General features: G+C 37.0%; 3 protein-coding genes across 5 annotated transcripts; 2 read left to right on the top strand and 1 right to left on the bottom strand.

Annotated features, from left to right (window-relative positions):
• Nucleotides 1–18,341: 18,341 nt before the first annotated feature.
• Nucleotides 18,342–20,258, bottom strand: LOC145592004 (uncharacterized). Its single transcript, XM_081648474.1, has 4 exons — nucleotides 19,467–20,258; nucleotides 19,158–19,343; nucleotides 18,712–19,066; nucleotides 18,342–18,637 (listed from the first exon to the last, which is right to left on the bottom strand). Exons 1-4 carry the CDS (start codon nucleotides 20,256–20,258, stop codon nucleotides 18,342–18,344), a joined length of 1,629 nt encoding a protein of 542 aa, XP_081504600.1.
• Nucleotides 20,259–26,965: 6,707 nt separating this feature from the next.
• On the top strand, nucleotides 26,966–41,751 carry LOC145592335 (uncharacterized). 3 transcript variants are annotated; one of them, XM_081648779.1, is made up of 12 exons: nucleotides 26,966–27,175; nucleotides 28,429–28,522; nucleotides 30,570–30,641; nucleotides 30,718–31,271; nucleotides 31,357–31,454; nucleotides 32,024–32,215; nucleotides 32,313–33,249; nucleotides 35,058–35,546; nucleotides 35,689–35,996; nucleotides 37,826–37,924; nucleotides 38,013–38,165; nucleotides 39,659–41,751. In XM_081648779.1, the coding sequence occupies exons 4-12, from the start codon at nucleotides 30,842–30,844 to the stop codon at nucleotides 41,423–41,425; spliced, it is 4,473 nt and encodes a 1,490-aa protein (XP_081504905.1). In that variant the 5' UTR covers nucleotides 26,966–27,175; nucleotides 28,429–28,522; nucleotides 30,570–30,641; nucleotides 30,718–30,841; the 3' UTR covers nucleotides 41,426–41,751. The 3 variants fall into 3 exon arrangements, with proteins under 3 accessions (XP_081504905.1, XP_081504904.1, XP_081504903.1); XM_081648778.1 differs by having other exon boundaries at nucleotides 26,966–27,136; nucleotides 30,570–31,271; XM_081648777.1 differs by having other exon boundaries at nucleotides 30,570–31,271.
• Nucleotides 41,752–47,530: 5,779 nt separating this feature from the next.
• LOC145592003 (uncharacterized) lies at nucleotides 47,531–48,202 on the top strand. Its single transcript, XM_081648473.1, has one exon. The coding sequence runs from the start codon at nucleotides 47,531–47,533 to the stop codon at nucleotides 48,200–48,202; it is 672 nt and encodes a 223-aa protein (XP_081504599.1).
• Nucleotides 48,203–72,089: the final 23,887 nt, after the last annotated feature.

The following is a 72,089-nucleotide window of genomic DNA, read 5'->3' as shown; positions in this document are numbered from 1 at the left end:
TTAAATATGTTTGGGAATTTTACAATATATATAGGCTTCATCCATTACTTTAGGTTGATATATTGGATGCTTGATCAAGCATATCAACTAATGTCATTATGTAATAAGAAGCTTACAATTATCGCACTAGATTTATGAGTAATTGAAGCTTGAAACTCAACTCATGGTTATCACTAAGAAGTACAAGTATGACACCATTCTTCTGGTATATCATAAGCAAATTCAATATCTTGGATTTTACATAGTCTGCATTACATTATAAAAACAAGGAAAAATAACAAATTCTTAACTTACAATGAAACAATGAACGAACAGAGGTATCAGTTAACCACAAACCCGATGCACTATCCCTTGATCCTATGACGCATTCCCTACAACAACAACCCCTCCACGGCGAAGTTCAATTTAGTTATATAACTTTTGATATACTCTCGAATTATCTGTAGGTAGGTGATCCTCCATCAATGAGCAAGGTTCATTATTTAAACAAAATATGCATAGGTGTCGGCCATGGAAGGTAATTTGCAAAGCTTTTTTTTTCACAGTTGTCACAACCCCCAACTACCAACCATGGAGTCAAATTTGACAACCAAAAATACCCCATTAAGCATAAAATGGTGTTACTAAAACTCGCACAATTGGCATGCACACACGAAAGGGGTTACTTATGATTAAGCAATTGACTTGGCTTATTGATGACATGTCAATTCTAATGTTCTTCTTATTTACGTGGAATGCCATTAGATTGACATGTTGATCTAATGGATCAACCGGACATCCTTCTGAAACAATAGTGAACTTATTAAAAAAAATCTCGAATTAAAAGGGAACTAGTAAAAGTTGGTTCTTACACAACAGAAATAGAAACAATACGAGAAACAATAAGAATACACATATTTACCGAGATTCATCTCAACTAAGATCCTACGCCCTCCCTACCCTAGTTACTCTTATTAATAAACATAGAATTATAAAAGCTATTGCAATGATTATTCACCTAATTAACTCAATCAAGCTAAGCAATCCCCATATCTGTCTCAAGGTGTCACTTGCACTTGAACTCAGAAGCACTCGCACTTAAAATTACAAGCACTTGCACTTGAACTCACAAATGCTACTTAATCACTCACAAATTTTAACAAGAGGCCTCCTCATTCCAGCTGCCTGGTAGGTGAGAATCCTTAAAGATTGGAAGGTTGCTTATTACCCATAAATGCTAGCCATTGTTTAAATACTCAAGCATAAGTGTCACAATCTTCACTTGACACAAGTGCACAACCCAAGAGGATTGTCTAGAGATAATTGATTCCCGCGAAATTTGCAAATGGAAGCTCGCATTCATTAGTTAAGTACGTCGCATCAAAACATATTACATCGCCAAAAACTCAATACGCCCACCCAACTTGTTTTAGGGTTTTTTGTGATTTCCTCGGATACCGGTCGCGTTCTCCTGACAATGAGACTCGGACACCTGCAAAACAACGAATATTCCGTTTATCGGAATATTCGCCTCCGACGATCAAGTTAGAGATCGGAAATCGGAAAAGCTAGTGAGAGAAAGTAGAGAGAAGTTGGAGCTCTTTAATACTCTGTTTTTATGTTATGTCCCAATCCACCCCTCCCATCATAAATGATTGGGGTATTTATAGGGGTGGGAACATGTGCCCCTCTAGGGTTTATACCCTAGAATTTCGTGACGTGATTGGTTGCGCAATCAGGGGTCGCCACGTGTCATGGGGGGGGGCGCCGTTTTGCGGCATTCAAGGTTTTCTCGGGATTTGGGCCTGATGTGATCAAGGCCTTTTTCTCTTTCTGATGTTGTATTGTGTTCTAAAGGCAGCTGACACGTGTCACCCTGTTAGGAGGGCACGTGTCACCCTCTCATAGGGCCACGTGTCGCCTTCTTATTGGGCCACGTGTCACTATGAGATTGGGCCACGTACTTGGGGTATTTTTACCCTAAACATTTGCCCCTCAGAGGGGGTGGCTCGTACACTTTCTGGCCGCCTCCTCTGATCTTCCATCTGGACATCCATGTACTCTGTGTTGGGTTTACCTCCCATCTGCCCTGGACGTCCATATACTTTGAACTCAAAACTCTCTTTGCTATCTGGACGTCCATATATTTTGTTCTAGACGTCCTCGTAGTCTGGAGTGAACTTGTCTTTTTGCTCAATTGGAAGTCCATACTTTGTACTGGACGTTCTCATACTCTGAGAGAGGCTTAACCCCAGGTTCATTTGGACGTCCATATATTTTGGACTGGACGTCTTCATACTCTGGGAGGAGCTTATCTCCTGGCTCATCGGGACGTCCACATACTTTGGACTGGACATCCTCATACTCTGGGAGGAGCTTATCTCCTAGCTCATCGGGACGTCCACATACTTTGGACTGGACGTCCTCATACTCTAGGAGGAGCTTATATCCTAACTACCCAGAGCGTCCACAGCATTTAAAATGAACGTCCTTGCTTTTTGGTCTGGACGCTCTCATACTCTGGGAGGAGCTTATTTCCTAGCTACCCAGAGCGGCCATAGCAGTGAGACTGGACGTCCTCCTATTTTGGTCTGGACGTTCTCATACTCTAGGAGGAGCTTATTTCCTACCTACTCAGAGCGTCCACTGCGTTCAAAATGGATTGGGCGTCCTTGATTTTAGGCGTACTCTCTGGTTCTTTCATCGTGTTGCGTACGTCTGAAATTTCCCCTTTGGACTAACGTCTGGGAACTGGGCGGACGCATTTTCCTCTTTAGAAATTTTTAAGTTCTGGAGACTAAGTGTTGAAGGTGTAAATCTCTTGAATTTGTGATTCAACTCACTTTGACGTGCCGTCAATTGTCCGTCTGATTTCCACATAAGTTAACAGAACCCTAACGTCATGCTGTCTCTTTCTTCGAGTAATTTCTTCAAAAAATTACCGTTTGAATGTTTAGGCGGGAAAGGTGGTTTTACCATTTTGCCCCCATGAGTTCATTCTATAAATATGGGAAGTGAATTCTCATTTTCACACTTTACCCAATTGTGAATTCTAGAGAGAAGTCAGAGCAGTCTAGTGAGAGAAAGTGATTTTCCTTTTAATCTTCAAAAGCGTCGCCGTGAGTTTGAGTTGTCTGGGCATTTTTGAGTTTTCCGGTCAATCTTCAACAACACCAAGAACACTTTCGAAGTTTTCAGAACGTACAAAGGTAGGTATATATATATATATATATATATATATATATATATATATATATATATATATATATATATATATATTTAATTTCAATTCTGGATCCATACTCGGCTTCGTCCGACTCTCCTCATGAGGCCGGCCGTTCGCCTGGGACTGAGGAGTCTAGAGTGGACGGAGAAGAGTTGTCTCCTCCTTGGAGTGAGTCTATGTCTAGTGCGTACGTACTCACCCCCACTTATTCTTCTCTGTCCCCACAGGCAATGGCAAGAACCATGCGTACGCGTGAGCGTCATGCGGCCAGGAACCCAGACGGAAGTCTGGTTCACCCTAGGGTCCCTTATGACCCGAGCAACCCTAGTACAATGGAGGTGGAGACTACCTCCACCACTTGGACAACAACCGCCTCCACTGGCTCCCACCATTTGGCCGTGGAGGTTACTTCTTCGTTCGAGGAGCGCCAACAAGCGCAGGGCGCCTCGTCCGCACCAGCTCCGGAACTTAGGTTCCCCCAATTTGCCAGCACGGTCATGGATGAGGCCGAGCTGGTACTCTGCCAAGAACATCCCACTCAATTTGGGGCGGACGCTGTTGGTTCGTCCGTCCCCTCTTCCTTTCAACCTCTGCTCCAACTGGGTAGAGCGGATAGACCTAGGACGGGAATCTCAATCAGGGAACCGTCCGATCTGCCTACTCGCAATGCCCCTCCTTCGGGGAATGAGGCGGACGCTGCCAAAGATAAAGGCAAGCGTCCGTTAATTGAGGAGGTCGTTCCTTCTTCCATGGGCGTACTCAGCTCAAGAGGTCGAAGCTCGGCCGAGGCAGCAGACCTGGATAGGGTGCTGTCTTCAGAATTCGGAAGTGCCCGTTCTCACCAAATGGAAGAAGAAGAAGTTGAGAAAGAGGCCGAAGGTGAGACGGCCGAAGGTGAGGCGGCGGCCGAAGAAAACGTCGCCAACATTGATAACTTCAGGGACCCGTACGCCTGTACAGTTGGAGAGACGGCCCTGAAGTTCTTGGGCCACAAGTTTGAGCAGTACAAGGAGTCCCTCCATTTGGGGGAGGGATTTGAAATACAAGTCCCTAGGAAAGCCATTGCTGTGGCTACCTGGGATGATGAGAAGCCGCGCAAAAGGGCTTTTTGCGTCTACCGGGCCGCCTTTGACGTGGGCCTCCGCTTCCCTCTTCATCCATTCGTCCGGACAGTGCTGGACGAATACGACATTGGCCTTTTCCAACTGACGCCAAACAGTTGGTTAAATGTATTTGGGTATTTGGTGACGTGCATCTGCAAAGGCTTCAAGCCTGACTTTGCCGTTTTCTGTGAGATGCACTCACTTACACGGCTGGAGAAGGACACGGATGGTTGGCTCGTCTTGAGTGCAACCAGGGACTACATGGTAGTGGTTGACCGTGTCAGTAAGTGGAGGGACAGGAAGCACCGTTTCTACCGCATCAAGACTAAAGATACGGAGTTCAAACTTCGCATGAATAGGTGCCGTCCGGATCCCATTCAACTCGGAGGCGGGGATCACAAGCCTGACAAACCGCCTATCCATCCAAGCCAAGAATACCAACTTGAATACTTCCAAATCAATAGGGTCAAGCGGGGTAACAAAACTGAACGTGTCCCTCGCCACTGGGTTCCTCTATCCAATTGGCTTAGGGACACCACTTTCATGTCTGCGTACGGCCTGTACCAGAACATACCCCAAGGTGGACGCTTAGATATATAAACTTCTTGTACGCGCATAGAGTTTATTTAGAAAAATATTCTACCACTTTGTCTTCTTTTTCCTTTTTTGCAGCGGAGGCGTACGCTATGCTTGACCCAGCACAGAAGGAAGAAGTGGCGATGTCCGAGGTGGATATTGCCCGCTACAAAGCTCGTTTCAAGATGTACGAGCAAATCAAGGAGGTAAATACTTAGTTTATTTTTGAGTCTTTCTTTTCTCACTGTCCGTTCTGCTGTATTGGGAGAAGCCTGCTTCCCGAGTTTGCACGGACGCATTTCGTCCGTTCAGGCATATTGGAAGGGAGCTCTTTCCCACTTTTACACGGACACTGAAATTTTGTTTTGTGCCCTTTTTCTAACAAGTTTACTTGTGTTTTGACAGTCCTCCTCCACTCCAAAGGCGAGGAGGAAGCAGCCAGCTTCTTCTACTCCCGATGCGAACACATCAAAAAGGAGGAAGATGGTTGCCACCAAGCCTGCTTCCAAGGCCGCGGCGAAGGCGAAGTCGCAGACTGCTACAACACAGTCTAAAGGAGAACAGCCCCGGCTGACACAAAGCGGGGTCTCCAAACCCGTGGAACCTGTTGCTGATCAGGTTCACGATTCGTCCGTCCCTTTTGACGATGGGGGTAAGTCGTCCCCGGAAAAAATGACCCGCCCCATCTCGACTCCGCCTGTCGAGTTAGTCAAAAAATCTGATTGGTTAAATGCCAGTCAGTCGGCCAGTGACGCTGCTGGCCGTTTAGAAAACGAGGGGGACGCCTCCTTGCCGCCCCCTCCCATCAATCTCTCTCCTCCAAGCTTCTCCACTGGTTAGTTTCTTTTCTTTATTCTTGTACCTTTTGATTTACTTGTACTTGTAAATTTTAGCTAATTCTTTTTGCACGATCGTCCGCAGATATCTCAGAGGAGTTGCAGATGAGACTGCCCGGCCAGTCACTTACTGGTGCGGACAGAAAAGCAATGCGCGAGGCCATGGTCCGCGCAGTTCCCCAAGCGCAGCGAGACAAGCTGCGGGGAATAAATGAGGGGTTCCTCGGCCCCATTCTTAACTGTAGTGCCGAGGTACGCTTCTATTTCATTACTTTTTTTCTTTCCAACACTTAGCGTATTTTCTTGTTATTTGACTAATTTTTCTTCTTCTGTCCGCGGCTCTTTCTCCGCTTGAACGCCTTCCTTGAATGGAAGGATAAAGAGAACGAGCGGTTGAAGCAAGCTTGGCTTGAGATTAGAAAGGCCGAGGACGCTGTGACTGGGACGGCCGCCGTCCAAAGGGTGCATTTTGAGACCCAGATAACCGCGCTGTCCGACAAGGCGGCGCGGCAAACAGAGGACCTGGTCAAACTGGGCAAGGCACTCGAACAAGAGTCCTTGGCCAGGGAGGCCTTGAGGGTTGAAAGGAACGAGGCCGTCCTAGAGAAGGAAAAGTGGAGGCTGGGCTTCGAGGCATCTGAGACCTTGAAGAGTGAGCTGAAGTTGGCCCAAGCCAACCTTAAGTCTGCTTTGGACGAAGCGGACGCGCTGAAGGCCGAGGTTGAGGCCTTAAAGAAGTCCGTTTCGGACTATGCTGAGCAGGTAAAAGCTCCTTGGCCGCCCAGCGCGGAGGAAATCGTCCGCATTGAGCAGAATGCCGAAGACAGGCTTAGGGCATACTTCTTCGATGCCTTCGAGCTGATGGTGGATGACGGTGAGGCCGCTTACTACGAGGAGCGCTTTAAGAAGCGGCTGAACTATGTCTGCCTCAGAGAAGAGGCAAAGAAGGCCGGCCAGCCTCCTCCAGAGCTGGTAGTTACTTCTCCCGAGTCTGGAGAGGACGAGGGGGAAGGAGAGGATGAGGAGGAGGAGGCGGACGACGGGGCTGCCCCGGTCAAGGACGCCAAAAGCGCGGAGGAGCCTGCCAAAGATAATACGGCTAAGTAGAGCTCAGGTCCTCCAGCAGCCGTCTGCTCAGCTTTCAAGCTTTTCCTTTTATCAGCTTTCTTTGTACTTAGCTTCTTTTGTAATTTTTTTTTTAAGCCGCCTGTTAGAGCGGTATTGTAAACCTTTCTGGCTGCCTTTTGAGCGGCCTTATCAATGAAAATTTTGTCCGCCTTTTAAGCGGTTCTTTAATCCTGTTTCATACTTAGCAATTTTTTGCAATGTTTGCTTTTTAAATGTTTTTCGTACGTCTCAATATTATGCTCTTTCGTACGTTCCTAGGGGTATGCCCCTTTATTCGGTGTTCGCCTAGTCCATTCTCTAAGATGTTTGATTAACTTGGTAGTTTTTATGCCTTAAAGGGTATGACGACTAGCAAGTTAATCAAATCATAGTAATGATTGCCCTTGGACTAGGTGAAGCACCGAATCAATTTAATTGGCCGTTCAGCTATCTTTGTACAAGTAGTCCGTTGAAACTATCGCTCGGACGTACCCTTGAAATCCCAAGTATTATCTCAACTTAGAGATTCCTGGCTCGGCCGGGCTAAACGCCTAGGTATGCCCTTGCCCTATTTGTAAAGGACACTTGCTTTTTAAACAAGTTCAGAATACCTTGCCTCAACTGTCCGCCTTGAATTGGTGCGGACGCATTGTTCTCTGAATTGAATCAGTTTTTTTTTTTTCGTGGCCGAATTGCTCCATTGGAAGCAATCTTGCTTCCTTTTTGCTTCGGCCACTCAATAAGACTGATAAGCCGTGTTGCTATATTGGAAGCAACTTAGTAAGTCATTTCACTCGGCCTTTAATTACAAATCATAATATGCAAATAAAGATAAGTAAAATAGCAAAATAGTTTAACAATGCCTGACTTTTTCATTAATTTGTCAAGAGTACATTGTTGTGGCCGTATGGCTTTGATTACATGGCTCGGTCAGTAGACCTAGCTGTATACACAGCTTTTTGGCTAAGTACTTAGAGAAAAGAAAAAAAACTTAAACATGATATTTCTTCAGATTGTCAGTGTTCCATGTCCGAGGAATCTGTCGGCCATCAATTGATTCAAGGCGATATGTGCCGCCTTGGACTTCTTCCCTGATTCGGTACGGCCCCTCCCAATTTGGAGTCAACTTGCCGTCTTCATTGGCACGGCCAACAGCTTCCATTTTCCTCAACACTAGATCCCCCATTTTTAGCGGCCGCTTAGACACTCGACGGTTATATGCCCTTGTCATCCTTAAGAGATATATTTCATGCCTAAGCGCCGCATTGCCCCTAGCTTCTGGAAGAAAGTCTAGAGCGGTCTTCATGGCCTCCCAATTGGCCGATTCGTCATAGAGCATTACCCGCAAAGTGGGCTCGTACATTTCAATTGGGAGTACAGCCTCAGCTCCATAGACCAAAAAGAATGGAGTCTCCCCTGTTGAACTCTTTGCTGTTTTCCGTATGGACCATAGCACATTAACCAACTCATCTGCCCAAAGGCCGCCTGCCTTTTCAAGCTTGCGCTTGATCCCATTTGAAATCAACTTGTTATAGGCCTCAACTTGACCATTGGCTTGTGGTCGGCCGACTGAGGCAAAACAATAAGTTATGCCTTGGTCCCCCAACCATTCCTTGAGTTGGCGTGTCTCAAACTGAGGTCCATTGTCGAACACCATTGACTGAGGTACCCCATACCGAGTGATTATGCTCTTCCAAATGAAGGCTGACACATCCGTCCATTTGATGCCTCGGACGGCCTCAGCTTCAACCCATTTAGTGAAGTAGTCTACTGCCACTAGTACATATCGTCTCTGGCCGGATGTAGGAGTATACGGCCCCAAAATGTCCATGCCCCATTTAGCAAAAGGAAGCGGACTACTGATGGCTGATAAGCTATTTGCTGGACGATGAATAAGGGTTGAAAACCTCTGGCACTTGTCACATTTTTTCACCATTTGCATGGCGTCTGTATTCAAGCTCGGCCAGTAATATCCCAAATGTGTCGCTTTTTCAGCTAAGGCTCGTCCTCCAATATGTGAGCCACAATGCCCCTGATGGAGGTCGTCCAACACATCATGCCCTCTTTCAGGAGTTATACATTTAAGATAAGGCTTCACAAAAGCTTTTTTGAATAGCTCCCCATCCTTCATCTCAAACCAGGCCGCTCTCCTCTTCATTAGCCAACTCTCTTTTGGGTCGTCCGGAAGTATTTCATCCCTTAGATAGGAAATAATTCCGTCCATCCAGGTTGAACTTCTATCTAGTATCTGAACGGGCTCGGCATCAATACTCCTTTTCTCCTTTACTTCCCAAAACACTAATCTTGGAGTATCACATGATGCCGAGGAAGCCAATTTGGAGAGCGAGTCCGCTTGATGATTTTCTGATCGAGGAACTTGTCTAAGAGAGAAATGTTCTAGGCACTCAGCCTCATCCTTCACTAGCTGCATGTACTTCATCATGGTCGGCTCCCTAGCTTCGAAGCCACCATTGACTTGGTGGACTATTAGCCGGGAGTTCGAGCACACTTCAACTTTGGTTGCCCCGGCCGCTTTACACATCCTTAGGCCGGCCAACAATGCTTCGTACTCAGCTTCATTGTTTGACGTTTGGAACTGAAATCTCAACGCATACTCATATTTGTCTCCTTCAGGAGATTCACATATAATACCAGCACCACACCCGGTCGCTGTTGCACTACCATCCACAAACACTTTCCAGACTTGGTCCCCGGCCGGCTGAAGATCAGGCCGTGTCATTTCAGCCAAGAAATCCGCAAAAGCTTGCCCCTTGATTGCCTTTCTTGGTTCAAACACAAGGTCAAAGCCCCTGAGTTCCAAAGCCCACTTAAGCATGCGGCCACTTGCTTCTAACGTTGAGAACGGCTTCTTCAAAGGTTGGTCTGTGTAGACCACAATTGAATGTGCCAAAAAGTACGGCCGCAGCTTCTTTGATGCCATGTACAAGGCCAGGCCAAATTTTTCAATTGGGGGGTACTTAAGCTCAGCATTGTGGAGTACATGGCTGATAAAATACACTGGGACCTGGTGGCCGTCCCTCTCAGCAAGGAGGACGACAATTAGAGAATGTTCAGAGATGGCAAGATAGATAAATAACTTCTCATTCCTGAGTAGACTGACGAGGCGAGACAATGTATGCAAGTGACTTTTCAACTGTACGAATGCTTCCTCGGCCTCCTCTGTCCATTCGAACATGGCTTTCTTCTTAATGGTTTGAAAAAAGTAACGGCACTTATCCCCTGACCTTGACAAAAATCTTCCAAGGGCTGCTAAACAGCCGGTCAGTCTTTGCACTTCCTTAATTGTTCTTGGGGACTTCATGTCAAGGACGGCTTGAATTTTTTCAGGGTTGGCCTCAATTCCACGTTGATCAACCAAAAATCCGAGAAACTTGCCGGACTCAACACCAAATACACACTTCTTTGGATTTAACATCATCTTATGCCGCCTGAGTTCGGCGAACGTTTCTCGTAGATCCTTGAGATGGTCGGCCGGCTCTTTTGACTTGACAATCATGTCATCAATGTACGCCTCCATGTTCCGGCCGATCTGGTCTCTAAAGACCGTGTTAACAAGCCTCTGAAAGGTAGCAGGGGCGTTCTTGAGGCCGAATGGCATAACTTTATAACAGTACAACCCCTACTCGGTCACAAATGCTGTCTTTTCTTGATCTTCTTCCCACAAGGGAATTTGATGGAATCCGGAGTATGTGTCCATAAAACTCATTAGGGCGTGTCCAGCCGTAGAATCAACCAAACGGTCAATCTTAGGCAAAGGGAAGCTATCCTTAGGACACGCCTTGTTCAAGTCTGTGTAGTCCACGCACATTCTCCAAGTCCCATTCGGCTTTTTTACAAGAACTACATTAGCCACCCAATCTGGGTAGAAGCATTGCCGAATAAAACCGGCGTCCAGCAGCTTTTTCACCTCTGCTGCGGTCGCCTGATTCCTCTCTTCTCCGTGATTCCTCTTTTTCTGGCGGACAGGCTTTATCAAAGGATTCACGGCCAACTTGTGCACGGCCAGATCATGACTTATCCCTGGCATTTCACCAACTTCAAATGCAAACACATCTTTGAATTCTCTTAACAGCTGAACTAACTCGTCCCCAAGCAATCCCAAAGCTATAGTGCCAACACTAACTGTCCGTTCTGGGTGGTTGGAGTCAAGCACTATATCCTGGTGGCTGCCGGCCGGCTGGGGCCTCAACTCATCTGGCCGGCCGACAATCATTAATTGCTAGGCTTCTTCTGCCCTGGCCGCCTTACGCTTCTGGCCGACCTGGTATGCTGGGAGTGAGGTTCCTTCTTCCTTTGGCTCGGACAGTTTTGGGCCGCGCGCTGTTGGCTTCACGGCCAGCTGATTACATCCCTTAGCCATTTTCTGACTTCCTTGAATTGTTCCAATTTTTCCGTCCGACCTTTCAAACTTCAACAACATTAAGTGAGGCACTATGACCGCCTTGGCTGCATTCAGAGTGGGGCGGCCAAGGATGACGTTGTACCCAGTCAGCTCTTTAACAACAAGGAAACGGACGACCATGTCTCTCCCTTCTCCCTTCTGCCTAAAACGGATTGGAAGATCAATCCGTCCGACGGGATGAATGACATTCCCCCCAAATCCTACCAAGGGGTGAGTGATGTCCTGGAGAGCATCTTCTGGGAAGCTTAAATTTCTTAGGGCGGACAGGCTGATGATGTCGGCCGAACTGCCCGTATCAATCAATATTCGTCCCACCATCAAATTTGCTATCTTCATGACAAAGACCATGGGATCATTGTGCAAAGCCTTGATCTCTCCACGGTCAGCCTCACTTATGATCACTTCAGGAAATGGCTCGGCCTTAACGGCGTCCGTTTGCATCACATTTGACAAATTTCGAGCGTCCTGCTTGATTCCTTTCATGGTAGGGCTGCTTGAAGCAAAGCCTCCTGATATCACGGCCACAAAACCTGAATCAGTGCTATTCCCATCATCTTCTTTGTCATTTTTCTTATCACTTTGTTGCTTTTTCTCGGACGTGTTGTCTGTCCGTTTGTAGGTGAACTTGGACTTTGTCACATAGGGTTTCAACAGACCCTTGTCGGCCAACTTATCTAACAGCCTCTTCAGATTGATACAATCGTTCGTGTCATGGCCTACATCCTTGTGGTAATGACAATACTTGTTCTTGTTTCTGTACTGGGCCGAGCCTCTCAAAGGCTGAGGCTTCTCAAACTTGTCCTTTATCTCCATCAAAATGGAGTAGCCATCCTTGTTGAACTCATACTGAGGCTCGTACGTCTTGCTTTTCTTTGACTTGGGTTGCTTGTCATCAGCTACCCAAATTTCTTTTCTTTTGCTTCCTTCTTTCTTTCGGCCGGTCAAGTCTTGCTGAGAAGATTGCTTCTTTTCAGCCCCCTTGGTCGGCTGTTCTGATTTGGTGAGCGAACAAAAGTCCGCGGCCTCAATATAGGCTTCGGCTTCCCGCAATACACCTGCGTATGACCGAATCTTTTTCCTTACCAAATCAAACTTAAAACCATTATGCCTTAATCCCCGGAGAAATTCTGAGTATGCCATTTTGTCCGGAAGATTATGAATTTGGGCTTTTTCTTGGTTAAATCTTTGGACGTATGAGCGTAGTCCTTCATTCTTCCCTTGAACAATTGTTGCCAAGTTGAGACTTGTCTTTCTTGGTGGGATGTTGTATGAGAAATTTCCCACAAACAACAAACTGAGGGTAGTAAAGCAATTTATGCATCCGGCCGGAAGGCTGTTAAACCAATCCTCGGCCACTCCCTTAAGAGTGGCCGGGAAGCATCTGCACCATGTAGCATCATCTACACTTTGCAAGTACATCAAATTCCTGTACGAGGTAATATGTTCCTCTGGGTTGCCCGTACCATCATAGGCACCCACTAATACACTCTTCACTTTTGCTGGTTGAGGGGACGTTAGTATGTCTTGCGAAAACGGAGGCGGCTTATCTCCCAAATTCAACAAACGCATTTGCCAATCGATGGGCTGAGGCTGTGCGGATGTATCAGCCAGGTAGGGAGCCTGGCCGAACACCTGGCCATACGGCCCATATTGCCCAAAGACTTGGGGAGTTGGCTGTATCAACCCATTGAGTACTTGAGGGGGCTGATATTGTGATGGCTGAACTGGTCTGGGAGTAATGGTATGAGCGGCTTGACTTCTGCTGGAGACGGTCGTGTTGGTGTATTGAGAGAAAGATTGGTTGGAGGCTTCATCTGGCATGGTTAGGGTAGAGGCCGTGTCAGAATATGCGGCCCTCTCCCTTTGCTTGTGCCGAATGTAATCCCTTGCGTCTTTGAAACGCTGTGACGGCTCAGTCTCAACTCTTTTCGGCTGTCTGCCCCTCCCCCCAGCCGACTGTGTTTTCGCCAACAGACTGAGAGATTGGTCCGTGGGACTCGGGGAGACCTTCCATGCGGACGACGGAATGGGGTATTACCAGCATCAGTTGCATTGGTCTTGTTGTGTGTTTTCTTGGAAGTACCTCCTCCCCCCTTTTGTTGGTTAGAAGCCAACTCTTGGCGAAGCTTAGTCAGCTCGGCCATTAGGGTAGCTGGGGTAACAGGAGGTTGTTCGGCCTCTTGAAATGAGGCAGTCAAAGGATTGCTAGAATGTATGGTTGTATGTAAGTCTTCTACATATCCGTCCTCGCCTGGACGAGGACCAGTATTAGGTGTCTGACCATCTATTTCCATAACGGACGAGTATCCCCACAGACGGCGCCAAATGTTTCAGGGTTTTTTGTGATTTCCTCGGATACTGGCCGCGTTCTCCTGACAATGAGACTCGGACACCTGCAAAACAATGAATATTCCGTTTATCGGAATATTCGCCTCCGACGATCAAGTTAGAGATCGGAAATCGGAAAAGCTAGAGAGAGAAAGTAGAGAGAAGTTGGAGCTCTTTAATACTCTGTTTTTATGTTATGTCCCAATCCACCCCTCCCATCATAAATGATTGGGGTATTTATAGGGGTGGGAACATGTGCCCCTCTAGGGTTTATACCCTAGAATTTCGTGACGTGATTGGCTGCGCAATTAGGGGTCGCCAAGTGTCATGGGGGGCGCCGTTTTGCGGCATTCAAGGTTTTCTCGGGATTTGGGCCTGATGTGATCAAGGCCTTTTTCTCTTTCTGATGTTGTATTGTGTTCTAAAGGCAGCTGACACGTGTCACCCTGTCAGGAGGGCACGTGTCACCCTCTCATATGGCCACGTGTCGCCTTCTTATTGGGCCACGTGTCACTATGAGATTGGGCCACGTACTTAGGGTATTTTTACCCTAAACACAACTCTTTGTGCCAACCCATAAAACATTCTTAAGGCGACCTTGTTCATCCAAACGATGCACGTGGTAAAAGATTTGATTGTCTACTTGCATGTTTTTCAACGTACTTCATCATAGCAACATCATCCCTACCCTCAATTTCGCCCTCTTCATAATAGTTGAGTAACATGTTATGAACCGTTGATGTATATTACTTCATATTATATTCTTTCCCAAGATTTTCTTTGCTTGGACATGGCCTATGACCATCATGTTTAAGAACAACATACTTAAAACCCACTCACCTTCTCCACTCTCACTAGCAAATGTACTTGCGGTACATTCACACTTTTTTTTTCTCTTGCCTCATTGTAGCTCATCCGGCCCAATTACACCATTAGTATTACCTCTAGTACCTATACACTTATGGCCTTCGCCCTTTTTCTCACCTCCCTTTGAGCGCTCATGTCGAGAGCCCTAGAACATTCACACCCCCAAGTTATAGCCCTATGCTATTTTGTTTTTGTCTAGAATGCACCTTGAACCATACTTACCCCAAATCCATGTTGTTCAGTGTATTGGTTATAGTAAACTTCAATATCCTACCATCTTTTCAAAACCATGCCCTCCTTAGGTGGTTTAACAAACACCCTATATGTAGACACTAAATTTCTATTGTCTAGATTGTCTGGACCGTTTGGATTGAAGAAGTTTACACCATACACCACAGGAGTACCCACATTGATATTTAAGCACTAGAGAACCCCTAACCAAGAAGTCCAAGTTATAATCATCCGCTCCCACATTCCCAATTTCAGCACCACCAGCAACTACAGAATCTGAACAAATGTTTGGGTCTATAATGTCATCAGCCAAACTAATAACATTATTAGTTAGATCACCATCCAAATTGTCCATATTTATGGTATCACGAACCAAAACCTGCATTTAGTAAATGTTACAAACTTATTGTACAACAATAAAGCATTCAAAGGGTAACATTCCATGCTATGCTATTTATTTAACGCACCATAAGTTGACATATATAATTTGAGGATAATGAGTCATCATAAAAAGAATATTAACAAGAAAATTTCTCCTCAACTTATATCTTATTTATATAATGATGTCATTCAAATAATTAATGACACCAAAAATATAACCATAAGAAAACACGCTTTCATCAGAAAACGGATACAATATAAAACAAACTTGTAATTAAAGCTCGAATTTAACTCGAATTAACAAGGACAAAGCACTACCAGGTTTATGATTCTTTACTAAATAAACCTATTTTCACATTCCATAAAATAAAATAAAAAACAAAAACATAATATGAAGGCACCTTAACAACAATACCAAATCAATATAACCAAAACGACCACCAACGCTAACCAAAATGACCACCACAACATTTTCCTTCCCCCATATCGACAACAACAACATACAAAGGTAAAAACCAACTACTCCAATTAAGTTACCAAGGTTAACTAGGGTGAGTTAACCATCTAATTGGAGAAACAAACATTAACAAAATCTTACTAAACGTTGTGACTTACTTGACAATTTGTCGTCAATTCACTTTTTAGAGGCCAACACTAGTCAGCTTACCTGGCCCACGACAAAAATATTTGTTTATTGACATTCGCAAAATCCAATGCATTTAATTATAAACTTGCCATTAGAGGTGATGAACTTGGACTTCCTCTGAAAAAAAAAATGAACTATAACCACTGATATCACTTTTAAGTACGTGGCAACCTCACAATAAAAATATTCCACCCAAACGAAAATTGATGTCATTTTCTTTTGTATTTTGGTTTTGTTCTTTCAAGTCTAAAAAAATGAACTATACTCCTCCTTTAGTCATTGGAAACTTTAAAATAATTAAATCAAACTATATAAGTATAGAGTATAGACTACACACTCTCCTAAGATGAAACCTTCTATTTCCAATAAACTCTTGAATCTTTACTTAGTCATTCAAATATGAAATTTAATTGTTTTCTCTCCGCTAACCCACACTCTTTAATCTGTTTGACTAACCATTTGTATCCAATGCATTTTTCCCATTTTCTTCTCTCACAGTCAATGGGAAAATTTCCTTCTCTCGCAAATAAATGAGAAACTACAATGCATCCGTGCCAATACATGAACGTATTATTTTGCAAAAGGAAATATTATTTAAGATTTCTTTATTATTTCAATTAATATCTTTTGAAATTACCTTATTGCTTAATACGAAGTAAGTATTAATTGAAGAAATTACTTCTTTTTTCATGCTTGATTGGTATGTTTGTTATCAAAAATGTAATAATTATAATTTTGTGTTTAATAAGGTATTATGTGATTGTTGATGTCGCATTCTATGAGGAGAGTATTTGAGGTTTGTTCTCCTCTCCCTCATTAGTATCCATAGTTATATACGAGTAGAATTTTTAATGTTAAGATTGTGCAATGTAAGAGCCTAACATAGCACTACCTTGAGGTTGGGGGTTCAATCCCCACTAGAGACACTTTGAGGGTGGGGATCCCTTACCCTTTCCCCTCACTCTCAAAGTGTCTGTCCCGCAAATACCGGACCAAAAAAACCGTGAGGGTTGAGGTACGGTCAAAGTCTTTCTCCTTAAAAAAAAAAGACTCTCCTTACAAAAAAAAAAAAAAAAAAAAAAAAAAAAAAAAAGGGAATTTCTACATTATAACCCTCAACTTTTTGAAATCTACGTTGTGCCCTCACATTTTGAAACGTCTACACTATAACCCCAAGGTACAATTAGTAAATACAATATAACCCTGCCGTCAAGTCTCCGTTAACGGGGTTCCGTTTATTATTTTTTAACTACTATTTAGAGTAGTTTGTTAAGTTTGGGGGGTTATTTTCCCACCAAATCAATAGGTTTCCCTTATTTCCCATCTTCCCCCTTTTCCCCAATTTTTTAGGGTTTCTAATTGTTTTCTCTCTCATCTTCATCCTCTCACTGCCCCGTTCCCAAGCATGTCATCTTCTACCTCTCACTGCTCCTTTCCCTCCAATTCGTCATGTTCGTTGGAGTTTGTCGGTCCACGATGTTGGTGCAGGCCACACAAGCTTTCGAAGTTGAAGATTTCAAACACAATTCGCAACCCAAGGAAAGCATTTTTCAAGTGCAATGATTGTGGGTTCTTCAAGTGGCTGGACGAAAGTGATATTTTGGGGACGAACAACAATGGGATTGATTCATTGGTTTGCAGTTGACAGACTTTGTGTCTTATGTTAAGGAAATAGTGAAAGTTGGAATTTTTATGTATGTGTTGTTAGTTGTGATTCTGTTATTTAAAAATGGGGGTAATTAATTGTAATTGTCATATTAATATTGTAGCTTATTGTAACCCAAGTTAATTATATGAAATAAAAGTCTTATTTGGTAATTCTGTTTTTGTAAATGCATTTGTTTATAAGCATAAACCAAAATAATATAACAGCAAAAGGCTTGAATTAGCATATATACACAACAACCACTGTTTACACAAAAAATTTCCCCACAACTAAGCAATTACTGCAGTTTTGTAGTCAAAAAATTCACCCTCAGTGGACATTTAATCATTTTAATCCAGTTTCTGCCAAAATAATTAAAATGCAACACCAATTACATCAAGTTACAGCATGGATAGCCTGTGTAGAATTTTCTGCCTTTTTGGACTGATGTTGTGGTCAAATACCCTGCTTGGTGGTGGCTGACTTGAAGCACCAGTTCTTGTATTTGATGGTGCAAGGTTCTGTCTTGTTGGTTGGCTAGAACTTCCTCCTGTAACTGGCATCCTCCCACTTGGTGCTTTAGGTTCTGGCTGATGTGATCTTTCCCTTGTTGAATTCTGGCTTCCTACATAGCTGTTAATCAGAAGGTCAATTAGGTTGGTGTTAGAGGGTTGTGATGAAGGTTGTTGTCTTGTTAACCCTTTCCCATTAGCATTCTTGGTGGTTGCCTTCCCTTGTTGCTCCCTCAACTCCTTCTGAGTTGCCCCTCCCTTACATGTGAGAGTGTTGTGGCCATATTGGTTGCACTTGCTGCATTTGACAGTGGCACTTCTCTTCCCTTTCCTTTGTTCTCCCTCTTCTCTTCTTCTGTTCCTAGAGGGTTTGCCTACACTCCTCTTGATTGGTGGTGGCAATAGTTTTGGGTTATCCATCTCTGGCCATTGCTCTTGATCTGGCAGAGGTAAAATGTTGCCATTGTAAGTGGCCTTGTACCTAGCCACTGAGTACCTTTCCAGCATGCAACAGAGCCCTCATTCCATGCCTACATGGAATACCAGTAATTTGCCACCTTCCACAGACACAACTCCTTGAGTTTAGTGAAACTGGGAGCATGCTCTTCCCATCTGATATTTCATACTCTCCTCTCCCAGCTGGGTAAGCATGGCAAGATCTGGATTCCTTGATAAGATCCCTAACCCTCTCCCTTATGTTAGGATAAACACCTTCAACCCATACCTCACTTCTTTGTTGCCTTGTAGCATGCCTCACCATAGCTATCCTTCTCACACCTGCACACATAGATACACACAATTAGAAATTGGTGCGAAAGAAAAGATTAAAACTAAAGAATTTCAATTTTTACCTTCTAAAAGAGTAAGAATGGGGTATATTCTATCAACACCAATTATACTGTTGAAGCTTTCAACAAAATTGTTGGTATTTTCATCAAAGCACAGCTGTGGATCAAATCTCCATTTTGTCCATCTTTCTAGTGGCCCTATCTCTTTGAACCACTTCACAGCACCTAAACCAGCAAGTGCTTGAAGCTTGGTCATTACCTTCCTGAAGCTGAACTCAGAAAAGGCATTTGTGACTGACCAGAACACCTTATGCATCAACATACCTGGGTATTCTGACTTAAAATTCTTGCAAAGATGCCTTGCACAATACCTCCTAGGCACCTTGGGCCAAATTTGATCCAATGAAGGGTCAATACCCTTGTATTTACAACATAATAACATATAGTCAGTATCACATCATTATAAATAGTTAAGAACAATAATAAAAGAATATAAACAAGATTTTCACCTTTTGTCTATCTGACATTATGGTCCAGTCCTCTCTTCCAGTTTCAGTGATGATAGTCTTCAAATGGTTGAAAAACCAGAACCAACTAGACTTGTTCTCTGAGTCCACCCCTGCAACATCAACACGGAAGATCTCATTGTTGGTATCAATGGAGACAGCTGACAATAACACTCCTCCATAGTTCCCCTTCAAGTGGCATCCATCAACACAAACCAAAGCCCTACACCCTTGCACAAGACCTCTAAATTGTGATGCAAAGCCGATGAATATGGACTTAAATTGCAAAGGCTTCTCAGGCTGTTACAATACTTTCCATGTACAAAAAGCAACAGATTCAGGATTCCTCTCCTTTAAAAGATAGCAATAATCAATCAACTTGCGATAGGTTTCATCATGTCCACCTTGTATCATCCCCATTGCAATCCCTTTCATCTTGTACACAGTTGAATCAGCCATTTTAATTCCATACCTCTCCCACAAAAGTTCATTCAATGCCTTTCCTTTGATGTCAGGGCTGGCTCTAATCTCTTCCAAAAGCTTCTTAGCTGCCCGCTGATAGTTAGCCATAGGGTTGTTCATTAGATTCATGTCACACACATGCTTATTTTTTATACTCTTAATTGCCCAGGTGTATCCATCAAGGAGAATGCTTGCATGTATTCTCCAACTGCACCTAATGTCAGCAGACTCAGATGTGTACCTGTCACATTCTACTCTCCTCACAATTAAGGAAAAACCTTCCTGGATGCAGTAGTCTCTAAGGGCATCCTTAAAATGCTCCCTGTCAACAAATAATTTCCATGCTCTAAGCCTTATCTTGCCTAGCTCAGCATCATCATACACTTCACCATTTCTGTAAACCTTTCCCAAATAACCCTCATCCTCAAATTCCCTCTCATGTGATTGAAATGGTATCCAATTCCCATCAACAAAGTTCTGGCTCATCAAATCACTCAGATTCTCCTCCACTATATCCTCATCATCCCCAATCTCATTATCATCTCCCTCTTCACTATCCTGGGGTTGGTAATCTCCTTCAGAACCAGAAATAGACTTACTCTCTTGTCCCTCATAGCACACATTATGATTTATGTCCTGCATCTACCCCTTGCATTGGGTTCCATAGGTATGTCCTGTGATTCGGGTGTTGGTAGTATCTTAATCCCCTTCAACCTAGCAGTACTATGAGCCACTTTTTTTTACCATGAGGGAAGATTAAAGCCTTAGATCTGAGTCTTTGCTTCTTTGGAGAAAGAGAAGGGTTTGTATTAGAAGATGGAACTGGTGTTTGACTTTGATTCAAAAAAAGCTTAGGGCTCCTCCTATTTTAAGTTGGTGAAGATAATTGGGATTGAAAGGATGCAGCTAGTGACACATGGGAAGGAGACAGGGAAATTTCTTCCAACAGCCTAGGTAATCTCCTCCCACCACTGTTCACTTGGAGGAACTGATTTTGTGGAGGGGAGTTATGAACAGGAGAGTGGTGGGGAGGGGAGTCAAGTATACATGCATTTTCTATAGGTGTTATTCTTGGGCTCTTTCTCTTTTACTGGAAGTTTTAGTCTAGGTGGCTTGGTTGACAAACTAGAAGGATAAGTTTTTTTTAAAGCAACTTTACCAACTGATGGGCCTGGTAAAGAGGATGAGTGAGATGGGCCATGAGGTTGAAATAGGGTATGAACAGAAGAGTGAGATTGGTCATGAGGTTCAATTTGTGTAATTCCTAATGCCTACAACCCCCTCTAGGAAATGCTGCCTATTCCCCCTTCCCAAAATTACCAGACTAGCTCTTAACCCCACTAACCACATCAGTTAGGACAGTTACCACAGTAACTTCCAACTAACCACGGTTATTTCCCCTACCCCACATATATATACAAAAAAATGAAACAAAAAAAATAAAAAAGTCATCACTTTCTAGTTTCTACATTGTTCTTCACTGTCATTTTCTCTCTCCATTTTCTCTCTCATCAAACCTTTTCAAATTGCACAATTCTGGAAAAAAAATCTGCAAATTGATTACAATTTCAACAACAACGAGTGATATACGAGAAGAAATTGCACTAGCAAAAGAAAAATCTCCAAAAAAATCAAAATTGTTAGTTAATTTGTGCAATTTTTATGATTAAACCCTTTTTTTTCTTAAAAAATCACGATTTGCTCATCATAACTAATTAAGTGCAAAATATTGTTCAAAATCTAGTAAACAAAGTAGTAATTACAATACATTGTTCAAAAACAAGTAAAGAAAGTAGTAATTTGTTTAATTTCTTTTGTAGACCATAGAAGGAAGTTTCAGAAAGCAACGAAGAAGATCTGCAATTTTGTAAGAACTATTTACTTAATATGAAGTTGTTAATTATCAATTTAGTTTAATTTTCGAAAATGAAAAATAAAATAAAATATGCAAAACAGAGATGACGATATTCCTATTAAAAAAAACGATTGGATACATTACAAAAAAAGCACCAACCTAAATCTCCCGTGATTATTGATCCTCAACTTCTAAAAGATATAATAATGTTGAGTGGTCCTGCTAAAAATGAAATGTCTCAAATTCCAAGGTATAATGATCATTTATAACTTACTAAATGTTCATATGTACCTGTTTGTAGTTGCACATTTTTGTAGTGGTCCTGCTGTGTAACACCCTAGAAATTCCTTTCTTTTAAAATACTTGTTTTCCCCTGTTTAAAACTTTAAATAGGAACATCTAAGATATTACCGCCACCGTAAAAACGGCTAAGGCAACTATCAAAGACATACAGTGGAAGACTAATTTCAAAACCAATCAAAACAAGTCAACTTGAAAGGTCAACCAACGAAAGTAAAGTCAAAACCAAAGTCAAACGAAGTAAAATAAAATCAACCTACAACTTGGAACCACTGTAGGCCCTTATTAAAACCAAATCAATTCAACTTAAAACTTTTACGTTAGTCTCGCAATAAAAATAGCATAATATAAATAAAGCATTAAACACATCATAAACTTATGGAAACTAGCATGATTCGCTCTTCACTCATGCCCATCATGAATGTGCTTCATCACCTGAAAAGCTTCTCTCTACTTGTTTCCACTACTCTCCATTAAAAATGGTTCATCATAAGGCCAAGATAAAGACAAGGCCAACAAACACAAAAAACACACAATCAGCATAGCTGAGTACATAAGCGTATTTAACACACTAACATGCATTTACCTATCAGTACACAACTTACCTCGTTGCACCTGTTTCTCAAGCACACAACATTTAACAAAACTTTTCAACTAGACAACTACATAATTTGTTTAGCGTTGATTACGTATCGAACGGGTTTCCCAACTAACCTCCCCCAATAAAATGAGGTTACTGACACGGGAGCTAACCGTGCCAGCATCAATAACCACTCGTAAGTGGCGAAATTCCTGCGCATAATAATAAAAGGAATGTACAGCGTCCTGTACTCCAATAGAAGTTATGGTTAAATGTAAAACCCCATAACTCCCCCCATATGTTCATACTCAAGGTATATACGTTCCAAGAGTTTTGGTGCGTAATCTCTTTCACTTTACATATTATTAAACTTGGTGATGACTCTCAAACCATAATCATTCAATCAACAATAATTATTCAAACAATCAAACATACCAATTTAATTCTTGAATAATTAGTGACCACATAATATTTAATGTTGAACCCTTTTTAAATCTACCTTGGTGTCAATGACAACTTAAATGCCACAAATCCTATCCCTCGGTGTTAAAAACACCTTAAGTGCACTAAGGCACCAATACACAATTTATTCCTCGTGTACATAGACACTTACATAGCTCTTTTCCCATGCTTAAAACATCAATAAAAATCATATGAACCATAATAAAATTCTCTTTTGATATTTCAACCCAAATTAAACATTTAGTTTAATTAAACATGCTCTCTATCATGCCATAAATAAAAGTGTGGTTTATATACAATATTCCAAACTATTATTTCCAACCATTAATCCATCACAAATAATTCATGCCTCGATATTCAATCACCAATAACAACCAAATCATAATTTTCATTCCAAATCTAGCATGATACTACTTGTAATCAATTAAACACATTTAGCATGCTACTACATCAATAAAATTATGCTAAGTACGTGAACGTACCTTGAATACGATCTTAATATCGCCACGACTAATAGAAATCACTCACTTCGAAAACTCCTACAATTTAAAATAATAGAAGAGTATTAAAAGCCCCTCAACACAAATTTCCAACAATATATACTATTATTAAACCCCTTATAATTTAATTAAAATAAGCTGAAATTATATTTAAAACATCATACTTTAATCCCAATTAATGGGTAATTAAAAATCCTTAAAGAAACTTGATTTTTAATGCACTACCAAAAATTTCAGCACTATATTTTAATGAAAACTTGCTGTAATTAGGCTTTAAAACACTTAAATCAAAGGTTTAAACCATTTTGTATCATAATCCTTCAATAATTAATAATTTATGAATCTAGGGTTTCAAAATTGGGGCTTTTAATTAGAATTAAAATCTGAAAATGAAATTACATACTACTTATAATCAAACATCATAATATTAATCACAAAACTCATATTTAATAATTAGATCTAAGGTTTTACAAAAATTAAAAAAAAAAAAGAAAAATTAAGTTTTTGTTTGTTTTTTTTTTTGGAAAAAAGAAGAGGGTCGGACAGCTGGCCGGCCGCCACTGCCGGCTGCCGCCAGTTGCCGGCTGGTGCTGCTGGTGGCCGGCGGTGGTGAGGCCGAAAGAAAGGGGAAGGGGAAAAAAAGAAAGAAAAGAAAAAGAAAAATAAGGAGAAGGGAGAGAAAGTTTACTTTGGGTTTTCTCCACTCTGGGCAAAGTTTGATTTGCCTCAAGTGTTGAATATTTATACCCCTTGTCTAGAAACCCTTCTTCCTAAACTTTCCCATTTTAATCTTTCCTAATCCCTTCCCTAATAAAACTTTACTAAAATAAAACTTTCTTAAATTAAACCCCAACTTAAATAAAATAATTAATTAAATAAATTTTCCTTTTATAAAATATTTTCAAACTTATTAAAATGAATAATTAAAATACTTTAAATAAAACATTTCAATTTATTTAAATACTTCTCAAAATACTTATTTTAAATAAAATACGTATAAAAATACGGGATATTACATGCTGATTTTTATTTTCAAAATATACATGTTTGTAGTTGTTCATTTATATTTATAAAAATCATAAGGACTTATAAAATTGCTTGCCATTGAAAATTTAGTATAGAGTATAATTGTGCTAATTTTCTTAATTATTAATTGAGTTTTCGTACAATTACTCATATTTAAATTATTAGTTTATATTAAAAATGACTTTTTGGTAAATGTTCATTTTCATTTTGATAAATGTTCATTATGATATTAGTATATGATCATTTAATTCTTACCTTAGTTCTACTAGGGTTCAGTCTTGAGAAAAGATTACCCTAGTTTTGTTTATGATCATTTACATATTAATGAATGTATACTGCTGTTTAAACAAATGTTCATTTGGATTTAAATACCTATATGTTCATTCTCATATTGAAAATATCCACGTATACTATAATAACACATGTTTAACTTCATATTAAGTTAATATATGCTTATGAGCGTCATTTAAATATTATACAACATACATTTTAATTCTAATATTGATAGATGTTTATTCGAATTTGATATGTAGATGTTCATTTGGATTTGTGTATATTCAAACATATATATTAATGTATGTTCATTCATATGTTAAAAAATGTTCAAAAATAAATCATATATTGTTCATTCATCATTGACCTTTGATGATTATTATTTAAAACGTAATATAATCTTATGGTATTTCATCCACATATTATATCAATACATATCAAGTTGTATTTTGACATATTGAATTATTATTAATGGTCATTTACATATTAATAGATAATCATTTGGATTTTGATATATGTTCTTTTTCATATTAATAAATGTTCATTTAGAATTGAATACATGTTCATTTAAATTTTTTACGTTTTCATTCTTATATTGAAAGATTTTTATATCTTTATATTGTGTTCATTTCTGACTTCGTAACTGTAATTCATGCGTAAATGTTCAGTTCTGAAGTCTTAGATTTCACATACTTTTATTAAGAATGTGTTGTTATTATTATTATTATTTTTTGAAAAACTTGATCGATCACTTATTGTACAGGATAATCAAGTAAGAAAGTTGAAGGCGACATATACATTATACTTGGATTATATTTTTCATGGAAAACACACAATTATATGATTAGAGGTGCAACAAGGAGGATATATATATATATATATACACACACACTTTATTATACCAAATGCAACAAAGATTGTTCATTTAACCAGACACATATGTACATTTGGTTCACTTTTATGTTTATAAAACAATTAGATGTAATAGAATAGCTGTATGGAAATGCGTTATTATTGTAATTAAATTGAATTATTTTATATTGGAAATTATTTTTTAACAACGTTTTAGTTAACAACGTTATTATTGTACAATTTGTGGAGGAGGTGGGCCTGCAAATATTTGGGCCTGTGGCTTAGGCTGCACTTGTTGAGGTTTAACAGTTCTAGCCAAATTCAATATAAATGAAGCCTCACTCAAACACCCAACCCAAACATCAATCACTTTACTCTTAATTTTTTCAAACATTTTCATCATTGTACCATCGTCAACCAACTCAATTGCTTTCTCTTTAAAACAGTAGTGCAACCTAGGGTATTCTGGCAACTTAAAACCTCTCCTACCAAATTCCTCAAACATATCATTTATCACATCAATTAACAAACACTTATCAACATCATCAATTGTTAAATCAACACAATTTCCACCATAATGAACTTTCAATATTCTCTCCTCTCCATTTGCAAATTTTAAACCTAAACCAAACAACAACAAACACCCATCAACTACATTCTAAATCACATAACAACCACATACATTACACAACTTTTAACCAAAATCAAACTCAAATTATGCCATAAACCCAGAAAACGAACTCAATATGCACACCCAGAATACTTAAGCTAAATTTTGCATATTTAAGCTAATATTTTAACAATTATGCCACAAAACCACTACATTATAACAACAAATAAACAAATTTATCCACTTTATGCAATCAACAACACAATCCAAATATTTATCAACAACATACAACCACAATTCGCAAAATTTAAACAACGAGAGACAACACAGATACCTTGAACGATGATAAATTCAGCACACAAATTCGCACCAGAAAACCCTAGCTTCCTACCTTCAAATCGCACCAACAACAGCTTGAAGATTCGCTCTTTTGGTTTCGCAATTTAGGGTTTCAGATCAATTTTTTTCGAAAAGAAATGAAACAGGGAGTGAGTTTGGGAGGGAATTAAATTTGGAGAGAGAGAAAAGAGCAGTAGAAAGGTAGAGTTAGGTGACGCCTTAATACCCACCTAACGTCCGTCATAAATGCATGATGACGTGGGTTACCGTACAGTAACTAATTGTACCTTGGGGTTACATTGTAGACGTTTTAAAATGTGAGGACACAACATAGAATTTCAAAAAGTTAAGGGTTATAACGTAGAATTTCCCAAAAAGAAAAAAAGACTCTCCTTACCCAAAAAAAAAAAAAAACCTAACGTAGCACTTACTCTATACTCATACGGAGTAACTCACAAGTCAAAATTTGGCAGTAGAGTACGAGTATATACCATTTCACACATTGGCATTCCCCTATTTTTGAGTTTTGACTTTTAAGACATTGCAGCCCATCTTCCGCCATATCCCAAATTCCCACCCACATTCAAGAATTTTTGGAGAGAGAAAGTGAGAATTTGAGGAGTCAAAGAAATGCAAGGCAATTGCAAAGATGAACTCCGAGCAAAATCAATGGCGTCTGCTTCAACAACGTCTGCTCTTCCTCAAACCCACCCTCCATCAAAGGTCAGAGAAGAAGGAGAGCTCACTTCATCTGACGACGATGTATTCTCTCTCCTCGAAAAATATCACTTCCTTCTTCCTTAATTCTTATTCTCAATTTTTTTTTGCTCGATTTTAGTTTTATTTATTTCATTTTGTTGTTCAATTTTGATTTTCGCTGATTTTTTGTTCTTTTTTGTACTTCGATTTGCTGCTTCACTTGCTTTTGCGGCTGTTGCAGCTTGAATTTTTGTTTATTTTTGCGATTTTTGCATTAAATTTGTTGAACGTTTGATTTCCGCTATTTTCACTTGCTTAATCATTCGTAAAATGTTGGTATGTGCCTATTTTTGTATTTTGGAGGAAGTGGTCTAGGGTTTTGATATGGCGCCAGGGTCTAGTGAGTTGGAGTATTTTGATCGAGTGTCATCGAAAAGTTTTTTTTTTCAAACAATGTGACGCGTAAATTCGATTCCTTACTTGGACTTTTAATCAACTAGTGGTTATTATTGAGATGTTGAGAAAAGTGAAATCCTTCTGAGGAGGGGTTCGTGTCTGATTAGCAGTTTTAATAAACATGCCAACATTAGTGGTTTTTAGGAGTGTTGTATGATTGGACAAATTAATTTCGGGTCGGATTAGTGCTCCCAGCATAGAGGTTTAACGCCTTATATTTGGGTTTCTTAAATGCAAGTGATGATAAGAAGGTGCTTAAGATTTTGTATAAACAGTTTTCTGTTAAAAGTGAAACGTTTCATTTATAGGGAAAGGGAAGCTTTTATCACACGTGGCGGTTAATGGCATCATGTGTGATAACAGTTTTCTGTTAGAAAGTCATTAAATGCGTTAAAAGCCGTATTCAGATACTTGTGGTATTGAGTGGCATGCTTTTGTATACTGATATATTGACTTAAAAGGATTATTGGTCTAACAATCTAAAATTTGAATGCCTCCACTCCAAATTTGGATATAATGAACTTAGAAATTTAATTAGTTTATTGATTAACCTTTTAACTTGATAGGGAGACTGGAAACTGGGTAAGTAATTTCGTAATAATTTATGAAAACTTAATTTACTCTTGATTCATGACCCATTGATGAAAAGACTCGGGATCTCTGGAACAATTTGCAGGAAGCGAGAATTTCCTGTCCATGCGAATGAGTTATCCCTGTTCCTTTCTGTGTACCAGATTAATTTGTGTTATTAGCTAGGCTGGGGTGGTTCAATTTTGTGATCTCGGATTTTGTTTTCTGGTGGCAGTTTATATATAGACTATACTGCAATTCAAATTGATTTACAAAGTCTGGTCTTTCAGGGTCCTGTGACTGGCTCTGTCGTACCGCCTCCATCCGGGTCTGCTCCAAATGCACCATCATCAATGAGAACATCTTTGCAGGGTGTTAACTCAGGTAGGCTTTACCTGTTGTGCTCCAAATTTTCAACTTCACTGGGTCCTAATATCTTGAAACAATACTAGGGTTAAAAGACGGATTTGAAAAATGTTGCAGTAATGGAAGAGGTATTGCCCTTGGTTAGACTACTTCATGTTTTTTTGAACCCTTTCTATAATACTTGTAAAGGGGGTTGCGAGTGAGGTTCACTGTTGATTGGCTCATTTCCAATGAATTAACTGAATTTGAAGACGAAGCAAAGATAACAATATAGACTGCAAAGTGCTCAATGGTTCAAATTAATTGGATTGTTAGAGGAGTTGCAATTTCAAAGTTCATTGAGATGTGCATTACAGTCGTGCTAGGTTGAGATTGGAACCTGAAGTTGGTAGCTTCTGGCTAATGTGATTTTGTTCCCCACCCATGGTGCTGAAGTGTTGTACTTTTAAGATAAAATTGCTGAAATTGCTTTGTATGTTCATGTGTCACTTCATGTTTCATGTTGGGATGCATGAGAGTGATTGTTCAAACGCTTTTTTGGACCATTGTCTGTGAGGATATATGCAGTTGTTTGAATTTATTATTTTCTTTTGCTATAGAAAATGCATGGATTAGCTGACCAAAGACAATTTCACTTTTTAATTATTTTTATTCCCTATAGAAGCTTTTGTAGTTGGAAATAATCTTCAAAGTCTTTGGTTTTTGGTAATCTCTTTTAAAGTTTCCTGTTAAGAGTCCTTTGAAGATACAGTTGGTTGAAATGTCGATTCTAATAGTTTGAGACTTGTGCCTTAAGTGTTGCATTATTTTCTTCTTTTTTCTTCAGCAAGTTAGTGGCGTCAGGATATACTTCTCTTCTTGTTAGGAATTGCTTGTTAAAATTTTGTTCAGCGCATCATGCCTTAAAGCTTGTCTGTTGGCTTTGATCACTTTAGGAGTTTTATGTCAAGTACCTGTTTTATTTCCTTGTTTTGTGGCACATCAATACATGCCTTTATTTTGGTTGCATTGGTAGGTATACATGCTTATTTTATTTTATTTTTTAAAATTATTTTTTTAAATATTTGGGTGCGATAGTGCTTGCCTTTTATGTATATGCTGATGTTGGGTTGCTCATGCCAATATTTGATGCTTAAGCCTGCCAGCGTCCAAAGTGCTTAAGTTTAATTGCCTCTTTTGGAGGATCATTACATTCTTATTGCATGTTATATCTTTTTCTATAAAATTAGACACACTGCCAAACTATTACATTAATTCCGCTTAGGAGGTTCCTAGAATATCAGATAGGCTGTTTCTGCTGGAACCTTGGTTAAGAAAGGGCACCGGCTCTGCTGCTTCATAACCAGAAGATTTACTTAGATATTGTAATGAGACATATACTGAATTGGTACCTTTTCTGTAGTCATTAATTTATATTTGGCTGCTTAATTGTTTATATTACCTCCGTTTTATATTATATGCAACGATTAAACATTTTTCCTCTCTACTTTATGTCAAATCGTTGCAAATAATATGAAGTGGAGGTAGTATATTACAAGAGTTAAATGCTGGAAGTTTCCTTTTCAATGTTATACCATTGTCCCAAAATCTGTGCTGCTCAGCTTTGTGTGGCAGTTTTTTCTTGAGAGAGGGGGGGGGGGGGGGGGGGGTTGGGGTAAAGCAATGTGTGAATCATGGCTTTGATGTGTAAGATTTCATTGTGACCTAAATGTCCTGGTTATATCTATATTCATATTAGTTGGTGGCAATAGAGCTCAATTTGTTCATCCTACCTAAGATATTATCTCCTAATGTTGAATTTTTTGATTAGTTTGTTATTGTAAAGTCATCTGATGTTTGACAAATCTTACAAAAATGGGGGGGGGGGGGGGGTTAAAGCAATGTGTGAATCATGGCTTTGATGTGTAAGATTTCATTGTGACCTAAATGTCCTGGTTATATCTATATTTATATTAGTTGGTGGCAATAGAGCTCAATTTGTTCATCCTACATTCCTACTTAAGATATTATCTCCTAAAGTTGAATTTTTATGTCTGACAAATCTTACAAAAATGAATTTTGGTAGGAAAGTTGACCTCTGGAACTCCTGGAGGATCTGCTCACAGCCAGGCCCAGACACCTTATCGTAAAGGATTCAGTAAGAACCAAGTTCAATTAAAGCCGAGTAATTCTGGATGGCATGCTCGAGGTTCGAATGATAATCTAGTGATTAGTTTCTCAGATGATGATGATAGTGGTAGTGATGAAGAAAAAGGAAGCGGAAAGGCATCATCATGTAGTAGACCTCCACTTGTGCTAAACAGCAACAGAAGGCCACCTACTTTGCCACATGTAACAATGAAAACTGTCAGTAAGACTGCAAAAAATGAAGGGAAGGCAATGCTTCGAAAGGTGCCTTCAAGTCGCCCTTATATTTCATCGATGACCAAAATTAATGAATCCAACGTGAAAAGTGGTTCATCTGCATTAGCTGAGCAGAAATCTTGGCTGAAGAATTCCAGTGCTACAGGAAAAAGCTTAGCAAGCCAAGATTCTGGATGCAGCAAGAACTTGGACATGAGCAATAGCAAGCTTGAAGACCTACGCCATCAGATCGCAGTACGTGAAAATGAACTAAAGCTTAAATCGGTGCAACAGGATAAGGAAAATGTCTCTGAGTCTTATAGAGAGACCAATACGTCGAGCCAAAGAAAAGCCTCAAGGAAATGCAAATCAGTACCTGACAATTTACCGACACAACCTGATAGAAAACGCTTAAAAACAGATGGTTAGCCCCCCAATATATCTATTTGAATTTGCTTTTGCTTATGGTGTTTTTATTTTTTTAATACTATGTGGTGATCTCTTTGCAGCTCCCGGTGTAACTGTTAGTTGTAGCTTGTCAGACTGGATTTCTTTGCCAAAGCAAAATGCGTCGTTGATGAACACTACTGACCCTCTAGAAAGATCAGTAAGTTGGACATGATTTAGTAATATGAATGTCATTATCTTTGTAGACCAATCTATGATGTCTATGTGAGAAGTATGGCTTCTTCTCACAGTTATATAATTAGTTAAAGTATTCAGTACATAATATTGCTTGATTAGTTTTGCTAGATTATATCAAGTACATAATATTGCTTGATTAGTTTTGCAAGATTATATCAAGTACATGCTTATGAGCCTGCTGCTATGATTTTAAAATCCATAATTAGTAAATTGTAGCTATAAACTGTAGGATTGTCTAAATTGAGAAAACCACGCATAAGATGGTGGTTGTGCAAATCACCTATATAATTTAACCAAAAACTTCCCCTGTTTCACCATCTTTTTTTAGTGGCTGAGAAGTTGAGACAGCCACCGTTTACATCGTCGAGAAAAATAGGATGGAGATATGTGTGTATACACGCGCACACACACACTTCATATGTCTTTCTTTTTTTTTATTTTTTTTTATTTTTTTATTTTTAAATTCTATAGCTAGAATGCTCTCTGTTCCTCTCATTAAATGGTTCTAATGTTGTATTTGAGATGTCAAAGCATCCAGGTGGGACAAGTAAGAATCAGCCGTCAAGATCTGCCCCAAACCAAGATATGCAAGAAAGCAATAAGAACAAGGTCAATGATCATTGTGATGCTACATCTGCTCTAAAGAAAGTGAAGTCTACTTCTGATGGTAGCTTGCAGGCGCTCTCTTTACAAGTATCAAATAGCAAGTTTGAGACTTCTGATGTATGAGCCTGTGAAAAAACAGTATTTCTGGGACTTGTTCTTGTATGTTCTTCTTGTTTGCCTCTGTCTGATCATACTTTAACTGTCTTTTTGAAAGGTGCCTATTGACAACTCTAATCTCTCACTCTGTCTGGGGAGGTCTCAAGCCTTCAGAAGAGGTGATTTGGATCTACAGTCTATGTTCGAACTGGAGGAATTACATGATAAGGAGCTGGAAGAAGCACAAGAGCACAGGTGGAAATGTGAAGTTGAAGAAAGAAATGCTCTTAACGCTTATCGCAGAGCCCAGAGAGCACTACTTGAAGCTAATGCCCGTTGCACTTATCTTTATCGTAAAAGGGAAGTATATTCTGCCCAGCTCCGTTCTTGTCTGATGGAAGATTCAAGTTTATTATACTCTTCGAGGCAACATAATGAAGCTGAAGAGAAATGGAATTTGGCAAACAATATATCTGAAGTTAATTTGGATTTAATTCCATCAAGCCATCAGCTAGATGAGTTTGAAGCTGCTAACAGATTAGGTTATAATTCAACAGTCCAAAGTGCAGATGGTGATGCACACAATAGATCTTCTGCAAATGAGGATGGACGCAACATAGGATCTGAAGCATGCAGTGAACCTGATGCTAGCACATCTGATCTTGTTCGTGGAAATAATATTGATTGCAATGGCATTCGTTCACCATCGGTTGATCTTAACATGTCCCCAGATGATGATTGTGAGACCTTTCCTCTGGACCATAGATCTCTCCATACCAATGCGACAATTCTAAGATCAAAGGAAGATTCTAAAGAAATTGAGAAGGATACAGATGTGGACTCCACTACTGTCTTCTCAACAGATGGTTCTCAGGATCCATTATTTCTTGAAGAATATCTGAGATCCAAATTGATTTCACGGCTTGGAGTGAGTTCTTTAAAGCGTAGCAGTATTGGTGATAACAATGAATCAGTGGTGGATAGGGCTGCTGAGGAAGGCGTTGGTGCCAAGACTCAGATGATAGTGCAGAGTGTTTCACTTTCTGATCCTAATGGTACTGCTACTGACTGTATAGTTAGAAGCTTTAGACTTACTCTCATCTTTACTTGCATTGAAAAAGTCATGCTTAATTGCTAATGCTGTATTAATAAATCTCAGGTGTATTGTTTTCCTCGATGTTCTGAATTTATTTATTTCCATGTCTGTTTCCATGTTGCTAGTTAGTGACAAAGTGTTCTTCTCTCTCTATTTCAACCTCATAAGGATTATTATTGAGTGTTTGCATTGCCCAGCACTTTAGCACAGTACCTGCTGTAAATTTTTACATGCTGCTGGAGACTGGTTTAGTTAGTCTTAGATAAGAAATCATATAACTGTACCAACTACCATGTCTCTTCTTAGTGTTGCTGTGAAAAAGCCATTTTTTCTCTCATCCAAGTGGGCTGTGTTTCTATCATCTGAGTGGGCTGTTAATCTGTTATATATTTGTGTTTATTTTTATGTTTCTTGAATTTCTTTTTGAAGATCTTTTTGTTTGCTATGGCTATCTCATGAACCCTCCAAAGCCCACCTGTAGTTTGGATTCACACGAATTTCTGCCTTTTCTGCTGTTATTTATGTGGACTGATGTTTTTCAAATTCTACTGCATGTTTTATTATTTATGGACTGGCATTTTCGGAACCCTCTTTCATCAATTGATTTCTCGTACTTAACATCATATTGCTTGTTATATTAGAGAATTGTGTTAAAAATTGCTATCTTGTAAGTGGAATTGCTTAAACACTATGTTAATAGTATAATTTGTAGTTGCTCTCTCCAATCTAATATGTTGATTGTTTTTCCCAAAATTTTTAGATCCAACATTTAAGTCATCCTAGAATATCAATGACGTTAAATACTTGTCATTCTATATTATTAATTTAGAATCACAGATCATTTTTATTACAATTACTGCAATATTTTATGCCATTTTACAATACCAAAGCATTTTTAGTTAGATTAAACCTAGTTCATTGTATTTTGAAAAATACCTATAGAGATTTACTTCAATATTTTAGACCAAATGAAGTTCCAATTAACTGTTTTTATTTTTTGAAAATATTTTCATTTTTGTGACTTTAGATGTATATTTGGGTCAAGGACTGTTTGCATAATTTGCTAGTATGACATTCGGTATGGGAACAATTTGCTACCTAGTATGTATGATTGAGCCAAGAATTACCAAATTGCTAGTGTAATTCTCCTTTTTTCGATCTTTCTTTGCGGGGGTTGGGGAGAATCAGGTGACACTGGTCAAGGATAAAGCGGTGTTATCTTAAATTTCTCAAACTCCTTTAAAGGTAAGATCCACATTGGAGGGTAGGGGAACCGAGAAGTTTCTTAATGGAATGCATTCCTTGTACTTAGGTGTTTGTGGTTAAGATTCACAAGTGGGAATTTAATGTTGGGCAATAATTAGAGGGTAATGCTTTTTTTTTTTTTTTTTTTAATTTTTTTTTTTTTTAAATGTTTATCTTTGCTTTAAATGTGATTGAATAAGCCTTCTGCTTTGATCTATTGGCTTTATGGTAGAGGTTTTTATCGTAATATTAATGATGTGATAGATGTCACTTTATGGTGCCACTGTCTGAGTTCTTGGAAATGTTCCTGTTACTTGTTATGTTTAGTAGTGGGTTCATAGGTGTGGTCCAGCCAGGCTGGTTTTTGTGGTTGGTTATATGAGTTTCGCTTTTTCTAGTAAAAGAAATCAGCATTGCAACTGTGATGAGCAGAATTATAGTTGTCCATTTTGTTGCAAAATTCTAATGGAAACTGTAGTCAAAGGTATACTGAAAGTAGCTTGCTGGTTGTTAATGATGCAGATAGTCCCCAGCAGCCCAAAGACAGCATATCTAAGACTTTGCCAAACGCTCAAAACCAGCAAGTTGTTGAAGAGCATTGCTTAAGTGACTCTCCTGCTCGTAGTTTTAATCCCGAGGAATGTAGTTTTCTTTCTGTGGATATTGCATCAACATCTATGATTCCGTCATCCTTTACATTAAGGAGTGCAATGAAGGCTGCCTGTCCAGCAATTTTGGGTAGTATGCAGAGTAAAGAACATCACTATGGCAACCTTGATACACACACTAAAAATAATTTCCTCTTCAGACACAATCAAGATAAGTTATGCTTGGAGATGACAAGCTCTGCTGAGCAGCTTGTAAAATGTGTGGGCTTTGGTAAGATTGACTCTTATACCAGCAAGTCGGTGATTGATCCTTTTTGGCCTTTGTGTATGTATGAACTTCGAGGAAGATGCAACAATGATGAATGCCCTTGGCAGCATGCAAAAGATTATTCTGATAGTGATGGTATGTATGCATATGTGTGTGTGTGTGTGTGTGTGTGTATGTACGCTTGTTTGCCTTAATTTGTTTTATTGACATAAAGTTGATAAATTTTACACACTAAACCTTGATTTTGAGAAGGTTATGATTTTCGCCCCTTTTGTAGATCATCAGTCTGCCTGGGCATCAAATAATCAGAACCCTGTGGACCAGACAGAATTTTCTTGTGTCTTGACCCCTCCAAAATATCTAGTATGCTTGGATAGTTTGAAGGATGAGCCCCATGCTTCTCATAAAAATCGTGATTTTGGGTCATCTGGGAAATATAGTTTCAGCCAATCTTTGGCTGTTTCAAGCTCACTCACAAAACACCTTCCTTCGGATGAACCTTGCTTGCATGGCAATGATGGTTGCGTTGATTCTTATGGTGGCAGTGGGCATTCGTTGTATTTTCAAAGTAGAAATGGCTCTGGGGTTTGTTCACTTCATCCTTTTCATTTATCTTTAAATATCACTTCTATCTTTGCACAGCATAACCAGTTTTTCTTTGTTATTATGTGTCTTCATAGTAAATTTATATTCAACTTTTTTTTAACTTAGACGTAACTTAAATTTTGGCTGATTGAGGAACGAGCTTTTAGTATTTAGAATTCATTTCTTTTCCTTAATTTTTATTCTTCTCCGCTTGCCCTTTTATATTTATTAACTGGATTTTGGTCAAGTAGTCCCAAGTATTGATCTGATGTATAGCATAATACATACTAGGTGATTGCACGTCATAATTCAACTATTGATTGATTTCAGCATATTGACATTAAGGTACAATTTATCTTGTGGTGGGATATTTGGGAATATTCTGTTGTAGAATTTGGGAAAAGCACATAGGGGCATTGGTATTAAATTAAGAATTAATATTCAATAAATTTAAAAAAAAAAAAAATGTAGATGTTTGTTTGATGATTTATTTTGAAATATTTATCCAAATCTTTATATATATTGCTTGGTGGAATGTTCTCTGAATAAAGTGTTACATTTTCATTTATGGCAAACTACACCATTTTAATATTATGTCTCTTTTCCCATGGTCCCCACTCAAATCCACTACTATTTTTTTTTTTAGTAATTTCTTTTCTTCTCACATTCCTTATTTTTCAATAAAATATTAACCCCACTTCGGACACTTATTCCGATACTCATATCCATGGGTACATGCCCAAGTGTTCGAATTGGCTGTTTTATAAAATTTTTCCCTATGTATTCTTTTAACTCAGTCACTTTTCTTTTTTGAATGTTTCTTTTAATTTACTCACTTGTAACTTACAATTTTTAGGGACCAACCACTTTTACTCTCACAAATATTTTTTTTTTTTTTTTTTTTTTTTTTTTTAGGAACACAAATAATATTTTTTATACATTACTTTTATCTTTTACTTTTTTTTTTCTCTTAATAAAACCCTTGGTAATCGTGAAAAAGGAAGTGTGTCAATTAAATAGAAATTGAGGGAGTATAATTTTGGCCTTGAATGAAGTGTTGAAGTGTCCTATGCATGTGTGAGTGTCAAGGATCCAACACTTGAGGTGAAATGAATATTTTGGGTAACATAGGATTATGTGGGAACGGAATTGGAGCACATAAGGGTGGGAATTGTGTTGGAAATTGTTGGTTGGGAATCAAAAATAAATTGCCAATGCTTTGTTTGGTATATTGATTGGAATATGTTGGGAGTATAATGCTATAATCAATAAATAGCAAGCAAGCATTCTTATCTACTCCTTTTCTCCTTCATAGAAACGGAAAATGCTCTTTTTTTGGTTCCATCATCGGCTATAAGCTCATTAGTGGCAAAGTGGCAATATAGTCCTTTGTAGAAAGTGTTGCAATTTTTTGAAATGGAGGAAGTATTAATTTTTGTTAATCTAACCCTGGGGAATACGACTTTTACCATGTACAAGATATCAATATGCATGATCTGAAACTTGTTTAGCGAGTAAATAGTTAGGGTTATGAACTTATGATTCAGTGTTTTGTCTCTAAATCTGCTTTTTCGAGAATTGCTGCCTTTTCTGGTAGCTTCTTGCTGCAGCAATAATTCTGGCTTCCTTCAGTTCAGAAAATAAATATTTGCATAGTTAAAGCATTATGTAGACATATAATTATGTTTAGTTGGTTGCCTTTTTGCAAGTTGAATTGTGGCTACATTACTTGTTTGCCAAGTCTTACTAATATTCATAAATCTTCTGAAGTACCTTAAGCAATACTTCGTTGGTTGTAATCCTCACACTTCTACTTTGATGCTGATTAGAATCCACTGCGAAATGGTTTAGCTGATAATGACCAATCCCTTGAAATGGCTCTTATTGTCTTGAGTCAGGAGGTGAACAAAAATGAGGGTATGAAGAAGGTATTTTCCATGGCCTTTTCAATATAATGAGCTAGTTGATGTTTCTCTGTTTCCATGAATAGCATTTCTGCACTGTTCTTATATGCAGGCTCTTTCTGTGCTTTCTCGAGCTCTTGAAGCTGATCCCTCATTCTTGCCTATCTGGATCATTTATCTGCTCCTGTTTTACTCTACAAAGTACTCAGTTGGGGTGTTCAGCAAGAAGAGTTCAGTTCCAGAAGATGACCTTTTCTCTCATGCTGTAAGTCCTTTTAATGAATGGGTGCCTCTTCATCATGTAAAATTAAGAGCATGTTTGTATAGTGTCTTTAAGTGGTGGAATTGGAATCTATTTACAGTTTCCAATACCAATTGTTTAGTATAAGAGGTAGAGCAAAACACTCCATTTTCTACCACTTGTATGTTACCCTTCCCAACCCTATGGTAACAAAAATGTTTCCCTCCTTAATCCTCAATTTGTTAGAAGTAATTCCTTTCCTTAAGTGTTCAAAACAACTAATAAGGTTAACATTAAACTTCCCCTTATGTCCTTTCCTAGATTAATTAACTTGCACTAAATTGAAATGTGCTAGTATTGACTTATGACCTGCATGTTGCTCTGTAAAGTCTACTGATGATGATCCTCCTGTTTTAATAAGTTGTATACGTATTTAACATTATATAGGTGGTTGTTAAAAGCATTATATAAGTGATTATGTGATGAATGATATATAGCTGATTCTGCAGCATTATGGAAGTCATAGTAATCCTTGTAAACATATATAGGGAAAAAGGTAAAGTTGATATAAGGTATAATATCATGGGAATGACAAAATTTTCTGATAAGACTAAAGCTAGAGCCTAGTTGTTCCCATATCTGATGTAAAGTTGGGATTTGAAGAAAGGGGGGAGGGGGTTCCCTCTTCTTTCCTGAAATATACATTTGTGGCTCTGTATGTATACAACTACACAAGGGAGTTCGATCTTCTTTTAGATTCTCTTTCATCCACTTTCTCAAACTTGCACAAGAGAAAGAATATAGTAGAGAAACAGCTACTTGAGGCATTTGCGGTTATCTAAATAGAATTGCTTTTCTAAAGTGATTTAAACTTATCGTCCATTGGTTTTTCCTTATATTAAACTTAACTAGAATAAAATTTTCTAGAGTACCATCAAGAAAGACAGCTGGGAAGGGGTGTGTTTGTGTGTGGAATTTAGTTGCAATTATGCACATATAAACTTAAAAATAATCACTTTTGGTTCATGTATCCGACCCCACTTATGGGATTAAGGCTTTGATTGATAAATTGATTGATTGATATGCACATATGAACTTATCAAGCATCAATTTGTCAAGAATACCCTCAAGAAAGCAACTGGAAAAGAGAGGGTGTTTGGAGATAAGTTGCAAATTATGCATATATTGATTTTCCAGTACCTTGTCGAAACCTCAAAACTATTATGTATGAAACTATGAATACCCTGGATGTCAAATATTTTTTACAAATGATAGAATAGGGATTGCCAATCTGTAATGTTTGCAGCACTTTCTCTGTTATTCTGCAGCGTGTTGCACTAGATTGTTTTAAAGTGTAATTAACCCAGGTCCATACTCCATACGATTTCCTGTAATCGTACTCGTTCATCAATTGGTATTTTTCAGTTATTGGACTTTATGATCTGTCGATTCTGCAATATAATTGGGAGCTACTTTTAAGTTATAATCCTGTTTCCTCTCTCATGTGGGATCTGCAGGTCAAGCACTGTGAGGCATCATATGAGTTGTGGCTCTTGTATATTAACAGTCGTGGACAACTAGTTGAGCGATTTTCTGCTTATGAAAAAGCACTCTACAGGCTGTGCCACTATTCAGCCTCCAATAATGAGCAGTGGAAGGATAGAAGTGCTACCATCCTAGACCTGTTTTTGCAGATGTTATACTGTTTTTGTGTGTCTGGGAATTTGGCAAAGGCAGTTTGGAGGATCGAAAGACTTGTTCACTCTGATGGAGATTCTGATGAGTCTCATTCTCTTTTGCTTTCTGATATTCTTCAATGCTTAACAATATCTGACAAATGTATCTTCTGGGTTTGTTGTGTGTACTTAGTGATCTACAGGAAACTGCCTGATTCACTGGTGCAGCAGTTTGAATTTGAGAAAGATGTATCTTTGGTAGAGTGGCCATCTGTCCATTTAATGGTTGGAGAAAAGCAGCATGTGTCAAGGCTAATGGAGTTGGCTATTGATTCGGTAGGACTGAATATAGACAGTGAATCTCTTGAGAGCAACAGTCTTAAATCAGCTCATCTATTGGCAATTAACCATATTAAGCTTATGGAAGCTATAGATGGTGTGGAAAGTTGTAAAGCAATTATAGGGAAGTACAAAAACTTTAATTTTTCATGCTTAGAATTCATTTTAATTTCGGCAAGAGCTCATGATTTTAGTGATGAAAGTGCAAAACTTGAAGAATTTGAGAAAACTGTTAGCAGTTGGCCTAAAAATGTTTCAGGAAGTCAGTGCGTCTGGAATCAATATGTCGAGTATGCACTTGAGAAAGGCAGACCTGACAGGGCAAAAGTAATCATGGACCAATGGTTTCAGTCAGCTGGGGTGCCTCTGCTGCTTCATAATCGATCAGTTGATGGTGAAAATGATGACAGTAACAGTATATCGGCAGATCCTCAGTCAGAGTCTAATTTGAGTATTATGTCCAATTATAGCAATATGGATATTGTATTTGGGCTTCTTAATCTGTCTCTTTATAAGTTATTCCAGAGTGATGTACTTGAAGCTCACGTGGCAGTTCACAAAGCTCTGAAGGCTGCTAATGGTGAAGTTTTAAGGCATTGCGTCAAGGAGCATGCAGCAATTTTGTTCCATTATGGATCTCAGTTGACGAAGGATGTATCTAATCATGGATTGATAGACATTCTGAAGGGTTATATCATTCATGCCCGGGCTATTCCTGTCTTGGAACCATTGACCAGAAAATTCATTCAAGATATCCGAAAACCTAGAACAAGGCAACTTGTTCGTAACATGCTGAGTCCTATTTCATCTGATTCTTTCTTGGTCAATTCAGTTCTTGAAATTTGGTTTGGTTCATCTCTTTTGCCTCCAAAATTTGACCAGCTAAAAGATATGGTGGACTTTGTTGAAGCAATTCTTGAAGTTTCACCTGCCAATTGTCAGCTTGTGATCTCTGTTTGTAAGATGGTCTGCAGAGATTTTGATTCTAGCAAATCTAAATCTGCCAGTATATTGTTCTGGGCAAGCTCATTACTGGTCAACACCATCTATCATTCCATCCCATTCCCACCGGAGCATGTGTGGTTGGAAGCTGCAGATTTGCTGGGTAAGCTAACAAGCGTGCATAAAATCTTAGAGAGCTTCCATCAGAGAGCCTTATTAGTTTTTCCATTTTCTATCAAATTGTGGAAGTCCTTTTCTAATCAGTCAACTGGGGCCAAAAAGAGGTCTATTGTTGAAGCAGCTAGAGGGAAGGGGTTAGAACTTTAGTATCACTTCACATCATATAGGAAGCAGCGTATTGACCCAACGATTGAAACTTCTGAAATTCTCTACAAGCTACATATTTTTTTTGCTGGGTAATTTAGGCATGTTGAAACATGTATAGACAGGAATAGAACGTTGTAAATGATTTTGGCAGTGTAGTGTTAACAGGCAGAGAAAGTTACAGTTATACACAGGAACAGGAAATGTGTAAGTCCTCTTCAGTAACTGAGGATATTTTGGCTTAGCTTAGAACAGATCGTTGTAAATAATACTTCGTACGTTTAAAAACTTTTTTGAGTATTGGAATTATTGTCAGTTTCATCATCGAATTTTAAGTGCATATTGTAGTTATGCAACACAACTATTCTATCCTTATTCACCTCCTGACAGGAGGTAACTTTTCAGAATGGGCTTCTCAGTGAAGAAAGAGCATATTTTTTCTTGCAAAAGCAACAGGAACAACTCGTCTAAAGTAGTAAGGCTCATGATGCTCCACAAATGTTAAACCATTTTCAGGGGTTGTAGCTTCAACTCAATTATTGTGTTAATGATGGTTTTCCTGTGCTCTTTCTAGGAAATTAGGATCAAATTATTAGGATTGCAATTTCATCGAAAGAGCAATACAAATCAGAATTTGGAATATTAACCGTAAAGTTATTGGCTCATGCTATAAACCGTAAAGATATTGGCTCAAGCTACGTCTTGTGTTGCATGTAATCTATCTATATACATACTAAAAAGAGAATTCATGAATTGGGCTAAAAGGGCATGAGTACAGTTACTTGTTCTCAAATAATTCCTTCTATGTCCCAACTCTCAATTCCTATACTCTCTTTTCCTTAGTACTATGAAATACATCCCATGTTTTATAACTATTTTCTCATTTACATTTATCGATGTAATTTTTTTAATTACAAATATCTTTAGTTTTACATTTTAGCAACATAAATAATAATTGGATATTACTCCCTTGCTTTTTAAAACGTTAAAAGAAAGCATGACAATCAATCTGGGACATTAGTACGAATATAAACGTATACCAAAGGAGTCTACTTTGGTTGGCTCTAGAAGTTCATAGTATTTAAAATCTAGCATTTAACAAAAATCCTTCATTGAAATGATCATCTATATAGATACAATTATGCATTTGGCTTAATTAATGAGTGATAAATTTCTTGCTTGTACAAAAAATGTCTTGCACATCATGGATATCTTTGAGTAAACTTTTTTTTTTTTTTTTTTTTTTTTTTTTTAATATGCTAAAGTATTTGAATAAAACAGATAACCAGATCAACTACTAATCAAGCCCTAATGTAAGCTCTAATAAAGCCTATTAACTGCAACGATTATGTTATTATATTTTATTTTATTTATTTATTTATTTTTAATAACTTTATTTCTTTGGTCATGAGTCTGATTTATAATTCTTGCTAAGGGTAGGACAAGCAAGAATTCGTGTCGTGTTCATGTTTGGTCTTGTGTTCATTTCGTGTTGTTTACTACATTTAACAAAAACCTTTGGTTTTTTTTTTCTTTTTATATTTTTTTTCCAACAAAAAAAAAATTATTATTATTTTCCATTTATTCCTATATATATATATATATTTTTTTTTACATTTGTAAAATAAATCCATTCATTCAAATTGGAAAATCCTAGGATTTGAGTAGGTTTGTAGAAAAATGATTTATTTTGATAACGATGTCGCACTAAATCATGCCGACAAGAGATTAACTTGAAGCGTGTAGTATGCAGTTCCATATGTCAAATAATAAAGTCAACTTTTCCGATGTGACGAGACTGTTAAATATGTGAGTACGTGTGCAGCAAATTGGAGCGATAATATTGACAGATGGCATGCATGCATGCATCTATGCAATTAAATAGCTCATCACTTGCATGACAACCATCATCACGTGTCCAGGTATGTATTTTATTTTTTGAATTTTTTTTTTTTTAATTTTTTTTTATGGTTTTTGTTTCTTACTAGCTATGTTTTGGTGATAATTTTCATTTCCTTTTCTTATATTCTGCCTCATCCAAAAACAATACTACGGAGTACAAAAATACAATATATGACCCATATTTATCACTTTATATTGCTTTTATATTGTCATTAATTATGCATCAACTTCAAATTAATTTGAATTTACCTTTTCACTTTATTATTTTACATAATAATGAATGAAATTAAAAAGAGTATATTGAATTTATCTTACAACTAAATTGTTTTGCTGAATTCTTATCAAATTACTATTCAATGTTGTCTTTTTTTGTTTTCCTTTTTTTTTCCACGTATACATACATATAGTTATCAATATACTGTACATCTTTTGGCATATATTCTTTGTTGATGAGCATAGTTATCAAGTTACTGTTCATGTTTTGGCTTTTTTGACTGTGTATATAAGTAAATCTTCTGTGCTGCGATAGCATTTCATTCCATCTTCATCCTAAAATATTTTGATACATCAAATTATCGTGTGATACTACATTTGCATTTCTTTTTGTTCGGGTAGTTACATTGATCATCAGACAACAAGGTATTATTAAAAAGCTATTACATGGCTTTAGTATCCATAGTTGTTGTAACTTTATTAAATATTCTTTTTAGATGATTTAAAGTTTAAATTTATGATTAATATGGTTCTAATATACATATTTACTGTATAAGTTTATTAATTATTCTTTTAAGATGGTTTAAGACATCAAAATCAAATTATTAATTATTCTTTTAAGATGGTTTAAGACATCAAAACCAAATTAGTGACGTCCTAGGTCGATTAGAAATAGATTTAGGTTATGATTTAGAAATGAATAAAAGCAAAGTAAAATAATTAAACTTGCATAAGCACAAACCATGGAACTTTTGAGAACGACCCATTTTTTTTTTCGGCCAAATGTAAAAAACAAAAAGAATAAATGGAAAATAATAATATTTTTTTTTTGTTGGAAAAAAAAAACCAAAGGTTTTTGTTAAATTTAAGTAAACAACACGAATGAACACAAGACCAAACATGAACACGACACGAATTCTTGCTTGTCCTACCCTTAGCAAGAATTATAAATCAGACTCATGACCAAAGAAATAAAGTTATTAAAAAAACAAAAAAAAAAAATATAATAACATAATCATTACAGTTAAAACTTTTATTAAAAAAAAAAAAAAATCGTAAACACTACAAGTAAATGCTGCAACTTGGTTTAAAAAAAAATAAAATAAATAAATGCTACAACTTGCAACGTTGCAAGTCATCATTTTGGGACTTGAAAGGAATTTCACCAAAACAAATTACTGTAGAGCTACCCTTTAAGCCCAAACCAACAATTCTCTTTTATATATACTATAGACAAAAATCATTCTCTTCTCCTCTCTTATACACCAAAACTCATTCTCTCTTCCTCTCTTATACACACCAAAATCATTCTCTCTTCTCTCTCATATTCTAAGCCTTAAAAGAATAATTAATAAACTTAACAGTAAATATGTATATTAGAACCATATTAATCATAAATTTAAACTTTAAACCATCTAAAAAGAATATTTAATAAAGTTACAACAACTATGGATATTAAAGCCATGTAATAGCTTTTTAATAATACCTTGTTGTCTGATGATCAATGTAACTACCCGAACAAAAAGAAATGCAAATGTAGTATCACACGATAATTTGATGTATCAAAATGTTTTAGGATGAAGATGGAATGAAATGCTATCGCAGCACAGAAGATTTACTTATATACACAGTCAAATAAGCCAAAACATGAACAATAACTTGATAACGATGCTCATCAACAAAGAATATATGCCAAAAGATGTACAGTATATTGATAACTATATGTATGTATACGTGGAAAAAAAAGGAAAACAAAAAAGACAACATTGAATAGTAATTTGATAAGAATTCAGCAAAACAATTTAGTTGTAAGATAAATTCAATATACTCTTCTTAATTTCATTCATTATTATCTAAAATAATAAAGTGAAAAGGTAAATTCAAATTAATTTGAAGTTGATGCATAATTAATGACAATATAAAAGACAATATAAAGTGATAAATATGGGTCATATATTGTATTTTTGTACTCTATAGTATTGTGTTTGGATGAGGCAGAATATAAGAAAAGGAAATGAAAATTATCACCAAAAACATAGCTAGTAAGAAACAAAAACCATAAACTTTTTTTTTTTTAAAAAAAAACTTTAAAAAAATAAAATGCATACCTGGACACGTGATGCTGGTTGTCATGCAACTGATGAGCTATTTAATTGCATGGATGCATGCATGCATGCCATCTGTAAATATTATCGCTCAAATTTGCTGCACACATACTCACATATTTAACAGTCTCGTCACATTGGAAAAGTTGACTTTATTATTTGACATATGGAACTGCATACTACACGCTTCAAATTAATCTCTTGTCGGCATGATTTATTGCGACGTCGTTATCAAAGTACATCATTTTTCTACAAACCTACTCAAATCCTAGGATTTTCCAATTTGAATGAATGGATTTATTTTACAAATGTAGAAAAAGAATATATAGGAACATAGAAAAAAAAGGGAATAACCAAAATTACATTCGCAATATCTAGATCTCGAAATTCCAATATATTAGTGGAACTCAAGAAAATAAATGGATTGTTATTACATACCCACTTATATATAATTGCAAACATTAATATATTGACTTGAATAATGTAATAGTAAAAATATACATACTAAAAAGAGAATTCATGAATTGGGCTAAAAGGGCATAAGTACAGTTGTTCTCAAATAATTCCTTCTATGTCCCAACTCCCAATTCCCATACTCTCTTTTCCTTAGTACTACGAAATACTTCCCATGTTTTATAACTATTTTCCCATTTACTTTTATCGATGTAATTTTTTTAATTGCAAATATCTTTAGTTTTACATTTTAACAACAAAAACAATAATTGGATATTACTCCCTTGCTTTTTAAAACGTTAAAAGAAAGCATGCAATCAATCTGGGACATTAGTACGAATATAAACGTATACCAAAGGAGTCTACTTTGTTTGGATCTAGAAGTTCATAGTATTTAAATTCTATTAACAAAAATCCTTCATTGAAATGATCATCTATATAGATACGATTCTACATTTGCCTTAATTAATGAGTGATAAATTTCTTGCTTGTACAAAAAATGTCTTGCACATCATGGATGTCTTTGAGTAAACTTTTTTTTTTTTTTTTACTTCATTAATATGCTAAAGTATTTGAATAAAACAGATAACCAGATCAACTACTGATCAAGCTCTAATGTAAGCTCTAATAAAGCCGTTAGAATGATAACCTATATAAGGTTTAATACATATCAAAAATTGGCCTTAATATACTAACATAATTATAAAAAACTCATGAAAATACCAATAATGTAAGACTTAATTGAGCAGAAAGAGTATCGATTATGTACAAATTACTACTCGATCCTCCTCAGAAATCCTCTTGAAATTTGCTAAATTGTCCGCACAACCATTAGTCTTACGTCTAACATACTTGAAAACGAATGAGGTGTCTCTGAAACTGAGTAGCAATGGCATGGTAGATTAGTTGAGCAGAATTCCTCAAATGATAAAATCTTACCCTCAGTTGTTGTTGGAGTATTTCCAATAATTATGTTATGTGTAGGAGGTTATCTCACATAGAAAGAATAAGAAGGTGATGTATTGTTTATATTGTAAACAATTGGATAATGTGTTATGAAATGGGCTAAGTGGTGTTTTGGACAAGTGGGCTTAGTGACTTATATATATTTATAATCAAAAACTTATCACGGAAAATAAAATTCTAATTCGATAATTTATTTTTTATCCGAAAGATCAATTCTGGTTTGATGAACGTTCATTCAGTTCTTCTCCGTTTTTCTCCCTAAAACTCTAGGAACTCATGATCGTTAGCACTAAACGCTCTTAAGTGTATAAATCTTTGTATCCCAAAAACGTGTTTATTATAGCCTTGTTAGTATGGTGGGGGCGAATAACGTTTTTAGGAAAGTGTTCTTCGTACACGCCTAGATCCATTAATTGTTTTGTTGTTCCGATTTTTTCCACCAACAATCTAAAAACGTTATTTCTGGAATATGGCATCAACAATGAAAGACATGGCTACGAACATTGTCAAACTTGAAAAGTTCGATGGAGGCAATTTTAGGCGCTGGCAGAAGAAGGTTCACTTCCTATTGACAACCCTCAATGTGGCGTATGTTTTGACTCAGGAAGTACCACAAGAGGTTGAGAATGAATCTGTGGCTCAGAGTCGGACAAGGCCGAAGCATGAAAACGACAATTACATCTGTCACGTCCAAATACTCAATGCCATGGAGGATACTCTGTTCGACACTTATTTGCATGTTACCAGTGCAAAGGAATTATGGGAGATGTTAAAATCCAGATACATGAAAGAAGATGCTATAAGCAAGAAATTTATTGTTTCCCAATTCAATTCCTACATGATGAAAGACAATAGGTCAGTTATGGAACAGTTCCATGAAATTGAACGTATTCTTGGTCACTTTAAACAGCATAACATGAATATGGACGAATCTATTGTTGTTTCAAGTATTGTTGATAAATTACTGCCTTCTTGGAAAGCTTTTAAACATAGTTTAAAACATAAGAAAGAAGATATTTCTCTTGAAGAACTTGCTAACAGTCTCCGTGTTGAAGAGGAATTTCGTAAACAGGAAGACACTAAAGAACAACATGTTTCTAGTGTTAATGTTGTAGAAACTAGAGAATCCAGTAAGGCATAAAGCAAGAAGAGAAAGGGAAAACCGAACAAGCAAAATCAGAAAAATACGAAGAAGAAACAATGCTAGAATTGTGGCAGCCCTAATCACTTCAAGAAGGATTATCCGAACAAAAGAACAAAGGGAACAAGTAGAACACGGGTGGACAGAAAAACTCTGAGAAAGTGGAGACTTTTGTTGTTGTAATTTCGGAAGTCAATATGATTCAAGATGACAATTCTTGGTGGATTGATTCCGGTGCAACAAAACATGTATGCAAGGACAAGTCGCTGTTTGCTTCTTATGTTCTTATGGAAGAAGGAACGGTCCTGTACATGGGAAATTCGTCCACCGCCCAATTGCTTGGAAAGGGCAGCGTTGTGATTGAGTTTACTTCTGGAAAAATTCTGACTTTGAATGATGTTTATCATGTTCCTGAAATTAGGAAAAATCTTGTATCAGGTAGTCTTTTGAACCGTTTTGGTTTTAAGCTTGTGTTTGAATCTGATACTTTTGAATCTGATATGGCTAAACTGAATTTAATTCCTTATGTTGGCAAATGTAATGAAAAGTGTAAAACTTGTATGGTTACTAAAATTATGAGGCAGTCTTTTCCTTCCATTTAAAGAGAATCAAATTTACTTGATCTTGTACATAGTGATTTATGTGAAATGAATGGAGTTATTACTAATGGTGGGAAAAGATATTTTGTAACCTTTATAGATGACCATTCTCGTTTTTGTTATGTTTATTTGCTGCATAGTAAGGATGAGGCACTTGACAAATTTAAGATTTATAAAGCAGAAGTAGAATTGCATTGTGAATCTTTTATTAAGTGCTTAAGATAAGATAGGGGAGGAGAATATTATAATCCTTCATATTTCCAATCAACTGGAATTGTTCATGAACTTACGGCAGCCTACACACCACAACAAAATGGTGTGGCCGAAAGGAAAAACAGGGTTCTAACTGAAATGGTTAATGCAATGTTGTCTATTTCAGAATTAGAACAAGGTTTTTGGGGTGAAGCAGTCCTAACTGCTTGTCACATTTTAAATCGGGTTCCAAATAAGAGATATAAGAAAACTCCTTATGAACTTTGGAATAAAAGAAGACCTAACTTGACATACTTGAAAGTATGGGGGTGTAGAGCAATTGTTAGATTTCCTAACCAAAAAGAAAGAAACTAGGTGAAAGAGGAATTGAGTGTATTTTCATTGGTTATGCTATGCATAGTAAGGCATATAGATTTCTAGTAATTGAGCCAAATAGTTTTATTTCGGTTAATACTATCATTGAATCTAGAGATGCCGTATTTGATGAAAATAGGTTCACTTTAATTCCTATGCCTAAGGACTTAGTTGTAAACACCCCATTGGAACAAGCTAGTGAATCTCCACAAGAAGTTAGGCAAAGTAAAAGGATTAGAAAGGCTAAAGATTTTGGACCAGATTTTGTAACCTTTCTAGTGGAAGGATCAAGAAAAACAATTTGTGATTCCGTTCCTTTATGTTTAAACATAGAGGATGATCCTTTGACTTTCAGTGAGGCCATGAAGTCTCTTGATGCAGCTTTTTGGAAAGAAGCGGTTAATGACGAAATGGATTCGATTATGGGTAATAAAACCTGGAAATTGGTGGATCTTCCACCAGCTTCCAAACTAATTGGTTGCAAGTGGATTTTTAAAAAGAAAAGAAAAGTAGATGGTACAATCGAAAAATTCAAAGCACGGTTGATAGTGCAAGGTTTACACAAAAAGAAGGGTTTAACTACTTTGATACCTATGCTCCCATAGTTAGGACTAGTACAATCAGAATGCTTCTTGCTTTAGCTTCTATCCATGATTTGGTAATTCACCAAATAGATGTAAAAACTGCTTTTCTAAATGGTGATTTAGAAGAGGAGATTTACATGAAACAACCCGAAGGGTTTGTTGTTCAAGGACAAGAGCACAAGGTCTGCAAGTTAAATAAATCTTTGTATGGACTAAAGCAGACACCAAAACAGTGGCATCAAAAATTTGATGAAGTTGTTCTTGGGTACGGTTTTTCCATTAATGATGCTGATAAATGTGTATACACTAAGTTTAATGGAAATAAGGGCGTCATCATATGTCTTTACGTTGATGACATGTTGATTTTTGATACTGACCTTGATGTGGTTGAAAATACCAAAGGATTTTTATTTGAAATTTTTTCCATGAAGGACATGGGAAATGCGGATGTTATTATTGGAATAAAAATTTCAACGAATGCTAATGGATTGTGTTTATCTCAATCACATTACATTGAAAAGGTGTTAAGGAAGTTTGATAACTTTGATTGCAAACCTGTTTCTACACCTTTTGATCCGAGTATTAAGCTCACAAAGAACAAGGGAACTCTAATATCTCAATTGGAGTATGCAAGAGTAATAGGCTGCTTAATGTATGCTATGACATGTATAAGGTCGGACATTGCTTTTGCTGTTGGTAAACTAAGTCAGTTTACAAGTAATCCAAGTGATTCCCATTGGCATGCTGTAAGAAAGGTGCTTAAGTATCTAAGGAAAAAAATTAATTTTGGATTATGCTTTTGTGGTTATCATTCGGTTTTGGAAGGGTATTCGGATGCTAGTTGGATTACTAGTAGTGATGATCACGCTTCCATAAGTGGATGGATTTTTACTCTTGGTGGGGGTGCTATTTCTTGGGATTCCAAGTAACAAACTTGCTTGGGAGATTCTACTATGGCTGCTGAATTCATAGCTTTAGCTTCTTCGGGCAAAGAAGCGGAATGGCTAAGAAATTTTTTGTATGATATGCCCTTGTGGTCAAAACCTGTCACCTATCTCAATTCATTGTGATAGTGAAGCGACATTGGCAAGGGCATATAGTCAAGTTTACAATGGTAAATCAAGGCATATTGGTTTACGTCATAGTTATGTTAAAGGTCTTATTCAAGATGGAGTCATAACTAAGGATTTTGTGCGCTCAAGTCAAAATTTGGCCGATCCTTTAACTAAAGGACTTGCAAGAGATTTGGTTAATAAAACAAGTAAAGGGATGGGTCTAAAGTCCATTGTGATCACCAATGATGGAACCTCAACTTGACACTTGTGATTACCCTTGAGTCTTAAGCTCAATGAGTCAAAGTACGTTATTTGTGTGGTTGTAGAGCACTAATCATTGTATTTTCATCCCGAGAATTATAGTGCTTGTGTTAGTTCTCATTTGTATTAAAGTAGGGTGATCATAGCTCTTATTAACCTTCAAATAGAATTTATTTGAATTGAAATATAAGTATTGTAATATTTCAGTATTTTATTTATAATGATGTGATGCTTATATATTCAAATATTTCTATTATAATAATTTAATGGGAGTATTGTGAAGTTTACCTAAGTGAGCATAAAGTTTAGCCGCTTTAAGGAGTTTTAGGACTTTTAACTCCGAGGCGCTCATGATTGGATACATGACATAGGGCCTTTTTTAAATGTGTCAGCTCTTTACTAGATTTTAAGGGGATTGAAATCTTGTGTGTAATTTGGATTTAATTAGTCAAAGAGGATCACTGGTTCAAAGCATAGTCTACCATGTCATCCTGACTATTTGAAAAAAAATTTACTAAGTAAGGGTTCAATCGTAAGACACCTTTATTTATGCATAACATTTTCAGAGTTTCTATTAATTTTGGAAATGGTGGGGGATTGTTGGAGTATTTCCAATAATAATGTTATTTTGGGAGGTTATCCCACATAGAAAGAATAAGAAGGTGATGTATTGTTTATATTGTAAACAATTGGATATGAGTTATGAAATGGGCTAAGTGGTGTTTTGGACAAGTGGGCTTAGTGGCTTATATATATTTATAATCAAAGACTTAGTACGGACACGGAAAATAAAAGCCTAATATGATAATTTATTTTTTATCCGTATTATTTTAACTTTGATTATTTAATTAAATATTATTTAATAATTAATTAAATATTAATCAACAGTTATAGTAGAATAACTGTTTGTTCTTATCCTTTCTAAGATAACTGTCATCATTGATCTATAAAAGATCAATTTTGGTTTGATGAATGTTCATTCATTTCTTCTCCCCTTTTCTCTGTTTTTCTCCCTAAAACTCTAGGAACTCATGATCGTTAACACTAAACGCTCTTAAGTGTATAAATCTTTGTATCCCAAAAATGTGTTCATTATAGCCTTGTTAGTACGGTGAGGCGAATAACGTTTTTAGGAAAGTGTTCTTCGTACACTCCTAGATCCATTAATTGTTTTGTTGTTTCGATTTTTTCCACCAACAGTTGTGAGTTTGCATTATCAATCATATGAAGAGCAGTTTGTGAATCAGAACAGAGAATGTAATTATTCCATTAACAGGACGGTGTTGGCTAACAAAATCTAGGATAACCAATAACTTAAGGTGATTAATGTCAGTAATCTCACTGTGCCAATTTACCTTATGATCAATGATATTTCCCAAATGATCACGCACAATGTAACTACACGCACCTCCCATAGCAGTCACGGTATCGCGTCCATATGCACAACAAGTTCACGATTTTGGGGACGCTACCAAGCAGTGACGAATCTAACATATTTTATAAGTGGATTCAAAATATTAAAATTAACTTTGAATCAAATAAAATAAATTTATTGATATAAATCATTAAAAAAAAACGTTTAAATGCATTATTTTAATGACTTACAAAACAAAATATAATTTAGTGAGAAACAACGATGTATTTTTGGAAATTCTCAATGGTGACCCTCAACTTCTGCTACGCACATGTGGTGACCCTCTTAAAAATCAATTATACAAAATGACCTTATTTAAAAATTTTATTCCACATATAACATTTTCTATTTAAAATTTAGTTAAAGTTAAGGATTTTTTTGACTTTTACCACCAAAAAAAATCAAAAAAATGTTTTTTACCACCAAAACTTCTAAAACTTTTATTTTACCACCAAATAAAAAATTAAAAATTGTTTTTTACCACCTGTCGTCAAAAACCTAGCGGAATTTTTTAAATTCTTCGATTTTCGTGTCAAACACATGCTCTTTAGGGGTTTTGGGGGCTCTTTGGCCCTATGGGTCCAATTTGAGGTTAAAATTGATAAAAAATGATCGGAAATGCCTAATTTTGCGTGTTTAAAAAAACCTCGATTTGCATGAACACGCAAAACGAGGCATTTTCGATCATTTTTTATCAATTTTGACCTCAAATTGGACCTGTAGGGCCAAAGTGCCCCCCTAAACCCATGAAAAACATATTTTGCGCACGAAATTCGAAGGAAATTTTTTTAAGCCGTTAGATTTAACGGTTTTCTTGCCGTTTGGTGGTAAAAAACAATTTTTAGAAATTTTTTTGGTGGTAAAATAAAAGTTTTAGAAGTTTTTGTGGTAAAAAACAATTTTTTGATTTTTTTTGGTGGTAAAAGTCAAAATTTCCTAAAGTTAACTATGGTTAAGTTTGTTTCAAAAAAAAAAAAAAGTAGAACTAAAAAAAAGTCAACCTACCCAAACACCAACCTAGCCACCCCCACCACCTCCACCGAAACCCTAACCCAACCACGCTACCTCAGTCGAAACTTAAACCTAGCCAGTAGTCCCTGAATCCCTGCCACCGCTCCGTTTCCGATCCCCCTCCCCTTTCGTCGTCCCGTTTCCGCACCTCCTCCCCCTCACCCGCCACTAACTGAACTGAAACCACCCTCACCTGAAACTCTAACCCCCACCTAAATCGAAATCACTTTCAGATTTGGGTAGGTGGGGTGGTTTCAGGTGCTGAAACTAAAATAGGTTGTTGTTAACGGAGAGGTCAGAGAAGCTTGAAAGGGAGGGTCGTGGGTTATGGTGTAAGTAGGACCGGTGGTTTGCGTCGGGTCAGGTTTTGGGTGTAAAGGAGGTGTCGAGTCTGGGTCAGATGGGGGGTATCGGTTTGGGGTAAGGATGAGGGTAGAGATGGTGGTAGCCGATGGTTGAAGGTGAAGGTGGCGGTGACGGCTGGTTAATGGTGAAGGAAGAGGCAATAGCTGCCTAGCTGGTTGACAGTGAAAGTGGTGGCGGCGGCAGCTGGGTGAAGGTGGTTGTGTGGTTTGTTTTTCAATTTTGTTTTTTTTTTTTAACCATAGTTTAATTTTTTAAATAAAAAAACCTCATTAATGTCATGTTTAGGATAAAATTCTTAAATGAAGCCATTTTGTATAATTGATTTCGAGAGGGTCACCATATGTGCCTAGAAGAAGTTGGGGTCACTATTGAGAATTTCCCATGTATTTTATATGAAATTAATTATGAGTAAAATTTTGTTTTGTAAATCATTATTAATTAAATTGTGTATATATATGTTTTCTTTTTTATCTTCATATGATTAATACAGTAACTCTTATATATTTATGTAATATATATAATGAATTTAAGCTTCTGTAATCCATCAAAACTATTGTTGAAATTAAATTAATTAAAATATATATTATTGAAATTATTTTATATTTATACATAAACAAATATAAAATAAAAAATTACGTGTAACTATGTAAATATTATATTGCACATAGTTATCTCATATAATTATGTGTATTGATACATCTTTTAAAATTTTGCATATTATTATTCTTATATTAAATAATTCAATGCTAAAGAAATAATTATTTCTTCATTTTATAAAATTTTTAAAAATAATTTTTAGTTAAAAACAAGCGCAGTCAATTGACCTCGTTGCTCAATACAGAGAAGCTACCTAAATGATGATTCATGAACTTTCTGTTTGTGACTTCGAGAATATGATGCTTCATCTGTCTCGGAATTCTTCTTCCTTATGCTCTCATATTTCTGAACAAATGCTCCAAGTTTGTCCTAAATTTCAATGTACTGTGAAATTCCACGTAAAGCACAGATACCCTCAAAATATCCCACTACATCAGAAGATTTTTTTGCGTATTTGATAATACCCTCAACAACACCAATATGTAGTCATGAACTTTGGTGAGATGGGATAATACGACGAGATCTAAAATCTCGCCCTGGCGATTGAACAACGTTGCTCCCGACTACCCAGAAACGTCCGATATGTTAGTTGCAATCAAATCACCAAGCTCAGGCCTTAATAAGTCTTCACTAGAAACACTCGAATTTGATACAAATCCCTTCACACAATTGATTTAATGAATATTGTATGGGAAAGATCCTAAAAAAACTCAACAATTGGTGGATTTGTATTGAAAATTGTTGTTGCCCTCAAATTAGCCGCCAACGGCTTGAACCCGTAAAACAACATGATTTCTTCACGAGCATCAAATATATCATTTAGAAGGTTGAAATTTTTATATATGACCCCATTATAAAATTCAATTTCAAAGGAAATTGGCACAGGTTTGGAATCGAAATAAGACTCTACCAAATACCCACAATTGAGTATGAGAATACTACCGCCGTTATTCACCAAAATAGTACCCGTTCCAGACTCTTGAACAAGTTTTTCGTTACCATTGATAATTCTTATAATTTGAGTAGAAATTCTAACAATACTTTGAGAAATTGTGCTCTAAAAGTTATCCATGAAAATGGGAAAAGAGGGATGAATAATGAAGGATTAATGGAGAAAAGGAGAGAGAGATATGGCTAGTTAAAACCCTAATGTTGCTTTCAAAAAACAAAAAAATTTGAAACCCTAATAAACCCAATTCCTAATAGCTGCACCCCACTTTAGGCATAACTCCCTCTACCACCCCCCCCCCCAAGTTTCCATATACCCCTTACCCATACCCCCTACTAACACTGGTGGACCTACGTTGATGCACGGGGTAGCACGTGCTACCCCTGGAATTTTTGAGAAAAAAAAAGAAAAAAACCATAATGAAGATGTAAGGATAAATAGTTTTTTCTGTCTTAATATTAAGGAGGATGGTGGTTGGCTCAGTGGTCCCAGGCTCACAATGTAGACACAAGGATTTTTCTAAAGGTCGCGAGTTCGAGGCTTGCTAGTCCTACTAGTTGTTTTTAAAATTTGTTTTCTTTCCTGCAATTAAACTTCTATTTACAAATTTTTTTTTGGAATTCCATCTAAATTGTTTTCATTACTGCAATAGGTTTTTTTTTTTTTTTATTATTTTTTTATTGTTTTTATTTTTTATAATCATACAAAAAATAGTAACAAGAAAATAAAGCATATAATTGATTAATTTTTTTTAAAGAATTGATTTCATTTATTCTTTACTTGATTTCTCTTATCATTTAAAAATATAAGAAAAATAGTAATACTCCCTCTGCCCCTTTTTATAGTTCTCATTTGGAATCTTGACACTATTCATAATTTGATAGAATCTTCTAAATCACCCTTAATATATAAGACATAACATAGTCATGTTGGGTCTTATTTGATTCGTCTCGATGAATAGATTATTAATATTCAATTGTTATATTTTTTTTTTACTAATAAGCAACTAATGATATTTATGGTCAAAGTGTTGCATTGGCAAACGTACAAGTCTAAATAGGAACTATAAAAAGGGTGGAGGGAGTATGAATTTTTAGTGAGAGAATGAAGTTATAGTTGAGGAAAAATGACTATTTTTGTCCTAAAGCTCTTGGGTGGGCGGAATTAGTATTATTACGTTTGTTGGTGCTACCCCTTAATTGGAATCCTGGGTCTGCCACTGCCTACTAACCACACAATTACCTGCAACTAACCACAGTTACTGCGAGTCTGCGAGTAATAACCGCCCCTACGTTACCCCACATATATGTACAAAAAAAAAAAAAAAACCATAACATCATAATTTCAAACCCATAAAATTTTCTTCTTCAATTTTTCTCTCTTCAAAACCATAAATCGCAACAATTATAAGTTGTATGTAATATAATCCATTTATTTTCTTCTTCAATTTCTCTCTCTTCAGAAAATTTTCTTCTTTAATTTTTCTCTCTTCAAAAACCAAAAATTTTCTTCTTCAATTTATCTCTCATCAGAAAATTTATTTTATGCCTACAATTATAAGTGGTATGTAATATAATCCATTTATTTTGTGATTTCCACTCTATACATATCATGTTAATGTAATAATAACAAGGAAAGATGAAAATGAGATCCCTCATTAGATGCTTCGAAGGTAAGAAAGACCAAAAGTAAAGAAATTACATTTGCCTCATATATCTTCGTATTAATATATAAATTTAATACCATTATATATTACATATATTGCGATAAAATCTATGATTGTTTAGTAATATGATAGCAATATTAGACTATTCTAAGGTGATGATTTTACAGAATCGCATGGAAAAAAGGGGAACGAAGGAAGCATTTTCAAAGCACTATTGAATTATTTACCAAGCTAATTTATTGAATCAAATCAAGAAGATTTAATTATTGAATCAAATCAAGAGATTTAGTTAGTGATCAAATCAAGAAGATATACGAGTGTGAGGCAATTATATGATATACATGCTTAGCATTAGAAAAATTATTAATATTTTTGTGTTTATACTATTATTATCATAATTTATTTACGCTTGCAATTGTAATTAGTGATAACGTAATAATCCTTTTACTATTGCTATATTTATATGTTATTATAGGGAAAGGTGAGAATGGGATCGCTCATATTAGTAGATTTAGTTTAAATTAAGAGAGATAGAAAGTAAAAGAATTTAATTACTTGGATCTCACTTAGTAGGTAGTATTCCCTTTGTAACACAACAATAAAATAATTTCACAAGGAAATAAAGCAAAATTAATGATTTTGCATTGTTTTGGAGTTTTGTCTACATTCTTGTTTTACGTTGCTCAACTTTAAACCTTAATATTAATAGAGTATACATGTGTTAATGCATGCATAACAAACATCTACGTAAAAAAAATTATATTAGACATGAATCTCATTATAATTAATGGATGTGGAATTTATGTGGGAAACTATTTCTTAGTTTTACCTTTTTATGTTGGAGAGGGGAAAAACAACTCCAAAAAAATAGTTCATAAAATATAAAAATATAATCAAAGATTTTAAGAGTTGTATTAGATTGAAATTATTAAAAACTAACTCCTTTACTGTAGAGTATTTAATTAGTTTATGCAATTCCTCTATATTATGTAATGTTCATGTTTGGAATTTTACAACTATTTACAACATGAGGAAATCTTCCATAATATTTTGAGCTATAATTGCCCATGTTAATGCACTAAATATATTGATCAAACTAAAATCAAAACTAAATAATTATATTTTCATTCAATTTGATTAAAAAAAATGTGAAGGACAGTATGACTTTGTTTTTACTATGAAAAAAATACAAAATATAATAAATGAAAAATACAAAGATGTCACTTACAGGCTAAAGTCGTATCACCTTATCAAAAGTAATTACCTAAGTCCTCTAACTAAGTAGATAGGGAAGTAGGGTCGAACCATAGGGAAACAAGTGATTTTATTCCTAATTAATTAAAATAATCTAAATTATTAAGTAACCAATTTATTGTTATAAAAAGAACTAAACTACGGAGATTAAAGTATAGTGAGAAATCAATTAATAAAAGCCTAGGGTATATATTCACCAATAAATAATATTCTTTGGTAAAACACAATAATCAATTATCAATGCATCAATTAATCAGATTATAAAGGGCTTTCGCTACGTATTACAATCACAGAATTAATCTACTGGTATTAAATCACATCTCTCGAATATTGAATTAACCATTTATAAATTAACTTGTCTATTGAAACTAAGCCTAAACATCAATTCTCATCTTTCGAATCTTGAATCAATATTGCATAACTCATACAATTAAACTAGGCCTAATTTAATTGCATAGCATTAAATCAATCAATAGGAAATTAATCAAGCATTGACAATCAACAATAATAAATTACCCCTTCATATTATTTATTGATCCCCACAACCCTAGAAAATAATCTACTCACACATAATTAAATCTAAACTAATCAAAGCAATTAAGAAAAACATAATGAACAAAAGCAAATAAATTACTGAAATAAAAAGGGAAGAAATTGTTACCAAAGTTAACGGAAACAATGAATTGAATTAAAACCAAGAGTTGTAGAGTAAGAAAAAAAGAGAGAAATCTAAGCTTAAGAGAGAATTAAACTAATGAAAGAGAGGTAATTGTATGAAAACAACTAAAACATATTTATACAAAACATAAAAATCCTAATTAAAATCTAAGTGAAGAAATCGTCGAAATCCCCCTCTAAAACACGCGCCCGGTCGGGCCCGCCTTTTTCCTCAAGGGGCATCTCTCGCGCCTGGTCGAGCGCGAGACAGGGCGAAGGGCTGCTTGAACTTCTTCCGCCCCGCCTGGTCGGGCGCGCCTCAAGGCGAGGGTGCTTCACCGGGTAAGGCTACTTGAACAGTTCTCCTTGGACTTTGATTGGGCTTCAATACTTCTCCCAATTCGGATTTCCTCTTTGGGGCTTGATAACTCGGTCTAACGCCTCGTTTCCTTCCAAGTTGAGCCCTTAATCACCGGTTTGATGACTCTAATCGGCCTTGGGCTATGAAAAACGATCAATGTCTTCTAGTGCTTGTAATGGCTCCAAATAACACCGGGAAAATGCTCCAAATCTGCAATTTCCTACAAAACACTACCAAAACTACTAAAACACTAGAAAACACATATTAGTAATAAAAGTGGCTCTAAAGATCCAAAAATACTTCTAATTATGACCAAGAGACGGGGGTAAATTACCATATAAAATAGACATATCAAACTCCCCCAAGCCAAACCTTTTCTTGTCCTAAAGTAAAGAGCTTATCAATAAACAAATAAAACATACTTCACCCCAAATCGATCAAAAACAAACATAACCAATTCAAGGTAAATCCAACAAGTATGCATCAAAACCAACCAATCAAATCCATCCAATCACTCATCCTCCCTAACAATTGTCAAATAGAGCAAACCACAACAGCATATAGAATTCAAGACTAGTGCTTACGCACTCAACTCTCATTTATGTGGCGCATATAAAATGTATCCGATCGCTCTCTATCCCAACCCCTTTATGTGAACAATGCCCTCCCAAACTCACAACACTCGTGTGTTTGAAAGACATGCACTCAACCCAAATAGCCGACTCAAAATATATCAAATCATTCTTCGCATTGATAAGCAACTAATTTCACATTCGCACAACTCTATGCACAAAGGTCAGAAGGTCTTTAAAGCTTGTAATGTAAGGCTAGGGTAAAGGGTAGGATAAATTTGGGAAAATATGAGAGTAAAGCCATGCTTAAGGGATCCAAAATCCTAATAAACCAAGGTCAAAAATAAATAATCATCTCCAATCATAACTCAACTCCACCAAAAATTCACCAAACATATAATCCAATCATATCAAACATTCCCAATACTTACAATTTCACTCATAAAAATATAACAAGGTAGAACTTGAGTGAATAAACAAACTTTGAACTTTTCAACTTGATTTTTCTTATTGAAACTCATTTTTTTTTTGTTTTGATCAACATTCACTTAGAACATTTGAACATTAAACATTTTTTCCCTTTTGCTCTTCCTTTCCTTTTTTTTATTTCTTTTTTTTTTTCTTTGAAGTTCACTTATTTTTTCTCTTTTTCCTTTTTTTTTTCTCTTGAACTTCTTCTCTCTCTTTTTTTTTTCACTAACATGCTTTATTTTTTCAAGAATTTCAACTTTCAAAATAATAAAAAATAAACCACAATAAGAACAAAACACTTTCTGAATTCCACCCCAAATTGTGCTAATAATAAGCACACTACAAACTCCCTTACCCCACTCACTAATAGCTCCCCCAAGCCAAGCTTGGGACTAGTAACCAATGGGGCAAAATCGGCTTGTAATATGGCTAATTAACAACAAAAAGTCTAGGAAACAACATGGGTAGCAAGAGGGGAACAAATGTATCTAAATCCATCTGAAGGCTACCTAAAAGAATAAATGCCTTCGTCCTCCTCAATGTGCATAATAATGAGTCATACAAACACTACTCAAAGTTGCAAACCAATACTGAAATTCATTGATATACCAGGAACTAACACACATTCCTAACCAAATCAACTAGTCAAGCACTATATTCACAAGCAGCTGGGCAAAATTGACTCATGTTAAGGCATCCAAGCAATTAAACATCAAATCATACGAATCCTATCCACAATACTCATTATCATACACCAAGAATTAAAACAATTTTCATATATGTATTGGGCACAGGGAAGCATGATTTATCATTCATTGGATCATATTTTTGTATATTTTTGATTTTTCTAATTTTTTTGTATTTTTTAATTTTTTTAAAACCAATAAAATCTATACTAGAAAGTAATAAAACTATACTGAACACACCAAAAATAAAAGAAAAAGATACCTAAATCCAAAAATCTACCCCAAGCCAAAATCAGACAATGTCCTCATTGACTTGGGAATTAGCCTAGCACGGCTAATCCTCATCCTCATCCACCGCTCTAAATCCTCCGCCGCTACCACCTGCACCATCAGAAGAGTACCACCAAAATAGTTAGGGTTAAAGTTCCCCCCCGTGGGCCCCCCCAAAAAGAATGTCCTGGCCATACTCGTGAAAGGTCGAATAGTCAGTGAAATGCCATGGGAGGTGGGATCCATATATCCCTGAGGTTGTGGCTGAAACCAATCGGGGTGAATAGCCTCGTCGGGAATGGCACCCCGACGAGAATAGTCATCGTACATAAGATACAGGGCTCTACCCTGGTTCCTCTCAATATACCCTAATCGTTGGTCTATGGAGCCAACCATCCTCCTAAGCTCCCCATAGGACCCCTCAATACGACCTATGGCCTGTCCTAAACTTTTCATGTCCCAAACGGTCTCGGAATCATGCCTAGGGGGTGGAGGTGCATGATGTGGTATGTGAGGCGGTGAGATGGTACCATAGGCTCAGGCTGTGGCACATGGGGTGGTGGTGGTGCATGCCCCTGGGCATGGGAAACTAAAACGTCATATGTATAGGTCTCTTGCCCAGGGGTAAAGACGGTTAACTCGGGGTTAGGAAGGGGAAAGATACGCAATGAGTTTGTTCTTATCCTAACACACCAATGGAGGATTTACTGACAATCTAGCTCTATCCAATCAAAACTCTGTATATATCTAGTGGTCATAAGAGTATCCCCCCCAACAATTAGTGAAACCCTCAGCCCTAGCTTCACTAAACCCGGCTTTCTTACCGCTATCCTAGTGATAAGGCCTCCTAGTCGGATGGGGGTTCTACCTGGACCACCACTAGCGGTGGCATGCCTACCTAGATGGTTGATGATGTATCTACATATGTTCAACTTCCCATACCCAAATACATAGTGTCCAATGACATCTAGTTCATTGGTTTGTGCGTTGTGCGGTTCATGCCTAGCTAGAAAACAAGTGCCCGAAAATCTTTGAAAGATTTTAGGGACAGGATGGTGAAAGGGATGGGCACTAGCATGTTGGACAGTTGGGGTAAGTGTAGACACCAAATTGTGTCTCCCCAAAAACCAAACCTAGTGATGAGTACCTTTCACGTCATTGATATCGAGTAAGGTGAAATGTTAAAGAGTCTCGTGAATGTTGATGAATCTCGTGTCTCTCGCTTGGATTTGAGAAAAACGGTTCAAGATAAAGCGGTCTTCGATATCTTTCGCTATGATTGAGGATGTTATCACTTGATTTGAGAAGATAGCATAAGATGGGCGATCTTTGACGGCTTTCGCTAAGATTGTGGGGGTTGTCACTTGATTTGAGAAGATAACACGAGATGACAATCTTCGACGGCTTTCGCTAAGATTGTGGGGGTTGTCACCTTGATTTGATAGCACGAGATGGGAAATCTTCGATATCTTTCGCTAAGATTGTGGAAGTTCTCACCCAGAATTGAGAAGATAGCACGAGATGGGCGATCTTCGACGGCTTTCGCTAAGATTGTGGAAGGTCTCACCCAGAATTGAGAAGATGGCACGAGATGAGCGGTCTTCGACGACGTTCGCTATGATTGTGGAGTTATCACCCATATTTGAGAAGGACGGTTCATGATGAGGCGGTCTTCGACGACATTCGCTATGATTTTGAAGGTTGTCACCTTGATTCAAGAAAATAGCTCGAGATGTAGTAGATTTCGACGATGTTCCCTAGGTTGTGGAAGATTGTCACAACAACAAAACTGAGGATCGTTACAAGAAGATTGGTCTTCGACGATGTTCCTTAGGATGTGGAGGGTTGTAACAAACAACTGAAGATGACTACATGCAGAGTCACCTTCGACGACGGAAGGTTGTCATGAAAACTGGAGATGGCTACAAGCAGAGTTACCTTGGACAATGTTCCCTAGGATGTTGGAGAGGGGAAAAACAACTCCAAAAAAATAGTTCATAAAATATAAAAATATAATCAAAGATTTTAAGAGTTGTATTAGATTGAAATTATTAAAAACTAACTCCTTTACTGTAGAGTATTTAATTAGTTTATGCAATTCCTCTATATTATGTAATGTTCATGTTTGGAATTTTACAACTATTTACAACATGAGGAAATCTTCCATAATATTTTGAGCTATAATTGCCCATGTTAATGCACTAAATATATTGATCAAACTAAAATCAAAACTAAATAATTATATTTTCATTCAATTTGATTAAAAAAAATGTGAAGGACAGTATGACTTTGTTTTTACTATGAAAAAAATACAAAATATAATAAATGAAAAATACAAAGATGTCACTTACAGGCTAAAGTCGTATCACCTTATCAAAAGTAATTACCTAAGTCCTCTAACTAAGTAGATAGGGAAGTAGGGTCGAACCATAGGGAAACAAGTGATTTTATTCCTAATTAATTAAAATAATCTAAATTATTAAGTAACCAATTTATTGTTATAAAAAGAACTAAACTACGGAGATTAAAGTATAGTGAGAAATCAATTAATAAAAGCCTAGGGTATATATTCACCAATAAATAATATTCTTTGGTAAAACACAATAATCAATTATCAATGCATCAATTAATCAGATTATAAAGGGCTTTCGCTACGTATTACAATCACAGAATTAATCTACTGGTATTAAATCACATCTCTCGAATATTGAATTAACCATTTATAAATTAACTTGTCTATTGAAACTAAGCCTAAACATCAATTCTCATCTTTCGAATCTTGAATCAATATTGCATAACTCATACAATTAAACTAGGCCTAATTTAATTGCATAGCATTAAATCAATCAATAGGAAATTAATCAAGCATTGACAATCAACAATAATAAATTACCCCTTCATATTATTTATTGATCCCCACAACCCTAGAAAATAATCTACTCACACATAATTAAATCTAAACTAATCAAAGCAATTAAGAAAAACATAATGAACAAAAGCAAATAAATTACTGAAATAAAAAGGGAAGAAATTGTTACCAAAGTTAACGGAAACAATGAATTGAATTAAAACCAAGAGTTGTAGAGTAAGAAAAAAAGAGAGAAATCTAAGCTTAAGAGAGAATTAAACTAATGAAAGAGAGGTAATTGTATGAAAACAACTAAAACATATTTATACAAAACATAAAAATCCTAATTAAAATCTAAGTGAAGAAATCGTCGAAATCCCCCTCTAAAACACGCGCCCGGTCGGGCCCGCCTTTTTCCTCAAGGGGCATCTCTCGCGCCTGGTCGAGCGCGAGACAGGGCGAAGGGCTGCTTGAACTTCTTCCGCCCCGCCTGGTCGGGCGCGCCTCAAGGCGAGGGTGCTTCACCGGGTAAGGCTACTTGAACAGTTCTCCTTGGACTTTGATTGGGCTTCAATACTTCTCCCAATTCGGATTTCCTCTTTGGGGCTTGATAACTCGGTCTAACGCCTCGTTTCCTTCCAAGTTGAGCCCTTAATCACCGGTTTGATGACTCTAATCGGCCTTGGGCTATGAAAAACGATCAATGTCTTCTAGTGCTTGTAATGGCTCCAAATAACACCGGGAAAATGCTCCAAATCTGCAATTTCCTGCAAAACACTACCAAAACTACTAAAACACTAGAAAACACATATTAGTAATAAAAGTGGCTCTAAAGATCCAAAAATACTTCTAATTATGACCAAGAGACGGGGGTAAATTACCATATAAAATAGACATATCAAACTCCCCCAAGCCAAACCTTTTCTTGTCCTAAAGTAAAGAGCTTATCAATAAACAAATAAAACATACTTCACCCCAAATCGATCAAAAACAAACATAACCAATTCAAGGTAAATCCAACAAGTATGCATCAAAACCAACCAATCAAATCCATCCAATCACTCATCCTCCCTAACAATTGTCAAATAGAGCAAACCACAACAGCATATAGAATTCAAGACTAGTGCTTACGCACTCAACTCTCATTTATGTGGCGCATATAAAATGTATCCGATCGCTCTCTATCCCAACCCCTTTATGTGAACAATGCCCTCCCAAACTCACAACACTCGTGTGTTTGAAAGACATGCACTCAACCCAAATAGCCGACTCAAAATATATCAAATCATTCTTCGCATTGATAAGCAACTAATTTCACATTCGCACAACTCTATGCACAAAGGTCAGAAGGTCTTTAAAGCTTGTAATGTAAGGCTAGGGTAAAGGGTAGGATAAATTTGGGAAAATATGAGAGTAAAGCCATGCTTAAGGGATCCAAAATCCTAATAAACCAAGGTCAAAAATAAATAATCATCTCCAATCATAACTCAACTCCACCAAAAATTCACCAAACATATAATCCAATCATATCAAACATTCCCAATACTTACAATTTCACTCATAAAAATATAACAAGGTAGAACTTGAGTGAATAAACAAACTTTGAACTTTTCAACTTGATTTTTCTTATTGAAACTCATTTTTTTTTTGTTTTGATCAACATTCACTTAGAACATTTGAACATTAAACATTTTTTCCCTTTTGCTCTTCCTTTCCTTTTTTTTATTTCTTTTTTTTTTCTTTGAAGTTCACTTATTTTTTCTCTTTTTCCTTTTTTTTTTCTCTTGAACTTCTTCTCTCTCTTTTTTTTTTCACTAACATGCTTTATTTTTTCAAGAATTTCAACTTTCAAAATAATAAAAAATAAACCACAATAAGAACAAAACACTTTCTGAATTCCACCCCAAATTGTGCTAATAATAAGCACACTACAAACTCCCTTACCCCACTCACTAATAGCTCCCCCAAGCCAAGCTTGGGACTAGTAACCAATGGGGCAAAATCGGCTTGTAATATGGCTAATTAACAACAAAAAGTCTAGGAAACAACATGGGTAGCAAGAGGGGAACAAATGTATCTAAATCCATCTGAAGGCTACCTAAAAGAATAAATGCCTTCGTCCTCCTCAATGTGCATAATAATGAGTCATACAAACACTACTCAAAGTTGCAAACCAATACTGAAATTCATTGGCACCCCGACGAGAATGGCACCCCGACGAGAATAGTCATCGTACATAAGATACAGGGCTCTACCCTGGTTCCTCTCAATATACCCTAATCGTTGGTCTATGGAGCCAACCATCCTCCTAAGCTCCCCATAGGACCCCTCAATACGACCTATGGCCTGTCCTAAACTTTTCATGTCCCAAACGGTCTCGGAATCATGCCTAGGGGGTGGAGGTGCATGATGTGGTATGTGAGGCGGTGAGATGGTACCATAGGCTCAGGCTGTGGCACATGGGGTGGTGGTGGTGCATGCCCCTGGGCATGGGAAACTAAAACGTCATATGTATAGGTCTCTTGCCCAGGGGTAAAGACGGTTAACTCGGGGTTAGGAAGGGGAAAGATACGCAATGAGTCTGTTCCTATCCTAACACACCAATGGAGGATTTACTGACAATCTAGCTCTATCCAATCAAAACTCTGTATATATCTAGTGGTCATAAGAGTATCCCCCCCAACAATTAGTGAAACCCTCAGCCCTAGCTTCACTAAACCCGGCTTTCTTACCGCTATCCTAGTGATAAGGCCTCCTAGTCGGATGGGGGTTCTACCTGGACCACCACTAGCGGTGGCATGCCTACCTAGATGGTTGATGATGTATCTACATATGTTCAACTTCCCATACCCAAATACATAGTGTCCAATGACATCTAGTTCATTGGTTTGTGCGTTGTGCGGTTCATGCCTAGCTAGAAAACAAGTGCCCGAAAATCTTTGAAAGATTTTAGGGACAGGATGGTGAAAGGGATGGGCACTAGCATGTTGGACAGTTGGGGTAAGTGTAGACACCAAATTGTGTCTCCCCAAAAACCAAACCTAGTTTCATACGGATTTTACAAATTGATTTTGATTCATATGTGGACTCTGTGTTGAAAGCGCGTAGAAATCCAGGCTGTCGCCAGACGACAGGCCTGTCGCCACGCGACAGACCCTGTCGCCTGGCGACAAGGTCGGTTTTACAGCGACAGAGTGGAGTTTTATTCCTTATCAAATTCTACCTATTTCCGGACTGTTTTCTTATAAATAGGGTCCTGAACCTCCGTTTTTAATCATCAACAATCTTTCTCTCCTAAAGCTAGAAGCTTTCTCTATTCTTTTTCTAAACCTTCCCTCTTACAAAATTCCGCATCCACGAGATCTAGACACACCTAGCCGAGTTCGAAGTTGCCTTCGCCCTAGACGTGAAAGGTTATAATTTCTGAGGGTTTGGACCTTAATCTCTATTTCAATTATTTAATTTGATTGTTTGATTTTATATTTTCCTTGAAGTTACTAACGCGTGTATTTTGTTATTAGAAAGAGGTACGAGGCATCAAAGTATGTAATCTTATTGCTCTATTCTTGTAGAAAGCATGTTTAAATTTGTTTAATTCTTAGTATCATGTTAGGATGTTATTATTGCTTTCTAGTATCATGTTTAGGGAAAAGGTTATAATATCAAATATGCTTATTATGATTCCTGCGATGCTTCCTATGCTTTCTAATATCATATCAATATCATGTTAGTATCATGTTAGGGCTAAAGCTTTGATTTTTATTGTTTAGTGACATGCTAGGGTTTGTTATTAATCTTGTTAGTATCATGCCTAGGATCTTGCTATTATATAGCTTTATTATTAACATGATTATAATGATAATTATGATGATTGTTATTATGTTGCTTGATGATTATTATTGTTATTGCTTGATCACGCCTTTTATGCATGTTTAAAGGGAATTTGTACTTGTAATCACGCTTAATAAGATAATTAATAATCTTGTTTAGGGCTAATTTGATTATAATTCAAGTGATCGCCAATAATAGTTTTATTTGTGCATTAAATTCAACCAACATAGATAAACAGGTTTAGGGTTAACCTATTGTTTGCATGTTAGTCAGAAAGCGCACATGAATACGAGAAGAATGAAGTAGAGGCCTATTTAGGGCAGGTTCAATCTCTTTTAGGTTGGATTTGTACCTTCATCCCCGAACCCTATTTGGTTTAAGACCTTTTGGAGTTGACGATCTCATGGATCGTTAAGGGGTGTAATCTTCACCTTGTGAACAGTTTACAAGTTCCTAAAACTTGTTGGTGACTCTTTTTCTCTAGCTTCCTTCCCTTTGGACGCCACCATGCTTAAGTGTATGATCACAGTGGGGTTCAAGCTTGGGGTTAATGGCTTGAAATATTCCCTACACATATGCATAAAAAAGGTCCATATTGGTTAGACCATCCATAGTGCGTTAAAAACATAGGATTTTTACACGTAGGAAATTTGGGAAATATCTTTTTTAACTAGGATGTAAATAACGCTGCGAAAAACTGGAAAATTCAATGAATAGAAAGCTGTTAAGGCATGTAGGAATTGCTGCTGAGAAAATAGAGCCCGTCGCAGTGCGATGGCTCTGTCGCTGTGTGACAGCAATGTCGCGTGGCGACAGACTCTGTTGTCTCGCTGTAGACACCTAAAAATGTCTCCCCAAAACCAAACCCGATGATGAACAACCTTTCACCGCCATTATTGGTTGGGTTGAGTATTTAATCTTTGAATTGCTTAAATCCATGTTTCCATTCAATACATTTCATAAACCAATCTATTTTCTAGCTCATTTCCCTACACCATAACTTGTTTTCCTCTTTTCGTGTCCACATCACAAAACCGAGAGAAACTTATTTTGTGCCCCTATAATTTTGATCCAATTATTATTTTATTGGATAGGCCTTGAAATAAGCTTTCCAAAAATATATCATAAGCCCAATTCCAATTTAAAACGAAGAAGATATGAGCAAAATACTAAAATTGGCCCAAAACCGATACCCTTTTACTAAAACGGCCATATCTTAAAATCTACAAATTATTTTAACCTGATTCTAATTGGGTTGGAAAGTAGACTTGATAATATTTCCAATGATATATTATATGCCTTATTCTGAGTTACGGATCAAAAGTTATCGTAGTTTTAAAAACGCGTAAAAAACTGGAATTACCGCGCAGCTGCTAAAATGCCGCGACGCGGCAAAGGGTGACGTGGCATGGTGCTTATTGCCGTGACACAGTACTCTACATCGTGTTACGGTGCTTTTTTCGTGTTTTTTCCTCCTTTCCTCACGCATTTCAAATAAAAAAGTACACCGTGACACGGCGCCTTGGTGGTCTTTGCCGCGTCACGACATTTTCTGCCGTGTCACGATACATGTGCCATGTCACGGAATGTTTCCGTGTTTTCTCTGCGTAAAATCTACACGCGTTTTATCTTTTTAGGGCAGTTATTTTGCCACGTCGCGACATATTTTGCCGTGTCACGATAGACTTTGCCGTGTTGCGATAACCTCTGCCGTGTCACGACGCCCCAAAACTAGAGTTTTATCTTTTTAGGGTTCCGTGTGTTCCCTCTACTCATTTTCTCTATAAATAACCCCCTCCTTTCTATAATTCGGGCCACCAAATCATTCTCTCTTCCTCTCTTCTACACCAATTCATTCTCTCTTCCTCTCTTCTACACCAAAAAAATCATTCTCTTCTCTCTCTCATATTCTAAACCTTAAACCTGTATTTCTAATTACATCATTCCTTCCTTAAGCACTCCAAGGAGTCCATACTTAACCCGAGGTTCCGTCCTTAAATCGAGGCGTGAAAGGTATAATTAACTGAGGGTTTGGACCAAATCAACTCTACTTTTAATTTAATTTAATTTCCATTTGATTTATATTTTATTGAAGTTACTAACAATTTATTCATGATGTAGCAATTTTAAGGAACACGCGTAATGTGAGTAATTAATTAATTTAATTACTTATTTTATTATGTTGCTAGTATCATGATTAGGTTAATTTATATTTGATTTGACTAACATTATTATTGTTAAATTGCTTCCAATATTAATGTTTATTCTATTATATTTTTATTGATCACCATTTGCATGTTAAAGGGAATATGTAATTGAAAATCACGCCTAATAAGATAATTTGGACAACCGGTTTAGGTTCCTTTTTAATCTTGTTATTAAATCAAGTGATCACGAATATTTTAGAATTATATGTTGAATTAATATTCAACCAATTTAGCCTAATAACAGTTTGGAGCAAATTGAATCTTTGTTTGTATGCCTTTGAGATCGTAGGAATCACTTTTCACTATAAGAATCGAGTAGAGGCCGATACGGGCGAATGTGACTCCATGACTCACTTCGTACCATCTTCCCCGATCCTCCTTTCGTGGTTCCAAACCATATGGAGTTAGTAATCTCATGGATTATGAATGGGGTGTAACCTTCACGGGACAATCGTTGTTGCCTATCGTTGTCCCTTTATCGTGGTTGCCTTGAATGATCCATGAATGGTTTACAAGTTCTTTAAAAACTTGTTGGCGGCTCCCTACTTTCCTTGTCCCTAATTGTATTATGTCAATTCCCACTTCCTATGAGTGTCAAGCATATTCACACATGCTTAACGTAGGCGCACTTCGAACGACACCTACACTCGTGCTATGTTCTTTTAATACCGAGCCAGAAATCTACCTTATTCTTTCGCCCAGTTCTAGTACTGTTTGCTCAATTCTACTTCTTGATTGAGTTTTTCTCACTATTATGAACCCATATGTGTTCTACATATGACCATAACCCTTTGGGAATTCACGCTCCATCTACCCAATCGAACGCTCATGGCAACGAAGGGTACATACGAGTTTGTGATTTCACCAAACCGTGGAAGAAAGTTTAACTTGCGTGGTCCCATCCACACGTGCCAACCCTTCCAAAGGTAAGGCTTCCATGCGGTGCATCCGGAATCATAACCATGGACCCTCTTTGACTAACCCTTATCCTTAAACATTAGAGAACTAGAGCCATGGTTATGTTGCAAACTCATTGCATCATATTGTGCTTACTTGACTACTTGTGCAGTTCTTGTGGCTGCCCATGGCTTGCTTGCGCGTGCTCAAGCCTTGTGGTGCGGGGCATGCTATATATGTATGCATGTTGGTGCTTGATAGGGGTTAGTGTGCATAGACATTGCTTGCGGAGCAATGTAGTGCAATGAGCTCACGCGACATGGCCATCATGGGTCACGATTTGGTGTGTGAAAGTTCGTTGATGTGGTCGGTGTAACGCGTAAGCGAAATCGTAAGTCACTCCAACGTTCATTGAGCATCAACCGGTTGTGCGAGTAGTGAGCACTCCAAGTCTTGGTGCTAGGAACTTAGACATTTTGGACTACGCAATTTTTTATTCTTTTTCCGTTTTAATTATTTTAATTAATTATTCTAGTTTTAATATTTTAATTAAATTTTGAGGCTAGGCCTTGGTTTTGAGCGGCATTGGCAAAATTTTATTTTGGCAAAATTTTGGGTTTACCGACTTAATTAATTGGATTAATTAAGATGGATGCGGAATTTAGCGGGAGCTTTAATTTTTTAATTGCACTAAATTACATAATCGGTTAAACAATTTTGACTAGTTTTAATTAGACCTGGCAATTCTAACCCAGACCCGATGA

The sequence above is a fragment of the Chenopodium album genome, chromosome 18 (genome assembly GCF_948465745.1).
Source record: "Chenopodium album chromosome 18, dcCheAlbu1.1, whole genome shotgun sequence".
In the NCBI taxonomy this organism is placed as follows: Eukaryota; Viridiplantae; Streptophyta; class Magnoliopsida; order Caryophyllales; family Amaranthaceae; genus Chenopodium; species Chenopodium album.
This window is presented reverse-complemented; position numbering and strand designations above follow the sequence as displayed.

Bases quoted from the DNA above. Each gene is read 5' to 3' on its own strand.
- LOC145592004 (XM_081648474.1), bottom strand. From the start codon at position 20,258: ATGCAGGACATAAATCATAATGTGTGCTATGAGGGACAAGAGAGTAAG. The intron at 19,344-19,466 runs GTATTGTAACAG...TGCCACTTGAAG, and splicing joins TTGCTTTTTGTACATGGAAA to GGGAACTATGGAGGAGTGTT. The intron at 19,067-19,157 runs GTGAAAATCTTG...TGTAAATACAAG, and splicing joins TAATGTCAGATAGACAAAAG to GGTATTGACCCTTCATTGGA.
- LOC145592335 (XM_081648777.1), top strand. From the start codon at position 27,044: ATGCAAGGCAATTGCAAAGATGAACTCCGAGCAAAATCAATGGCGTCT. The intron at 28,523-30,569 runs GTAGGCTTTACC...GAATTTTGGTAG, and splicing joins TTTGCAGGGTGTTAACTCAG to GAAAGTTGACCTCTGGAACT. The intron at 31,272-31,356 runs GTTAGCCCCCCA...ATCTCTTTGCAG, and splicing joins AAAACGCTTAAAAACAGATG to CTCCCGGTGTAACTGTTAGT.
- LOC145592003 (XM_081648473.1), top strand. From the start codon at position 47,531: ATGGCATCAACAATGAAAGACATGGCTACGAACATTGTCAAACTTGAA.